This window comes from Lytechinus variegatus, chromosome 8, assembly GCF_018143015.1.
Source record: "Lytechinus variegatus isolate NC3 chromosome 8, Lvar_3.0, whole genome shotgun sequence".
Classification (NCBI taxonomy): domain Eukaryota; kingdom Metazoa; phylum Echinodermata; class Echinoidea; order Temnopleuroida; family Toxopneustidae; genus Lytechinus; species Lytechinus variegatus.
This window is the reverse complement of record NC_054747.1, coordinates 23,299,872-23,351,887: the sequence shown is the minus strand read 5'-3', so window position 1 is coordinate 23,351,887 and position 52,016 is coordinate 23,299,872. Positions and strand designations below refer to the sequence as shown.

The window sequence follows — 52,016 nt, the reverse complement described above, 5'->3', positions numbered from 1 at the left end:
TAAAGATTGGTCTTAGCTTTGATTTTTTCAATATTTGTTTATCTTATAAATAGCTGGGTCTAGACGAAGGTCTAAGCATAATAATAATGTTATTCAACAGGAATAAGAATATGACAAAGTCTTATGTTTTTAAGATTGCTTGAATTAATTTGTAAATGACTGGGTCTGGAATAGAGACAACGCTCTAAACATGTGCTTTTGTACTTGGTCTTAATTTGGAGGATTGTTGGTTCTTAGATTCGTTGTTGGGGGTTGGGTTTTATTGTTTTTTTTATTCTTGAAATAATTGTGTCTGGAGGGAAGTCTACAATCGATCTCCATGTTATTCCACAGTAGTTAGATTATTGGGTATTTGTTTTAGACAATTTTATTTTTGAATAATAACCAAGTCTGGAAAATTGACGTTTTCTTTGCAAATGCATAACTACAATGTTTTGTAGGGGTCTTAGTGTTATTATACAAAAGAATCTGGGTGTGGGGTACAGACATATTTTTTACTGGGTATAAATTTTAAAAATTGGTTTTAGATTTGATTTTGTTTTTTAATTAATTTCTTAGATAACCTGGTCTGGAGGAAAGAGTACGTTTTACAACTCATGTTATTCCAAGAGAATATGATAGGGTCTTATGTAAGAAGATTTTTTTTCGTAATTTTTGTAATGATTAGGTCTGGAATAAAGACAACATTCTAAACCTCTTTTTAAGAACATGTTCTTAGGTTCAAGGATTGCTTGGTATTAGATTTGGAGTTATTTATATTTTTACTCTTAGCCTTATTTTGAAAAACAAATGACTGGGTCTGGCTGTAAGACTACGCTATATGTCCATGTTATCCAGTATTAATAAGATTATGGGGTCTTTATACGGTTTTTGTTGTTGTTGTATTGTTATTTACAATTTTTGAATAACAAGGTTTGGAGAAAAGGCTAAGCTCGATTTTCTTTTTTTCCACTGGAATATCATTATGGTATCTTAGTTTGGACTTATATTATAATTTTTGAAATAACTGGGTCTGGAAAAAAGACTTTGGACTTACATTATAATTTTTGAAACTACTGCGTCTGGAAAAAGACTGGACTTTTGTGCATATGAAGGCATTACTATATAGGGTTTTAGTTTTTAGTTTTAAATAACCGGGTCTGGAGAAAAGACTATGCTTGATTCTCAATTTACTCATAGCGCGTATATTCACAATACGTTCAGTATAATTTAAAACAACAACAAAGACTTTGATTCCACCAGTTTTAATTAACTGGGTCTGGAGAGAAGACTAGGCTCGATTCTCATTTTTATTCCACCGGAACATCATTATCGTATCTTAGTTTGGACTTATATCATAATATTTGAAACAATCGGGTCTGGAATAAAGACTTTGGACTTATATTATTATTTTTTAAACAACCGGGTCTGGAATAAAGACTTTGGATTTATATTAATATTTTTTAAACAACCGGGTCTGGAATAAAGACTTTGGATTTATATTATAATTTTTGAAACAACAGGGTCTGGATAAAGACTTTGGATTTATATTATAATTTTTTAAACAACCGGGTCTGGAGAAAAGACTTTGGACTTATATTATCATTTTTGAAACAATCGGGTCTGGAATAAAGACTTTGGATTTATGTTATAATTTTTGAAACAACAGGGTCTGGAAAAATACTTTGGATTTATATTTTAATTTTTGAAACAACCGGGTCTGGTGAAAAGACTTTGGGCTCATGTTATTATTTTTGAAACAACCGGGTCTGGAATAAAGACTTTGGATTTATATTATAATTTTTGAAACAGCCGGGTCTGGAGAAAAGACTTTGGACTTATATTATCATTTTTGAAACAATCGGGTCTGGAATAAAGACTTTGGACTTATATTATTATTTCTTTAAACAACCGGGTCTGGAATAAAGACTTTGGATTTAGATTATAATTTTTGAAACAACAGGGTCTGGAAAAAGACTTTGGATTTATATTATAATTTTTTAAACAACCGGGTCTGGAGAAAAGACTTTGGACTTATCATTTTTTAAACAATCGGGTCTGGAATAAAGACTTTAGGCTCATATGATTATTTTTTAAACAATCGGGTCTGGAATAAAGACTTTGTACTTGTATGATTATTTTTTAAACAACCGGGTCTGGAATAAAGACTTTGGATTTATATTATAATTTTTGAAACAACCGGGTCTGGAATAAAGACTTTGGATTTATATTATAATTTGTTAATTAACCGGGTCAGGAAAAGAGACTTTGCACTTTAGTGCTATATGAACGCATTACTATACGATTTTAGTTCAGAACGGATTTGCCAAAAATCCCTTCAAATTTATTACATTTGTGGGTAAAGTCATTATTACATTTGTGGGCGATCAAAAATTATTACATTTGTGGGTAAAGTGCATTATTACATTTGTGGGTGAAATTATTACATTTGTGGGTAAAGTGTTATTACATTTGTGGGCGTTATTACATTTGTGGGTGCAACAGGGGGGGGGGGGGCATGTAATGCATAGTGGGTATGTGCCGCGGAGGGGACCCACATTTTCACACTCAAATTTCCGTTCCAAGGCATAGCATTTTTGCCTTGTTGAGAAAAAGAACAAATAAAGCCGCTCCAAGGCATATAGCATTTTCTCCTTATCGAGAAAAAAGAAGAGAGAAATCCGCTCCAAAGCTTCGCATATTTTTCGTTACACATGATAAAGCTCAATGATTTGAGTCGATTCCATTCAATGATACATACCGGGGGGGGGGGGGGCACTTACATTGACGAGTGGATACCATGCGCGACCAAAAAAAACACACGTAAAAATGATGTCTTTTTCACGATAGGGCACGTTACGTACGTAACGAGAAAAGGGTGTCAAAAACACAAAAATAATGAAAAAAGGGTATCTATTTCGCTAGGTTAAAATTACGTGTTTAGGGTCTAATTTGCGGGGATGATAAAACAAAATTAAAATGTTTTATAAAGGATGTCCTTTTTGCCCCAACACTTCGTGTTTAGAGTCCGATTTGCGAGAGGTGTAGAAGGTGGGGTCGTACTAAACCAAAAAGATAAAGCCGACGACCGAAGGACCCGTAACAATAAAATATTCCTGTACTTGTTTAGGGGTTCATTTCAGGGAATATTTGCCAAGAGTATCGTTTTGTTTCCAATACTTGTTAAGGGTAGGGTTTCACACGCCAATACTTGTTAAGGGGTGCATTTTCAGAATATGGAAATTACGTGTTTAGGGTGCTTTTCGAGACCCCATGGTCGCGCATGGTATCCACTCGTGAATGGAAGTGGCCCCCCGGGGATACATACTGCTTATTCCTGTCAGTCAAATAGCTTTTGAACCAGCTAAGGGCGATACTCCTGACTTCATATCGAGACAGCTTTCAAAAGTATTTTATGGTCAACGTACATATAAAAATCTTTCGAGAAATCCAAAAATATGCCTATTGTTTGATGTTGGTCATCTAACATTAGGTTATTTCATCTACCAAATGTAAAATAGCATGCCTGTAGTGGTGTGCTTTCCATGAAAACCAAACTGGAATTTCTGAAATATTTATTTAATCTTGTTTAAAAATGTTTCTGTTCTTGTATATATAGTTTTTCTAAGATCAAGATGTCAGTAACGAGATATAGGTCTATTAAGTTTCGCCCTTTCTGTACATTGTAATCAATGTAATCATTCATCGATATTCTGCCAATTAGCTTTGTGTTACAGGCCCCGTATATGTTTCTACACATGTCCATCAAACCATGTATCATACTTTTTACTTCATTTATTTGGCTAGCTTTAACTTACACTGTTAAGGGTAAATGCGGCATAGTTCCTTTCCCTTCTCTTATATAGTCACTCTCTCTTCTTTAACTTTATTGCCCTCAACTCTAATCTTCTTTTCTATATTAATATGTTCAGTCATCACATGGGTGGAATTCAATCCCAGGAGGGGGGGGGGGGGTACCCCTACCAAAAATAGTAGGGGAACACAATGTCATATGCCCCCTACTAGTTTATGACAGAAAAAAATACATCATTCACAATCGAAATAAAACATGTATTTTTGAATAAATGCCCTTACATATTTGGTGATAAAATTTTTTTTGCTTGTCAAAGTTTCCAGCCCCCCCCCTCCCTTTGAGGACAGATTTCCGCCTATGCTTCCTCATTCTCCCCATCGTGGTCTCTTTTCAAGCTCCCAATTTAGTTTCTTCTTTAAGATATGAATACTCTATTCCAACCATTCTTGTTTTTTTCATAAAATTGTATTTGCATATTTACCACATGCAATATGTTAGTAAAACTATGAATTCATGTAAAAAAGGATCAAAACTTCAGTTAAACCACGCGTTAGCATATCCCCTCCGCCCCCTTCTCATTACTTTATTATGAATTTTGTTATGAATTGAATTGACTCGTTATAATCCACGTGCACATTATCTCTTACTTTATGTTTATGTATTCTCGTTTTTTAATTGCCCTGTATACTGTCCCGCCCCCCCCCCCCACTCCGGGGTCGGAAGGACGTACCGCATGTGTATTCCCAAAATGTCTGGTAAAGGGGTCCTTTCTCGCAGGACAAGTCCGGCCCGCGAATTGTAAAAAAAAAGGGGGGGGGGGGTATTTGAATTTTCACCCGGAGATTAATTTCTTTAAAGGACAATTCCACCCCAACAATAAACTTGATTTGAATAAAAAAAGGAAAAATCAACAAGCATAACACTGAAAATTTCATCAAAATCGGATGCAAAATAAGAAAGTTATGACATTTTAAAGCTAATTCGCTTCATTACACAAAATAGTTATATGCACATCTCAGTCGGTATGCTAATGAGGGAACTGATGACATCACTCACTCACTTCTTTTGTATTTTATTATATGAAATATTTTTATTTTCTCGTCATTGTCATGTGAAATGAAGTTTCATTCCTCCCTGAACATGTGGAATTCCATTGTTTTAACATTTTGTGCTTCGGGCAAGGAGGTCCTAATCGTCAAAGTCGTAAAAATTAAAATATTGTATAAATCAAACAATAAAAAACAAAAGAAATACTAGTAGTCAGTGAGTGAGTGACATCATCGGCTCTCTCATTTGGATTTAACTTGCTCGTTCAGATAACTATTTTGCTAAAAATAAGCGAAGGTGAAGAAATAATATATCATCATTGGTTTTAACATATTTTGTCAATATCATACAAATGATTAACATACACGAAAATCAAGTTAAAAAATTATTTTTCCGGGGGTCAAATTCATGGTCAAAATAAAGGTCAAAGGTCATGACCTTATAAATCGCTCCAAGACATTATTTGATGCATGTTTTGGATTCCAATCTTAATTTCCTATTAAATGGTACCAGTTTCATGAAAATTGGTCAACATGTTACGACGCAATGGCCATTGAAAGTTGAAGGTCACGCCCATTTTTGTCAAAACAAGAAGAAAAGGGCGGGCCGTAGCGTGAAAACCGACGGATCGATTTGACTAATTTTTTTTTGTTTTGTGCTTGGGCCATGGTGAAGTTTATGTGTCTGAGACGGTCGGGTGTGACCACTGGGTGAATCCAGATGAATGATTCATATATTCTTTAGACCCTACCGATGCACTCACCCCTCCCTCTCTTTCTTTCAAGTGTGTCTCTCTCACAAAATTTTTCTCTCAGCCCTCTCTCTGTGGATATCCAATCATATACACACACCACACACACACACACACAGAGGCATATTTTAACGATGCTCACAAACACACCACACGCATGCATTCGCAAGTTTGTATAAATGTACATATTCATACGTCATGTATACACAAACCCAGGCACACACTGGCACCCCACACACGCCCTTACCTCAAACCCTTTCCCACTTCCAATTCAATTCAATTCAATTTATTTATTAGGTAAAAATCACATGAGTAGATATATACATTGTAAAATGTGAGGATCAAACACCCTAGGAAAGCCAGAGGTTTGAAAAGCAGGGGGGTCCATGACAAATAGATTACAGTGATACAAATACAGCAAATAAATTATAGTAGGAATAAAATACATAGGAAATAGCAATTGTAATAATACATGAAACAAGTTACAATATTTACAATATATGACAAAACAAGAAAAAACAAAATAAATCATATGACTGTTTGTTTAATTTAAAGGAATCACTTGTAGGTGGCAAGAAGATGCTGTTTAATTCTAGCCTTAAATGAGGTAACATGGTCATTCTTTTAAGTAGTGGGTTAAGACTGTTCCAAAATTGAGTACCTTTGTGTTTAATAGAGTTCGTCTGTCGTACTTTTAAACATGAATATGGCTCAAATATATTGTTTTTCTGTCTTGTATTAACACTGTTTTTTATCAACCGTGAGAAAATAATTATTGAAAATAGCTGGTAACATGTTATTCATATATCGGAACATAAAAAGTGCTGCCTTTATTTTTATAGTATCAGTTAAATTGGCAGTGTTGAACGTTTTAAATAGAGGTGGAGTACGGGCAAGATAATGCGTGTTAGAACATAGACGAATTGCTTTCTTTTGAAGTACAATCAATCTGTTTAAATGACATGAGCTGGCCCCTCCCCAGACAAGACTACAATAATCCAAATGGGGCAAGATAATGGCATTATATTAAGAGGGTTTTAAGTTGGAGCATATTACGTAATTTATATAACATACCAACGCACATACTAACTTTTCCATTGATGTGATCTATATGGTTAACCCAAGAGAGCTTGTCATCTATCTGTATGCCTAAAAAGTTAATAGTATTTACCCCGTCTATTACATCATTGTCTAGTTTTATTAAAAATTTTAACTGAGATCGATAACTGTGATTAGTACAGAAAAACATGTATTTAGTCTTATCAGTATTAAGAAAAAGTTTATTTGCTTTGAACCAGGTAGAAACCTTTTTTAATTCAGTGTTTGCATAATTTTGAAGTTGTGTTTTATCAGAATGTGAAATAAATATGTTAGTATCATCTGCATACAGAATGAAATGTAATATTTTTGAAGTATTTAATATATCATTCACATACATAAGGAAAAGCAAGGGACCAATAATACTACCTTGCACAATTCCACAGACATGGTTTCAGATTTAACTCCTTTATAGCTTGTAAATTGTTTTCGTTTAGAAAAATAATTAACCTTTATAGCTTGTAAATTGTTTTCGTTTAGAAAAATAATTAACAAACCAGTCGTGCGGTATTCCCCGCACGCCATAGTGATTAAATTTATGCAACATGATTTTATGATTTAAAGTGTCAAATGCCTTAATACTTAGATCGATATATATCCCTAACGTAAACTCTCTTTTACCTAAACATGATGTAATATGTTCTATTGCATGAAGTAAGGCCAGTTCAGTAGAATGGTTGGGTAGTTTGCCAAGTTTTCAAAAGGCTCGACTTGTTCTTTTCTAGAAGTTGTGCATAGTGTTTTCTTTTTGAAATCTTTATAATGTAATTTAATTTATTTCGATATTTTTTATAACATATCTCATTTTTATATGATGGGTTCTTTAAACTTCCGGAATAGTCTCTGTTTTTTATTGATAGAACACAAAATTCCCTCGGTGATCCACGGTTTATTAGGAATGTCCTTGTTTTTACGTTTGGGGCGTTCACGCGTATCAGCATGTCTATTACAAACTTCAGATAAAGTGTACGCAAATGCGTTGTATGCTGAATAGGCGTCGCCACACCTTTTTACACACACCCAATTATTTGAACTTAGGTCCTTAGAAATATCTTCGAAGTTTACTCTTGAAAAGATTGATTGGTTAACAGAAGAATGTGAGATAGGATTAGTGTGTAAAGTGACAAAATCGGTTAATTGAAATACGGGTAGATGGTCTGAGATATCACAATAGAGTATTCCTGGAAGAATTGACTTGTCTAAGACATTTGTAAATATTATTATCGATACATGTACAGGATGAATTAGAGATACATGTAGGTTTGGTTATCAGTGGCTGAAAACCATTTGAGTACATAGAACTTAAAAAATCACTCGTTGGTAAATGTGAGGAATGTTGCAAAATATCCAAATTGAAATCACCAAGTATATAGCAATACTTATCTTCATTGGAAACAGTTGATAAACATTTTTCTAAAAGTTCATTAAAAGACTTTGAATCAGAATTTGGGGCCTTATACACCACACCCACAATCACATTTTTATGGGAATTAAACTGCAGTTTTATAAATAATGAATCTATGCTACTATTTCCAAAAGAAATATCTAACCGTTGTTTAAAATTCAAGTTTGATTTAACATATAAACATACTCCCCCACCTACTCTATTTCCTCTGGATTTGTGTAATAATGAATATCCTGCCATGTTGTACACTTTTCACAATGCACTGTAAGAATAATCAAATTCACATATTTTTTTCAGTTGTATGAAACGGGTTTATTAAAAAAAGCAAGCATCATCCTTCATATATAAAATTCTCTTTTCAACACGAAAATACGCACCCAAGAAAACATCAAATGAGCAATGAGCCAGGTTCGTAACATAAGAGATGGAATCATTCGAACAAAAATGGCTTTACATGAACAACATTTAGGTTGTGTTTTGACTACTGTGACTGGTAAAATCTGAAAAATAAGTTTACCTCCCTTCCAATGAAATGGAAAATGCTTCAATTTATAACACTCAATTGAACCAGTAACTCCAATACAATTATTCACTACATTATTTTTTTATTTTTTTAAATTTTTACTTATATATTTTATTATGATTACTTTTTTTGTATTGGGGGGGGAAGGGGGTAATACAAAAATCAGGTTATAGTTCCTGTGGTGTAAATAATACATATAAATTGTAATACTTTACCGAGATACTAAAAATAAATATTCTGGAATAAAAATCCATCCACCCAACAACTGCTCCTATCATTATCTTCCTTCATTTTGGCTCGACTTTTGAGTTGGTACACACTACCAATTCAAGCTTCAAAATAGCTAAGTTAAACCATAGTGGAGGGCTTCGAGCAGTAGTAGTAGATTGATAAAGTGCTATATAAATGCAAACAAGTGGAATGCCTCTGGCCGTCTCACCTGCATCACGCAGTTCAACATAGCAGCAGTGCTGACTTTGAAAACTACTATAACTCGCACAAGATGTTCAGTTATACTTGGTTACTCTTATTTCCACGTTTTATGAACTAGACCAATACACTTACAGAGATAGGATGGTAATTCAACAAATACCCCCAATGTGGTCAAAGTTCATTGACCTCACATGACCTTCGACCTTGATCATGTGACCTGAATCTTGCACTGGATATTCAGTGATACTTGATTACTCTTATGTCCAAGTTTCAAAAGTCAGATCAATAAACTTGCATAGTTATGATGGTAATTCAACAGATACCCCCATTATGGCCAAAGTTCATTGACCTTTGACCTTGGTCATGTGACCTTAAAATGCGCACAGGATGTTCAGTGATACTAGATTACTCTTATGTCCAAGTTTTATGAACTAGACAAACATACTTTCAAAGTTATGATGGTAATTCAACAAATACCCCCAATTCGGCCAAAGTTCATTGACCCTAAATGACCTTTGACCTTGGTAATGTGACATGAAACTCATGCAGGATGTTTGGTGATACTTGATTAAGCTATGTCCAAGTTTAATGAACTAGGTCCATATATTTTCTAAGTTATGATAACATTTCAAAACCTTAACCTCAGGTTAAGATTTCGATGTTGATTCCCCCAAAATGGTCTAAGTTCATTGACCCTAAATGACCTTTGACCTTGGTCATGTGACATGAAACTCTAATAGGATGTTCAGTACTACTTGATTAACCTTCTGGCCAAGTTTCATGAACTAGGTCCATATACTTTTTAAGTTATGATGTCATTTCAAACACTTAACCTCAGGTTAAGATTTGTTGTTAACGCCGCCGCCGTCGCTGTGAGAAAAGCGGCGCCTATAGTCTCACTCTGCTATGCAGGTGAGACAATTATTATTGGTCTTATTATGATTAACAGAAGTAAGACTTGAGGAGGGTTAGGGTTAGTAATTTGGGGGCCTTATTTAGTTCCTTAGAGCAAACTTGATTTTAATTACAAAGTAGAATGAGCACCCCCTAATCGTCTTGTCTTCTTAGGCATCAAAATAGCTGTTATTTTAGAGTGGACACTACAGGACATGTTTTAAACAAGAACATTGGAATCCTAGACAGAGAAATCAGGTGGTTCTGGAATCCCGGAAGTAGTACGGTTTCAGCTATCAAACGTCTGGGGCAGAATTCTACAAAAAGTTCAGAACCGTTCTCAAACTCTCTCCCAGGGAACCAAGCAACGCTACAGTTCAAGTCACTTTTGGTTGGTGGGACATCGAAACCATAGAGGATTGTGAGTTTCAACTAATTGGCAAATCGTCATTTTTTTTCCAGTACAAAATTCATAACTGACAATGTGTTCTACATAATGGTCTCTTTTCGGAAAATCTCACGAGAAAAAATCTAGGGGTTTTCTCCTATGTGCGTGTCTTTATAAGACGTGTATGACAGCTCTGTTTACAAATTCCATTTTCACAGTTGAAGCAACGATGAGGTTTTTTTTCTGCAGCATGTGTTCTTATGAGTTGCAAGATCACTCTTTTTTGCAAATACCTTTCCACAATATGATTAAATACAGGGTTATTCTCCTTTATGTGTTCTTATAATATGACAGGAAAGACCAGACTTCTCAAAAAATCTCTTCTCACAATGAGAGTAATGATTAGCTCTTTCTCCTGTGTGTGTTCTTATGATGAATAAGATCTCTTCTCACAATGAGAGCAGATACAGGGTTTTCTCCTGTGTGTGTGTTCTTATGATGGATAAGATCTCTTCTCACAATGAGAGCAGATACAGGGTTTTCTCCTGTGTGTGTTCTTATGATGGATAAGATCTCTTCTCACAATGAGAGCAGATACAGGGTTTTCTCCTGTGTGTGTTCTTATGATGGATAAGATCTCTTCTCACAATGAGAGCAGATACAGGGTTTTCTCCTGTGTGTGTGTTCTTATGATGGATAAGATCTCTTCTCACAATGAGAGCAGATACAGGGTTTTCTCCTATGTGTGTTCTTATGATGGATAAGATCTCTTCTCACAATGAGAGCAGATACAGGGTTTTCTCCTATGTGTGTTCTTATGATGGATAAGATCTCTTCTCACAATGAGAGCAGATACAGGGTTTTCTCCTGTGTGTGTGTTCTTATGATGGATAAGATCTCTTCTCACAATGAGAGCAGATACAGGGTTTTCTCCTGTGTGTGTTCTTATGATGGATAAGATCTCTTCTCACAATGAGAGCAGATACAGGGTTTTCTCCTATGTGTGTTCTTATGATGGATAAGATCTCTTCTCACAATGAGAGCAGATACAGGGTTTTCTCCTGTGTGTGTGTTCTTATGATGGATAAGATCTCTTCTCACAATGAGAGCAGATACAGGGTTTTCTCCTATGTGTGTTCTTATGATGGATAAGATCTCTTCTCACAATGAGAGCAGATACAGGGTTTTCTCCTGTGTGTGTGTTCTTATGATGGATAAGATCTCTTCTCACAATGAGAGCAGATACAGGGTTTTCTCGTATGTGTGTGTTCTTATGATGAATAAGATCTCTTCTCACAATGAGAGCAGATACAGGGTTTTCTCGTATGTGTGTTCTTATGATGGATAAGATCTCTTCTCACAATGAGAGCAGATACAGGGTTTTCTCCTATGTGTGTTCTTATGATGGATAAGATCTCTTCTCACAATGAGAGCAGATACAGGGTTTTCTCCTGTGTGTGTGTTCTTATGATGGATAAGATCTCTTCTCACAATGAGAGCAGATACAGGGTTTTCTCCTGTGTGTGTGTTCTTATGATGGATAAGATCTCTTCTCACAATGAGAGCAGATACAGGGTTTTCTCCTATGTGTGTGTTCTTATGACGGATAAGATCTCTTCTCACAATGAGAGCAGATACAGGGTTTTCTCCTGTGTGTGTGTTCTTATGATGGATAAGATCTCTTCTCACAATGAGAGCAGATACAGGGTTTTCTCCTGTGTGTGTGTTCTTATGATGGATAAGATCTCTTCTCACAATGAGAGCAGATACAGGGTTTTCTCCTGTGTGTGTTCTTATGATGGATAAGATCTCTTCTCACAATGAGAGCAGATACAGGGTTTTCTCCTGTGTGTGTTCTTATGATGGATAAGATCTCTTCTCACAATGAGAGCAGATACAGGGTTTTCTCCTGTGTGTGTTCTTATGATGGATAAGATCTCTTCTCACAATGAGAGCAGATACAGGGTTTTCTCCTGTGTGTGTTCTTATGATGGATAAGATCTCTTCTCACAATGAGAGCAGATACAGGGTTTTCTCCTGTGTGTGTTCTTATGATGGATAAGATCTCTTCTCACAATGAGAGCAGATACAGGGTTTTCTCCTGTGTGTGTTCTTATGATGGATAAGATCTCTTCTCACAATGAGAGCAGATACAGGGTTTTCTCCTGTGTGTGTTCTTATGATGGATAAGATCTCTTCTCACAATGAGAGCAGATACAGGGTTTTCTCCTGTGTGTGTTCTTATGATGGATAAGATCTCTTCTCACAATGAGAGCAGATACAGGGTTTTCTCCTGTGTGTGTTCTTATGATGGATAAGATCTCTTCTCACATTGAGAGCAGATACAGGGTTTTCTCCTGTGTGTGTTCTTATGATGGATAAGATCTCTTCTCACAATGAGAGCAGATACAGGGTTTTCTCCTGTGTGTGTTCTTATGATGGATAAGATCTCTTCTCACAATGAGAGCAGATACAGGGTTTTCTCCTGTGTGTGTGTTCTTATGATGGATAAGATCTCTTCTCACAATGAGAGCAGATACAGGGTTTTCTCCTGTGTGTGTGTTCTTATGATGGATAAGATCTCTTCTCACAATGAGAGCAGATACAGGGTTTTCTCCTATGTGTGTTCTTATGATGGATAAGATCTCTTCTCACAATGAGAGCAGATACAGGGTTTTCTCCTGTGTGTGTTCTTATGATGGATAAGATCTCTTCTCACAATGAGAGCAGATACAGGGTTTTCTCCTGTGTGTGTTCTTATGATGGATAAGATCTCTTCTCACAATGAGAGCAGATACAGGGTTTTCTCCTGTGTGTGTTCTTATGATGGATAAGATCTCTTCTCACAATGAGAGCAGATACAGGGTTTTCTCCTGTGTGTGTTCTTATGATGGATAAGATCTCTTCTCACAATGAGAGCAGATACAGGGTTTTCTCCTGTGTGTGTTCTTATGATGGATAAGATCTCTTCTCACAATGAGAGCAGATACAGGGTTTTCTCCTGTGTGTGTTCTTATGATGGATAAGATCTCTTCTCACAATGAGAGCAGATACAGGGTTTTCTCCTATGTGTGTTCTAACATTTGTAAGAATGGACTTTTCAGTAATTCTCTTCTCACAATGAGAGCAATGATAAGGTTTTTTCCTCCAGTGTGTTTTCTTCTTATGTGACTTCTAAGAGTGGACTTGTGAGGAAATCCCTTCGCACAATGAGAGTAAATATAGGGTTTTTCTCCCGTACGTGTTCTAATATGACAGGTAAGTTATGGATTTTAATTTTTTTTTAACAAATCCCTTTTCACAGTGGGAGCAAATATACGGTTTTTCTCCAATATGGGTTCTAATATGATTTGTAAGAACAGTCTTGTGAGTAAATCTCTTTTCACAATGAAAGCAATGAAGAGGTTTTTTCTCCAGTGTGGTTTCTTCTCATATGACTTCTAAGAGTGGACTTGTCAGTAAATCTCTTCTCACAATGAGAGCATTGCTAAAGTTTTTCTCCTGTGTGTTTTCTTATATGACAGTAAAGATTACTCTTTTGAGAAAATCCTTTCCCACATAAAGAGCAAAGATAGGGTTTTTCTCCAGTATGTGTTCTAATATGACAGGTAAGACTGCTTTTTGTAGAAAACCTCTTTTCACAAAGAGAGCAAATATAGGGTTTTTCTCCTGTGTGTGTTCGTATATGAGTGGTAAGATCACTCTTTGAAACAAATCCCTTCTGACAATGAGAGCAAATATAGGGTTTTTCTCCAGTATGTGTTCTAATATGATATGTAAGACTGGCCTGATTAGAAAATCTCTTGTCACAATGAGAGCAACGATAAGGTTTTTCTCCTGTGTGTGTTCTTATATGACGGATAAGCCGACTCTCATGAGAAAATCTCTGACCACATTGAGAACAAATATAGCATTTTTCTCCGGTGTGTGTTCTGATATGAATTTTAAGAGAGAACTTTTTAGAAAATCTCCTCTCACAATGAGGACAAATATAGGGTTTTTCTCCAGTGTGTGTTCTTAAATGACTTGTAAGAGAGGAATTGGAAGAAAATCTCTTCTCACAAAGAGAGCAAATATAGGGTTTTTCTCCTGTGTGTGTTCTCATATGAATTGTAAGACCGGTCTTGTGGGTAAATCTCTTTTCACAATGAGAGCAATGAAGAGGTTTTTCTCCAGTATGTTTTCTTACATGAATTCTAAGAGTGGACTTGTCAGTAAATCTCTTCTCACAATGAGAGCATTGATAAGGTTTTTCTCCTGTGTGTGTTCTTATATGACAGGTAAGATCGCTCTTTTGAGAAAATCTCTTCTCACAATGAGAGCACTGATAAGGTTTTTCTCCTGTGTGTGTTCTAATATGACAGGTAAGACTGCTTTTTGTAGAAAACCTCTTTTCACAAAGAGAGCAAATATAGGGTTTTTCTCCTGTGTGTGTCCTGATATGATATGTAAGACTGACCTGATTAGAAAATCTCTCGTCACAATGAGAGCAACGATAAGGTTTTTCTCCTGTGTGTGTTCTTATATGACTTGTAAGAGAGGACTTGTGAGTAAATCTCTTTTCACAATGAGAGCAAATATAGGGTTTTTCTCCTGTGTGTGTTCTAATATGATTTGTAAGAGCAGTCTTGTGAGTAAATCTCTTTTCACAATGAGAGCAATGAAGAGATTTTTCTCCAGTATGTGTTCTTATATGACTTCTAAGAGTGGACATGTCAGTAAATCTCTTCTCACAATGAGAGCAATGAAAACGTTTTTCTCCTGTGTGTCTTCTTATATGACAGTAAAGATTACTCTTTTGAGAAAATCTCTTCTCACAATGAGAGCACTGATAAGGTTTTTCTCCTGTGTGTGTTCTTATATGAGTGGTAAGATTACTCTTTGTAACAAATCCCTTCTGACAATGAGAGCAAATATAAGGTTTTTCTCCTGTATGTGTCCTGATATGATATGTAAGACTGACCTGATTAGAAAATCTCTTGTCACAATGAGAGCAACGATAAGATTTTTCTCCTTCGTGTGTTCTTATATGACGGATAAGCTGACTCTCTTGAGAAAATCTCTGACCACATTGAGAACAAATATAGCATTTTTCTCTGGTGTGTGTTCTGATATGAATTGTAAGAGAGGACTTGTAAGAAAATCTCCTCTCACAATGAGGGCAAATATGGGGTTTTTCTCCGGTGTGTGTTCTTAAATGACTTGTAAGAGAGGACTTGTGAGTAAATCTCTTTTCACAATGAGAGCAAATATAGGGTTTTTCTCCTGTGTGTGTTCTAATATGATTTGTAAGAGCAGTCTTGTGAGTAAATCTCTTTTCACAATGAGAGCAATGAAGAGATTTTTCTCCAGTATGTTTTCTTATATGACTTGTAAGAGTGGACTTGTCAGTAAATCTCTTCTCACAATGAGAGCAATGAAAAGGTTTTTCTCCTGTGTGTGTTCTTATATGACAGGTAAGATTGCTCTTTTGAGAAAATCTCTTCTCACAATGAGAGCACTGATAAGGTTTTTCTCCTGTGTGTGTTCTTATATGCCGAGTAAGTTCACTCTTTTGAGAAAATCCCTTCCCACAATGTGAGCAATGATAAGGTTTCTCTCCTGTGTGTGTTCTTATATGACAGGAAAGATGACTCCTGTTAGAAAATCTCTTAGCACAATAAGAGCAATTATGGGTTTTTTCTTCGGTTTTGGTTCTAATATGATCAGTAAAAATGTTCTTTTGTAAATATCCTTTCTTACAAGACCAATAAGTCTCTTCTCCAGTGTGTGTGCTCACATGGGTCATAAGAGTATCCCTACATTCAAAATTCTTATGACAATGGGGGCACTTGAAGCATCTGTCTCCGAACTCTGTCCAAGGATGACTAGCAAACTCAACTTCCCTAGAGTGAGTTTTATGATGTAGAACTAAAGAGTTCTCATCTGTAAACGTCTTATTGTATTGTAAACCATGATGGGACTCATCTTCACTGCATTCTGTAATGGATGATTGTTTCATGTCTACTCCATCCAAAAGATCGTTATCTGGAAGAAAAAAAAATCATCTTGTTCAAATCGTAAAAACGTTAAGACCAAAGTAAAACAGCTCTCATCTAAAAAGATTTTTTTTCCCAATTTGTTGATGGTGTGTTACCATGTCAACACTAAGACGCAATGTATTGTAATTGCTCTATCCTTTAAAGGACAAGTCCACCCCAACGAAAACTTGATTTGAATAAAAAGAGAAAAATTCAACAAGCATAACACTGAAAATTTTATCAAAATCGGATGTAAAATAAGAAAGTTATGACATTTCAAAGTTTCGCTTCATTTCACAAAAACAGTTATATGAACGAGCCAGCTACATCCAAATGAGAGAGAGTCGATGATGTCATTCACTCACTATTTCTTTTGTTTTTTATTGTTTGAAATATGAAATATTTTGATTTTATCGTCATTTTCATGTGAAATGAAGTTTCATTCCTCCCTGAACACGTGGAATTCCATTATTTTAACATTTTGTGCTTCAGGCAAGGAGGTCCCAATCTTCAAATTCGTAAAAATTGAAATATTGTATAATTCAAATAATAAAAAACAAAATAGTGAGTGACATCATGAACTCTCTCATTTGGATGTAACTGGCTCGTTCATATAACTATTTTGTTAAAAATAAGCAAAACTTTGAAATGTCATAACTTTCTTATTTTACATCCAATTTTGATGAAATCTTCAGCATTTTGCTTGTCTGATTTTTCTCTATGGATTCAAATCAACATTTTTCTGAGGTGGACTTGACCTTTAAAGGACCTTTGAAAGAGCAAAAATTGGCAAGTTTTTACAGCAGTTTTCAAGATATAACTGAAATATGTCATTTTCTGTGGAATGGCTCAGAAAGACCCCTCAAAGAATTCTGAAAGACTGATGAATAATTTTTGTCTTTTTGGTCTTTGACTAGTCCTATAGAATCTTTGAACAGTCTTTAAGAGATCTTTCATGCAACAAGTGATCTTTCTGAATTCTTTCTGTGGACCCTCCCTGGTCTTTCAATGATCTTTCATATTGATCTCTCACAAGCTCTACAGTGATCTCTGCAAAAATCTTGAGAGACTGTCGAAAGATCATGCAAAGACGAGGAAATTTCAAAAGTTCATCGAAAGACTACTGAAAGACTGCTGAAAACCTTAAAAAAAGTTTTTCAGTAAGATCGATGAAAGACTGTTTTGAACCATTTCAAAAAGTTTTGTAGATCATGGAGAACACGAAGTCCACTGAAAAAGCCATCAGGAATCGTGAAAGACCTCTGAGATCTTTGAAAGAAGGACGCTTGAAAGATCAAGCAAGTTTCATGGTCTCACAGCAGTCTTTCATAGGTCTTGATCTCAGTGTCTCCCAGTGAGACCATGTATTCACCAAACAGGATATTAATCTAGATTCTCAAATACATGAAATAAAAACAGGAACCCATGATTCTTAACCCTATTTAGGGGCCTAAACGACTTATTCAATATTTTTGCCATACAAATTTTTTTTACCATGCCGCTCCTTTTTTTTTACTTTCAAATCTTGCGCAACTTTTGAAACCACTTTTGACACACCCAAATACGCGGTTCTGAAATTACGCAAGATCTCGGAAGTGCATGTCAGACCAAAAATTGCTCAAAAACGTGATTTCATTAAAAAAAAAGAAAAAATCATTAACATACAGAGATGCTAACTGATAGCTCAAAAAAATCCTGAAAACCCAGGCCGGGGGTCCAGGGCCCGTATTCCATAAACGAGATAAGATTTTTGCTTAAGTCTTAGCAATTTGTCTTAGCATTTTGCTTGTCTAAGAAATCTTCCCTAGCGATATTCCATAAACTTAAGACATTTGTCTCAAGTCAGGGGATATGGCTAAGCCAAAGTCTCAAATTCTATTTAATGATAAATTGCTGCAGAGGTCACTGCAACAAACTTGCAAAAATGTGACTAAAGTTGTTTTTTCTTAAAAATTTGGATTTTATTGAAACTAATTACAACTATTGTAGTAAGAGAAGAGCATTCATCACACATATATGGTAAGAATTTTTAATTCAACATATCTATATTTTTGTTAATTACCAAAACATTTCAATCCCAAACCGAGTGACTTGCACAGTTTTTTTGTGTATCAGTCCCATATATTACTTTTCATGTATTGTTTGTCAAAATATAAATTGAATATATTCCTCTCGACATCTTTACTCTAACTTCAGTTTAAGTAGACCTAGGCCCCCTAAGAGAAAATTTTTGTAACTTTTGAGACTAGTCTTGGGTCTAACATTAGGCCTAAATCTAGCCTAGGCCCAATTAGATCTATAATATCCGTCTGTTTGGAGGAGAATTAAACATTGTTTTTTACTTTTTTTTTACGTTTTTATGAAGGCTGCAAAACGTAGTGGCATGCCATAGACATAGTGGAGCAACCGAGACTGAAGCTATATAATTATCATATAGACCTAGGTATATTAGTATTGGTCTAGGCCTAGAACAACATTCAGGACTTAGCCTGGCTTAGCCTTTCTTAGGACAGGGATAGATTTACTAGAATAGATCTGACTTAGAGTTAGGCCTAGCCTAGACCAAAAGCTTCTGTCTCCGACTGTATTTTGATTTTTCTGCTAAACTACGAGTACGACACTCGACAGTCTAACAACATTACGTTGGCCTAGACCCTAATATCACCAATGTGATATGACAGTAAATGTCAGAAACTTTTAAACAAATTCCCAGAAACGACGGTTATTCATGTCTACAGACATACAGTGCTACTGCTAGGCCTATCGCTATGCATTGCTTGCCAACTACGCCTAAACTAGTTAGATCTAGGCCTAGTCCTGACCTAGACATCTATGTAGATTCCAAGTAGATCTAGGCCTAGGTCTACTTCTGTTTTAGGTCCATTTATTTGTTTGGAGGGGATATTAATTTATACATTTTGGGGAGTTTGTTTAGATCTAGGTTTCTAGAAAACAGGCCTAAAGTAAAGCCTAGTACTAGACCAACAGCTCAGTCTAGACTGGGGCCTGGATTTATATAAAAATTTACTTCAGGTCTAGGCGGCCTAGCCTATTATGGCTATACTTTCTTCAAATTCATTCTAGATTCTATTTCTAGCCTAGCCGGTAGCCCTAACGTTAGGACTGGCTGATCTCAGACTAGTCTACTGTTTGATCTAGAATCTCTAACATAGGCCTAGATCTAGACGAAAAATAAGACTAAAAGCTATACCCTATCTAGATCTAGTAGAAGTAGAACTATATCAATCTAGGTGTTCATAGTTATAGGTCGAGATCTAGAGTAGAGACTTGTAGACTCAAGATATCAAAATATAGATTCTAGTTTTTAAAAATAGTAAATGTAGGCTAGTCTAGATCTATTAAAAAAGGAAGTAGGCTAGGGATCTGGCATTAAGTTGAATCCAGCCAAATGTGAATTTTTTTCTTTTTGGCTCCAAAGTACCGGTACATCTTAGTAAAATCCACATCGACTCAATCTCATTTTCTGGCCTCACTGTAAATCTGTCAAGTTCTTGTCGCAATCTCGGTATAGGCCTAGTTTTTGATTCTCACATACTAATCACATTTCTTTTATTTGTAGATCAGTTCGCTACCAATTGCGAAATATTGGTTTTATTAGGAAATACTTGTCTCGACCGGCCACAGAAAAATGGGTTCATGCAACAAATTTTCCAATATAGACTATGTGTTGCAGATCTATACCTCAAAATAAATGTGTGAGCCAACTTTTATAAGAATTGGTTGAAAACTAAAAAGGGTTTCAAACCACAAGATTTTCACCTAATTTCATTATATAATATGTTGTTACCTTGCCTTGGCAACACGGTTTTCTGATACAGACAAAAAATATTCTTGCACATTTTTAACTCAAGACTGATGTGTGTGCCAAATTTCATGAGCATTGGTTGAAAAAGATGAAGGAGTTCGAACTACAAGATTTTCGTTAAATAATATGTTACCATGGCAACACGATTTTTGATACAGGCAAAAATATGTCTTAGACATCTTCAACTCAAGACTAATGTGTATGCCAAGTATTTAGGAGAATAGACCAGTTGAAAACTGATAAAGTAATTCAATCACAAGATTTTCATTTATATTTGGTATTTTTTGTTACCATGGCAACACAATTTTTTATATAGGCATAAAATATGTTTTGCACATTTTCACATCAAGACTAATGTTTGTGCCACATTTCAGGAAAATTGGTTAAAAACTGAGGAAGTAGTAAGATTTATACATAATTTTTGCCATTATATACCGTTACCATGGCAACACATTTTCTGACACATGCATTAATGTGTCTTGCACATCTTTCCTCAAATCCAATGTGTGAGCTAACTTTCATGAGAATTGGTAGAAAATTAAAGAAGTATTTTAAACGGCAAAATTTTGGCCATAATATATTGTTACCATGGCAACACAATTTCTGAAAAAGAAAAACATCTTCCACCTCCTTACCTTAAGATCAATGTGTGTTCAAAATTTCATGAAAATCGGTTGAAAAAATGAAGTAGGAGCTCGAAATGCAATATAGGTATAAATTGTAAAATTTTGTTGGCTGAATTACCTTGAAGGTAATACAATTAAGACAACTCACAGCTGTCTTAAAGTTAGGGCTAAATTCTTAGCCATGTTGTATTTATGAAATACAGAATCTGCAGTTTTAAGAAAAGTTACTTAGCCATTCATCCTATATCTGTCTTAGTTGCGCAAAACCTCTTAGCCAAATTCTAAGACAAAATTCTTAGCCAATTCTTTATGGAATACGCGTTTTGGCTAAGAGTTTTATCTTAGACAGAAAAATAAGACAAAATGCTTAGATTTTTGACTTAAGCATGCTTATCTCCTTTATGGAATACGGGTCCAGGGGCCCGCCCAGGGCCCCTGGCGGGGTCAAGGGCGAAGCCCCCTGAAGCTGGAACGTTTTCTTATTCTTTAGAGGGCTGAAATCATTAATCTACAGTAGTACATAACAAATAATTAATGACATAATAAACTTCATATCATAGGCAAGAAAGGTGCTCAAAAAAAAAATCATGTAACCCGTACTCATTACGGTACGGGTTAACCTGCTGCGGGTTAATATGCTGCGGCCAATGGGTGCGACTCGGGACGGGTGTATGTAGCAGCTGGGGTGCCCTTTTTCACTCACTGTACTCATCAACAAGACAATCCTATACTATTGAAAATCCATAAATCACAATTTCTATCAAAATGATGGATAGTTCACACATATGAATTGATGAATACGCACCAGAGAACACATATTTCATGGTAGCAAATAGGTTTTCAGCTGAAATCCCGCGGCAGACAACCAATCACTCACGCAGCAGCAGGCAATTGCAGCCGTACACCGGGCCGTGCTATGCTTCGAGCGGTTCTACCGGGCGATCGCCCGACTGGGATATAGCGCTGACACCCGTATCCCTGCAGGGTATAGGGCGGCGTTTGCAACTGCTACAATGTATTGCTCGCGCGTAGTACCGTGCAAGTACAGTACCAGCTAAACTTCATGCTGCGCACAACGCTAATAATTTTCCGTCTGCGCAAATTGGCCATCCAAAATTGAAATTGCGCTCTCCGTAGCGAACTCCGTGACAAGATTTGGAGGGAAATTTTTACGGATTTCACTTTGACAATCGATTTTTTTTCCCGGAATATTTTTCAGCAAAGGAAAAAATCCGGAATTCCGGAAAAATCCGGAAAATTAGCAACTCTGAACATATGATTGTTTTCAGTTTTGCTGGTTTAAATGGATTTGTTTTCTGTTGTTTATGATCTTAAAAGTCCCTGACAAAGTTCATTGAAAAAACAATGACAAAAAAGGTCAAGAAAACAAGGAAATACAAAAGAAATTGCAAAACAAATACATACATGTAAGATATTGATCTGATATCGCAATTTTTTATGTTCATTTGCTAAGAACAAGACAGAGTTTCTATACCAAAAATCAGACCATTTGGAGCTTTATTTAGGGAGTGAGAGGAAAAAGTATAATTTTGCATACTAATTATGACTTCGCATGAAACAAATTACAAACAATTTTGTATATTATGTTCCAGACAACCAGCATGCCAAGTTTTGAGCGATCTCAAGGCGGGCCTGAGCCCCCCCCCCCCACCACATGAACTCCCAAAATACCAGTGTATCTTACCTTGTGTATTCCATTGGTCTTGAGCTGTATCAGGGTTGGTCATGTCTTCATCTACTTGCTGTTTGATGGTGAAGGTTGAACCTAGTATAAACAGATAAATAGTGAACAAATAATGAAGATAACTATCAGCCTGGGGGGGCACTTTCATTGACGAGTGGATACCATGCGCGCCCATGGGGTCTCGAAAAGCACCCTAAACACATATTTTCCATATTCTGAAAATGCACCCCATAACAAGTAAGGGCATGTGAAACCCTGCCCTAAACAAGTATTGGAAACAAAACAATACTATTGGTAAGAATTCCTTGAAATGAACCCCTAAACGAGTACAGCTATATTTTATTGTTATGTCATGGGTCCATCGGCCATCGGTTGTATCTTTGACATACCATTTGGTAATAGTATGACCCCCACCTTCAAATCCTCGCGCAAATCGGAATCTAAGCACGTACATTTTTTCATTTTTTGTCATCCCAGCAAATTATGACCCTAAACACGTAGCTTTCCTTACAAAAAATATACCCTTTTTTCATCATTTCAGTGTTTTCAAAACCTTTATCACATTACGTACGTAACATGCCCTATTTTGAAAAAGACATCCTTTTTAGATGTTTTTTGGGTCGCGCATGGTACCCACTCATTAATGTAAGTGGCCCCCCCCCCGGGCAATCAACAATGTTTGACTTTTTGAACATCAATTAAGCTTGTTCTAGAACACATGAACCACTTTATCTTACCTTGTGTGGTCCATTGGTCTTGAGCTGTATCAGGGTTGGTCATGTCTTCATCTACCTCACGTTTGATTGTAATAGTCTGACCTAGTATAAAAAGATAAATTTTAAACAAATTACTAAGTGATAACGATCAACAATGCTTCACCCTTTAACCCTAAAGACATTTTTTGTGATAAATCCGCCGCTTGAAATTTTTTGACCGTGTCGCTCGCTCACTTTTTACTTTCAAGTCTCGCGCAACTTTTGAGACCAAATTGTGATCCCCAGGTACACGGTTCCGAAAATTACGCAACATTTTGTAAGTGCATGCAGACCCAAAATTACTCAAAAACTCGATTTTGTGTACAAATCCAATGCAAATAGTGTTTTTAGCCAAAATTCATAAATGTATCATTATTTTTACTTTTATTCCTTATTCCTTAATTAAAGGTTTAATCTTTTATTTGTGAACTGATTAAGCTTAATTTCTTTTCATGTGCTTGCATACTGTAACTTAAGATTGGAAGAAATCATGTAACTGGTAAACACTTTACTAACATGAATATCAGTGTGTGGGACTAGAGTGAAATTTCATGGTATCTTTGGAAGAGTTTTTAAAGGTGAAGAAATAAAATGTCATCATTGATTTTAACATATTTTGTCAATATCATACCAATAATTAACATACATGAAAATCAAGTTAAAAAATCATTTGTCCGGGGGTCAAACTCAAGGTCAAAGTTAAGGTCAAAGGTCATGACCTTAATAAATTGCTCCAATACATTATTCGATGCATGTTTTGGATTCCTCTCTGAATTTCCTATCAAATGGTACCAGTTTCATTATAATTGGTCAACACGTAACAACGCAGTGGCCATTGAAAGTTGAAGGTCACACCCATTTTTGTCAAAACAAGGAGAAAAGGGCGGGCCGTAGCGCGAGAACCGACGGACCGATTGGACTAATTTTTTTTTGTTTTGTGCTTGGGCCATGGTGAATTTTAAGTATACCAAATTACAACGAATTCTGGGATGGTCGGGTGCAACCACTGGGTGAATCCAGATGGAATGACCCAGGTACGGAGCATGCCGCTAGAGCTGTGCATGCGCTATGTATGGAGCGATTACTACATGTAGATATGGAGGGAGTTGCGAAGCCGTGCGTGCATCTCTCGCATGTAGTGCTCGCACTTGACAATTTTGGATGGGCTGGGGAACCGAGAAGACTTGAAACAGCTGGTCTTGCGAGATGGGCTGGGCAGCAACTGAACATTTGTCATTTGAAGTACATGTATCTAGAAAACTGAAAATTAGGTCTGAAAAGGAGGCCATCAAAGCGGCACCCCTCCCCTTCCCCAGGGTTTTATCATAGATATCCTAAGACCACAAAGATTAGCTCTTTTGAGTAAATGATTTGTAAAGTGAATGTCTAAATTGCTTGCCAGAACCAGAGCATCAATAAACTTTGTTTTGTCAGTATCTTTATATTGAATTGTTCATTGAAGTTACAATAATATTTGAGGTTCATATTAATATGCTCCGTCAAGCCATTTGTGATTGGGTTTTCTTGTTAGATTTGATTGTGTGGTGCATATTTCAACAGCTGGCCATAATAAATTTCTGTTACCATCAGTAGCAGATGCAAGGTGGGTGGCTTTAGGGTTCACTCCCCCTTTTATTTTTCTGAAAGCCAAACCCCTCTCTTAATAAATCAACCCTCCCCCCCAAAAAAATTCTGGTACCAAGCAACCTCAATTTTTGTCTCACTTGCATAGCATAGTGAGACTATAGGCGCCGCTTTTCCGATGGCGACGGCGGCAGCGTCAACATCAAATCTTAACCGAAGGTTAAGTTTTTAAATGACTGCATAACTTAGAAAATATATGGACCTAGTCCATGAAATTTGGACATAAGGTTAATCAAGTATTACTAAACATCCTGCCTGAGTTTCAGGTCACATGATCAAGGTCAAAGGTCATGAAAGGTCAGTGAACTTTGGCCAAGTTGGGGGTATTTGTTGAATTACCATCATAACTTTGAAAGTTTATTGGTCTAGGTCATAAAACTTGGACATAAGAGTAATCAAGTATCACTGAACATCCTTTGCGAATTTCAGGTCACATGGGTCAATGAATTTTGGTCACAAAGGTCAATGAACTTTGGCAATATGTGGGGTATATGATGAATTACCATCATAACTTTGAAAGTTTATGGATCTGATTCATTAACTTGGACATAAGAGTAATCAAGTATCTTTGAACATCCTGGCTGAGTTTCAGGTCACATGACGAAGGTCAAAGGTAATTTGAGGTCAATGAACTTTGGCCATGTTGGGGGTATTTGTTAAATTACCATCATATATCTGTAAGTGTATTGGTCTAATTCATAAAACATGGACATTAGAGTAACCAAGTATCACTGAAAATCTTGTGCGAGTTTAAGGTCACATGACCAAGGTCAAAGGTCAATGGAATTTGGCCATGTTGGGGGTATTTGTTGAGTTTATACCATCATAACTCTGTAAGTACATGTATATTGGTATAGTTCATAAAACTTGGACATAAGAGTCATCTAGTATCACTGAACATCTCATGCAAGTTTCAGGTCACATGACCAAAGTCAAAGGTCATTTAAGGTCATATTTGCCATTTAAGAGGAATTATTAGATTGCTGTCATAATTTTCAAAGTTTATAGATATACATGTAGTGCATAAAATGTGGATATAGGGTATCAAGTATCACTGGCAAGTTTTAGGTCACATGATCAAGGTAAAATGTCAATGAAAGTAGTATTGTATCATTATATGAATGGTGATTTTTGTGAATAATCATGTTATAGTCGTTTTCAAAGTCAGCACTGCTGAGCTATATTGAATCACGTGATGCAGGTGAGACAGCCAGAGGCGTTCCACTTGTTGTTGATGATCTTTGTTCTTTATTTTTTCTGCTTGTCGTTTTTTTTTTGGGGGGGGTACTAAATTACCTCAAATTCGTTGTGATGGCCTTTTTTTGTTCGTCAACTTCATTCAGGTTGAAGACCCCTCCCCCTTTTAAAACTCCTGCGTACGCTACTGGTTACCACATTACTGAATCAAGGTTGCCTTGTACAGCACATCCCACAAAAAACCCCAAAGAATTATCAATGATTTATTATAAATTTATTATAAAAAAAACCTAATGGACAAATGACCTATCATGTAGAGTTTAGAATCTCTTCATTCATCTTGTATATCTAATAGACGACTCCTCATTCATGTATGATAGAGTAAAACAATTTGAAGAAAGGATACCAAAAATTCACTTATTGTTGGGTGGCCTCCGGGTTTAAAAAACAAAATCACATTTTGATAAAATCTACACTTTAATTTGGTAAATTAATCACAGAAAATGGTCAAGAAACAGAGTTCTGTCTTGTTGAAATGATGCTTGTATTTCCATTAACAAGTGGAATGCCTCTGGCCATCTCACCTGCATCACGTGATTCAACATAGCAGCAGTGCTGACTTTGAAAACTACTATAACTCGCACAAGATGTTCAGTGATACTTGGTTACTCTTATTTCCACGTTTTATGAACTAGACCAATACACTTACAGAGATAGGATGGTAATTCAACAAATACCCCCAATGTGGCCAAAGTTCATTGACCTCACATGACCTTTGACCTTGATCATGTGACCTGAAACTTGCACAGGATATTCAGTGATACTTGATTACTCTTATGTCCAAGTTTCAAAGGTCAGATCAATAAACTTGCAAAGTTATGATGGTAATTCAACAGATACCCCCATTATGGCTAAAGTTCATTGACCTTTGACCTTGGTCATGAGACCTGAAATGCGCACAGGATCTTCAGTGATACTTGATTACTCTGAAGACCAAGTTTTATGAACTAGACCAACATACTTTCAAAGTTATGATGGTAATTCAAGAAATAACCCCATTTGGCCACAGTTCATTGACCATAAATGACCTTTGACCTTGATCATGTGACCTGAAAATTGCACAGGATGTTAAGTGATACTTGATAAGTATTATGGCCAAGTTTCATGAACTAGGTCCATATAATTTCTATTAGTTATGATGTCATTTCAAAAACTTAACCTCAGGTTAAGATTTGATGTTGACGCCGCCGCCGTCGGAAAAGCGGCGCCTACATGTATATGTAGTCTCACTCTGCTACGCAGATGAGACAAAAATCATGTCTTCACAGATTTAACAAAAGGCAATGTATGCATGGCTGTTTGTCCACAAAATAGAGTGTTAACATAATTCTGACAGCTATGCTGTAAAACCATTTCATTTTATAAAATTATTGGAAATCAAGCTTTACATTACGAAAATTTGTGTTTAAAAATGGATCTCATCCGACACCCCAATTTCAAATTCCAAGCTACTTTTACTCACCCCCCCCCATCCCATCAGCAATGGCTACTAGTCCTTTGCAGGAATGGTAATCCTTAAGTAGACAACCACACACTCTCCCAGTTAATCCACCTTCCCCTAAGGAGAAGTGACCTTCATACCGCCTGGCAGAGAGAGAGAGAGAGGGAGTTAACTGGGGTGATTTTTTTTAACTTTATATTTCGGCGTTTGTGGGTCATTTTGCATCGTTCAAAATTTCATTTTGATCTTCATCTAAATTCTGAATCGCTTTTAGATATGCAAATGTCCTAAAACAAATAGAATACAAATTCATTCTTTCAAGATTACTGTCAGCCAGGAAGCTCTGAAGAGTTTGTTTATACTATTACATAACAAGGACAGCTGCAATCCCACTCCATGCTGTTGTGGCACCTGCGTTCTCGGCTCTTATCAGCAGCTGCAGTCACTATCGACCCCATCCCAGTTTAAACAGAGAAATGATCTTTTTCCGAAAAACTCAAAATGGGGTGTCAATACCCCACTTGAGCTCCCATTGACTAACACGCAAAGCAGTCAGAACTCAGATGAACCCCACCCCAGTTTAAACGAGAGAAATCGAAGCTCTCCCAAAATCTGAAATTGGGGTTTCAAATTCCCCACTTGAGCTCCCATTGACACAACACGCAGGGCAATGGGGTTCCTGTGTTATAAGCTGGTGGGGTATTTTTTTAACACAGGAATTGCATAATGAATTCAATTTATAGAACTTAGTTAATAAATCTTGACCTTTTTCATGGGAGGCACTTACTTTATAAAAAAGATGAAAGTTCACCTCACCTTGTACAAAATAATTGTCTTGGTCTGTTTCCTTGTCCATTATGACTCTACCTTCTTCTGATCTGAAGATGATGGTTTGACCTAGCATAAACAAAGTAACAATGTAAACAAATTATTACCATTAAGGGATGCTCCGGGCTAAGATAATTACATCTCAATTAACAAAGTAACAATGTAAACAAATTATTTCCATCAATGGAGAGCTTGCTTAACTTCACTCTTAAAAAAAGTTGAAAGAATCTTTCTATTTAATTTTCAAACAATACATACTATCATATGAAATATTTTAAGTTTCCATCATTTATTTTGTTCAGATTCAGTTATGTCCTCAGATCCAGCTGGCACAAAAAAGGGTAAAGGTTGTGCTCTACGAAGTGTTGAAATGTCAATTTGGGTGGCAAAATTGTTGCAAAATGCTTGAATGTATCCGTTTTATTTCAATTTACAAAAAAATGCAAGGGAAATGGATTAGAAATGTTTCTCAGGGTAAGTTTGATTTCACCCTTTCCCCTGACACAGCATGAAAACAAGCATTGCTGCACAAACCTATTTCTGCGAGCTTTACAAAAATGGACAGTGCTCACTCAAGTGTAACGTTCTGTCAAAACTTTTACTTTCATTAGATAGATGAGACCTAAAGTCCTAAACCCAAGTTTATATGTGAAAAAATTACCCACACGTTCTGTATTTTTTTATTCCAAGGGCTTTTTCAAAGTGTAAACTTCTTTTGGATGCACACTGTATATCACACCCAGATTTGATTAAATTTAAATGTTATGCATGTCTTATTATTCTTTAGGGATTCAAATCAACATTTTTAGGTGTAGACTTGACCTTTAAAGACTTGCAAACCTTGTTCTTGTTTACATGTCAGATCAGCACCGTTTCCTTCTCCTCCTGTATCCGAGAGATCTTCCCAGCCATCAGTATCTTGCTTAATATTTACATCCATGCTCTCTGCTTTATCACCACCATAATTTCTGCAAGAGTAATATTCGCACAGTTAGGAGTGGGCTATAATAGCAAAAAGGCAAAAGCAATTTTGTGTCTCGCCCACGTATGAAAATAACAGAAATATCGTGATTTCGTGATTCGCAAGGGCATGCAACAGAATTGTATCGAAACTTCATTGTAATATGACTGGGAAGGAATAACACTTGCCTTAAGAGCCTTGCACATAAATTTTGATGATGACCTGAAAATGACCTTTGACCTTATCGTGTGACCTCCGACTACAGCATAACATGCAGGTCCCCAAAGTCCCTCTACATGTAGCATCCATGTTTGGTTGAAAAGCACCTTACGGTAGCGGAGTTAGGTAAGGTTGACCTGAAAATGACCTTTGACCTTATGATGTGACCTCCGACTGCAGCATATCATGCAGGTCCCCAAAGTCTATCTACAAGTACCATCCAAGTTTGGTTGAAAAGCGACTTGCGGTTGTGGAGTTATGTGTCATTAGATTTGTGACGGACGGACATTTGGATTCCTAAGTCTCGCCTTCACCTCTGGTGGGCGAGACAAACAGTAGTTGGCATGTGCCGTGGGCGAGACAAAATACAGGGGCCTTGGAGCAGGCCTATTGTAAAAAGGAGGGTCCTCGCAACGGCTTTGAAACTACAAATGTTTGTGAAAACGGGGGCCTTGGAACGGGTCGCCTGCATGTGCATCCCAATGGAACGGGCATACGTGCATGCAGCTAGCCCGGCGCTGGGTGCGCTAGTGCAGCTGAGGCGATGGTCAGACAGCGTTCTGCGCTTTTTGTGTACGCCCTCTTTTGGTGGAAAGTAATATGGCAAGAAAATTGTAGTTTTTCAATCTATATATTTTCAATTAAGCAAAAATAATTTAAAGAATCAAATTTACATTAGAGCCAAGTTACATGATGAATTTAGCTGTAATGGAACCTGACAGTGTCAAAAAATCAAGCATTTGTCCAAAAGAAAAAGAAAATAAGCCAAACATTGCCAACCTTATATCACCACACAGGGAGGAGTAACAGAGAACAAGGTTATATAATAACCTTGTTCATAGAATGAGAAGGTAGCGGTAGTTAAGTGGGGTGGAGCCACCCATGGGTGCATCGATCGCTGATACTGTGCACGGTAAATTCAAGGCACGAAGCATGCAACTCTCTCTCTGAGCTGATCCTTCCACATAAATTTGGAGATTCCTGAAGTCCAGATAAACCCCTTCATGTGCACTTGAATGAATCGATATTTTCATTCATTCATTTTCATTTATTTATTTCCATTTCTGGTAAAAAAAACATTCAAATACAATCAAATATTTACAAAAAGAAAACATATGAATATCAATACCAAGAATATGGGGGAGCCAGCAGAGGCCATTGGCCTTTCAAAGGCTGGGCTCCAAAGCCATATTGAAATATACATAATATAGAGAGAGAAAGGGGGTACATTTATGTCTGAATTGTGATGGGTAAATTATATATTACTTAAGATTCCTTCATGAGATGCATTTTATACTTTCGATTAAATGAGGCAATAGATGGGGACATTTTTATATTATCAGGTATTGCATTCCAAGTCATTACTCCAGAATATTTTACAGATTTACGTGAAGTTTGATATTTCAACAGAGGAATATACATGTTATTAGCATGTCTTGTATTAAGTGTATGGACATCCTTTGTCATTTTAAACATATCATAAAAAATATGGGGAAGCAAGTTTTTATTATACATGTACATAAATGATCCAACTTGCAGTTCATGTATTTGAAATATAGTTAGCATATTAAATTTTCTAAAAAGAGGTCCAGATGGAGTTCTCGGATGAGAGTTTGTAATTGCACGTAGTGCTCTTTTTTGTAGAACATACAATTTATTTAGAAGAATTTTAGCACAATGCCCCCAAGTTACAATACAGTAAGACAGATGGGGAAGGATAATAGCATTATATATATTAATCAATATTTTCAAAGGAACAAAGTGTCTTATTTTGTATAATATACCAATTGCATACGAGATCTTTCGCAGGATGATATTAATATGTGGAGTCCAAGTAAGATTTTCATCAATTGTCACTCCAAGAAATGTGGTGTTTGATACCTGTTGTATATTAAAATTATTGATTGTAACATCGCAGATTTGTTCAAAGAGTTTTTTATTTTTTGGTTTGAATATCATATAATTAGTTTTTTGAGAATTAATCAGTAATTTGTTAGCCAAAAACCACATCTCCAATTTTGGTAGTTCCAAAGTAATTATATTAGATATTTCATGGGCATTTTTACCAGATACAAAAAGGTTTGTGTCATCTGCGAATATGATTGGACGAAAGTTTGGGGTTACATATTGCATATCGTTAACATATAATAGAAAAAATAACGGGCCTAAAATGGATCCTTGCGGAACTCCTGCATTAAGTGTTAGCAATCTAGAATTAATACCATCTATGCATACAAATTGTTTTCTATTATATAAATAACTCTGTATCCATGCTAAAGAAATTCCTCTAAACCCATAAAATTGCAACTTCCGTAATAAAATATGGTGATTTATTGAGTCGAACGCTTTCGACAAATCTAGAAATATTCCAAGACCAATATTCTTATTTTCAAAAGCTGTATTAATATAATTAACAAATTCGAGTAGGGCCATAGATGTAGAATGGCCAGAACGAAAACCGAACTGTCTAGTGTATAAAATATTATATTTAGATATATAAGATATTATCTTTGCATACATCAATTTTTCAAATAATTTATCAAAAACTGAAAGTAGGGATACAGGACGATAATTTGTACACAAAGACTTGTCCCCCTTCTTGTATATAGGTAAGACTTTAGCAATCTTTAAAGCATCTGGAAAACATCCTGTTTTTATTGAAGTATTGAAAATATAAGTTAAAACTGGTGCTACAATGTGTATACATTGTTTTAAAACCTTGGTATCTATATCATCATAACCCGGACTTTTTCCTTCTTTTAATTTCGATACCATGTCTATCACCTCAGATTCTTTTATACATGTGAAAAATAAGGATTGTGGATAATCACCACTCATGTATATAACAGGGTCTGTCAAAGTATGAGGCATATTATTTATAACCTTCGTACCGATGGAAACAAAATATTCGTTGAAAACTTCCAACACTTCTTTTGGTTCGTCAATAGTTCCCCCCCCCCCATCATTTACCAGAATTGGACATTCAACTTTCTTTTGTTGTTTCAATATGTTATTTATAACACGCCATGTTCCTTTCAAATCATTTCGTTTGTTGTAAAATTTCTTTTGATAATAGTCTTGTTTGGCATTTCTAATGGCATTATTTACAATATTCCTTTGTTTCTTATATGCATTTTTTCTATTATCGGTAGGATTCTTTACAAACTTATGGTATAAGGAATTTTTCTTACGACAAAGTTTTTTTAATGATTTGTCAAACCATGGATTCTTTTTTTCTTTTTTATTATTTTTAGGTTTTTGTTTTGGAAAGCATTGATCGTAAATAGAACCAAAGATTTCAAAAAATGAGTTGTATAACTGATTAACATCAGTGCTTGAATTGTCTAAGATGAATTCCCAATTTACTCTACTCAATTCAGTACTAAATTGTATTATTTTTTCTTCATTAATATGTCTGATAGTTTTGACAGACTCTGCATTTTGATTCGAGTTCACAACAAGATCAGAAATACAAAATATAGGCATATGATCACTTACAGGGTAAGTAATAATTCCAGATGTATAGTTATCATTGGTGCTATTAACAAACACATTGTCTAACAAAGATGAGCTTTCTACAGTAATTCGAGTTGGTTTTGTTATGAGAGGAAAAAATGAATAAGAGTTCATGTATTGTACAAAATCATTGGATGTCATTTCATCTTCAACAAAATGATTTATATTGAAGTCTCCCATTATATAACAAGGTTTCTGATAGTGAATAAGTTTGAATAGAATTGGTTCAAACAATTCCTTGAAGGCAAGAACAGGCTGACCAGGTGGTCTGTAAACTACACCAACTATGACATTCTTTCTGTTACAAAAAATCTCAACAAATAGACTCTCTACTTCCGACTCAAATAGCTTTAAGTCTTCCCGTATTTTATATTTAAGTGATTTATACCAACTCCACCACCTGGACGGTCATTCCTACCTCTACTGATAAAATTGTATCCGCACATATGGCGGATTGGCAAGAGTATTTCATTTTCTTTTAACCACGTTTCTGTTATTCCTATAACGGAAAAGGTAGTTTCGGTATTATATAGACATGACTGTAATTTATCAATATTCTTTTTCAAACTTCTAACATTGGAATGTAATACTGAGAAACAAGAAGATTTACCCTTAGGTAAATTCTTCAGTTGATAGTACTTTGATTCAGCTGTTATACCTGTATATGTGTCACTCATAAAAATGTAGTGATCAGAGTATATTAATCAAAGTATAATACAGTGATCAAAGTACAAGTATAAAATTTCAGTACACCTTTGCCTCAGTATAATGTGAAATACCTCAAACAATCTTGTGAAGGAAAAAAAAAAAAAAAAAATGCTACAGCTATACAAATTACAAAATAAAACAATGAAAGAGAAAATTTGGTTGATGAAGCCATCTGGAACAGAAAATTTTACAGCTTCAATGTTATCATAAAAAGATATATACACGTTTACTTGTAAGACTCTGATTTAAGGCAAGACAAATCTTAACGAATGTTAAATATGCATTAGTGCACATGTACAAAGGCAATACATCTGAATGTTCTAGATGTTTCACAACTGCACAGGTTTCACTTCAATGGAATTTAAACCTGAAATCATTATAATTTCAGCTTTGATTATTCAGCCTAAAGATTACTTACAGTAACGACATGTATTGCCCAAATTGAAAAATGAAGCATACAATGCGCATGTACTGTCTGTTGTGCATGTATTATATTATTTTGTTTCGAAAAACTGACTTCCATGTAAAATATGTTCCTAAGATAGATCCTGTGTCAATATAATGAATGTTAAATATGTATGGGTGTATGCTGGACCATATAATCGTGTACATGTAATTGTAATGATCTGGAATACCACAACAAGTAGAAAATGTACATGTATGTATGTATGTATGTACATGTATGTAGCTCACATACAAAGGCAATACATCTGAATATTCTAGATGTTTCACAACTGCACAGGTTTCACTTCAATGGAATTTAAACCTGAAATCATTATAATTTCAGCTTTGATTGTTCAGCCTAAGGATTACTTACAGTAACGACATGTATCGCCCAAATTGAAAAATGAAGCATACAATGCACATGTACTGTCTGTTGTATTATATTATTTTGTTTAAAAAAAACTGACTACCATGTAAAAATATGTTCCTAAGATAGATCCTGTGTCAATATAATGAATGTTAAATATGTATGAGTGTATGCTGGACCATATAATCATGTACATGTAATTGTAATGATCTGGAATAACACAACAAGTAGAAAATGTATGTATGTATGTAGCTCACATACATGTATAAAGGCAATACATCTGAATGTTCTAGATGTTTCACAACTGCACAGGTTTCACTTCAATGAAATTTAAACCTGAAATCTCTATAATTTCTGCTTTGATTGTTCAGCCTAAAGATTACTTACAGTAACGACATGTATCGCCCAAATTGAAAAATGAAGCATACAATGCACATGTACTGTCTGTTGTATTATATTATTTTGTTTCGAAAAAGTGACTACCATGTAAAATATGTTCCTAAGATAGATCCTGTGTCAATATAATGAATGTTAAATATGTATGGGTGTATGCTGGACCATATAATCGTGTACATGTAATTGTAATGATCTGGAATATCACAACAAGTAGAAAATGTACATGTATGTATGTATGTATGTTTGTAGCTCACATACAGTTCAAATAACAAATTGGACTTGAGATTAAACATCAGATCTATTCAGATGAGGGCATGCAGAGACTCAACATGATAAACACGTACGTGCACAAAGGCATCAATCTGAAAATTCCCAATGTTTCACACCTGTACAGGTTTGACTTCAATGAGAATTCAACATGAAATTATCATAATCCCAGTGACTAATTTTCCATGTAAAATGTGTTTCTTAGATTTGTTGCCTGTGTTGATGTAGTACATGTATATGTTAAATATGTATGGGTGTATGCTAGACCATATAATCATGTACATGTAATACAATGGTCTAGAATAATAAAATAAGTGCCTATTACATATAAAATTGAGTATTCCAGAGACTTTACACCTACACCTGCACATGTACATAAGTATCTCACATATATGTATACATGTAGTTCAATGATATTGAACTTTAGACATCTGATCTAAGAAGTGACCAAAAAAAGTTTCAAATCTCACTTAGTCACTTGGCGACATGCAGAGACTCAACATGTTAAACATGCACATGTACAAGGGCAATTTAATCTGAAAATAATACTAAATGTACTAATTTGTACTAGTATAGACAAAGAATTACAACTGTGAGTCATAATTCCATCATAAACATACATGTACATTTTACTGGAGAATCACATGTTCAGTCAAATTCTCAAGAAGCACAGAAAAGTAATTGTTGCCATTACAATGATTACATGCATATCAAGGCTAATAATTTAGAGTTTCAATAAATCAGCCTTATTCCGTATAATCTGCTTGGCTGTATGGCCATTTGGCTTGGGTATTAACACGAATACCCTGCCATCCAGTGTCCACGCAGCTTGTACCTTATCACATGATTTTGCTTCGTGAAGCAAGTCAAAGTTCTTAGAAGTTAGGTCCTCATATATAGCAATCTTCGATCCTTTCAGAGAGCTTCGATGTTTTAGTAGTACCTGTCTAATGCGATACGATGACAATTTAGCGATGATTCCGCGACTTTTTGATTTATCATGCGAAATTCTGCCTATACGATGAGATCTATCTATTTGATCAAGATGAAGGTCCACATTCATTTTCTTCGCTACTGCGATTACAATATCGTCAGTATTTTCGTTTTGTTCTTCTTTAATACCAAAAATGCGTACGCACGTTCTTCTTGAATATTGTTCGAGCTCGGTGATGTCAGTCTCCAGTCTAGTGACACATTCTTCTTTTTTTCCAAGTTGTTTCTCTAATTCGGTGATTTTCCGAATGTGTGAATCCGACGCGTTCTGAAGATCCATCATGGTTGATTCCATTTTTTCTGTAGCAGTTGATAAGTTATTCCATTTGCTGTTTAGGTCTGTCTGCACCTCCTGGATCCGCCTATCAGAGTGTTTTAGAGTTGACTCCAAGTTTTTGAGACGAGATTCATATTGCTTCAATCTATCTAAAATTTCACTAAGTTTGTTCTCAACACCTTCAGTAATGGCGGCAAAAAATTCCTCACTACTTAAGATGTCTTTCAACATCTTAGATAGATTCTTTGAAGTCATAGTAGATATCTAATGCAAACAGTTAATTACCAGCATTCAGTAAAGAAATATGTTGCAGTCAGCAAATTAACAACTGGTCCCGTAGATCTCACAACAGTGAGAAAGCGCAAGCCACGGCCACGTACGGTACCGATACATGTAACGTAGATTCTGTAGATTACACAAAAATAAGTACGTGGGACAACGTTCACAGAAAAAAAATCGGTTCAATAATTTCGAAGTTCAATTTCTCTCCATTTTCTGTTCCAATTCTGGCATTTCTTTAATCTAAATGTTATGTACATGGCAAGAATTTAGCACCAGTCTACAATGTTCATCAGGATGAAAATTATGGATGTATTTCTATAGCCGAATACTCTCTGTGTGCTTATCTCGTCTCTCTCGTCTCTTTATTGTTTCATGTATTATAATCTCATAAAATTATTCCATTTCACTTAATACCGATCCATATGAAGTCCATTTTGGAGACTTATTTGAGCGCTCTATTCCCCTCTGTTCCTCGTCTTTTCTTGCTCTTGACGTTCATTTAGGAATTCCCGAGGAAATGTCAGAGTGAACATGGTCGACGCAAATCATACTCTGAGCTAAATATGGAGATTGCACTCAATCTTGTGGACGGAGGGGCCTCTCTTCATTCAGCCTCAAAGAGATGCGGCATCCCTAAAACAACACTCCATGATACAGTCCACAAGAAGTTTCAAGTCAGGACCCCGTCCAGTGCTTTCCTTTGCAGAAGAGGAACAGGTCGTATCCCATCTTAACTTTATGGCTGATCGAAGTTATGGACTTTGATGGAGAGATTGATTCTACCACTTCTTTTATTTTGAAATAGTTATTATTGTGATAGTAATTTTGTTTTCAATTTTTTTATGTGAAATGATTGACAAAGCTTACACTTTATTTCCTTTTATCTTTTACTACAGGCAATTACATTGGCTAGTGATTTAGCTAACAATCTGAAGTGGCTGAAACATCGCCCTGAAAACAAACACCCGGCTGAATGTCAATTGATTAAAGGGTTTCTCTGACAGTGGCCAACCTTCCGACTTGTGAAACCACAAGGTCTCTCTATGTCTCGGGCGAAGTCATCAAAGCCACAGATCGTCAGGAACTACTTTGATGAGCTACATGTAGAGAGAATCCTCAGAAAGTACAATATTCTCGAAATACCCAGCCAGATTTTTAACGTGGACGAAGTTGGTTTCAATTGCGAACACCAGCCGGTCAAGATCGTGACGAGGAAATCATGCCATCGCCCCCAGTCTATTAGTTCGCAGAGGTCAGCATTGACGACACTCATCGCATGCGGAAATGCTGCAGGTGATAGTCTTCCTCCATTCCTTGTTTTCAAAGGGCCATAGAGACCCTGTGAGAAGGCGAACTGCCAGGAACATTGGTAGAAGTAAGTGAATCAGGTTGGAGTAACTCGGAGTTCTTCTTCAAGTTTATGAAGGAACATTTCCTCCCCTACATCAATGGGGGGAGGACAGATGGGGAGCCTGTAATGCTGATCTACGACCGCCACAAGTCGTATGTGTCAGTCCCTGTCCTTCAGATGGCGAGAGCTAACAACATCGTGCTATTCGTCCTCCCAGCTCACACCAGTCAAATCCTGCAGCCATTGGATGTGTATTCTCCCCAAGAAGGCACATTACAATACTTCATGCAGTCGTTTTCTCAGACAACATCCTGGCCGAGTAATTAATAGATATGACCTGTGTCACTTGATTGGAGATGCATGATACAGATGCTCAATGAACAAGGGAAACCTTTCAGCAGGATTCAGGGCCAACGGTATCTTTCCTCTCACCCAAAAAAGGGTTGACATCGATGGATGTCATCTGCGGACCGTCAGCGCTTGTAAATCTGGCACCAGTCAAGTCTGTAGAGAATGCGGAACCTGCGACACCAACAGAGGCATTTCTTGCTGAACGCCGCCCTTCTCATCCACCACCAAGCCAAGAAAATACAAATATCAAGCAGCTGGAGTTGCCGTGACAGAAGAAGGGATCTACCTTGAGATTCTCCACGTAAATAATGGTGATGTCGATGAAGGTAAAGATATCACTCTAGCCGCTGCAACCACCTCAGTCGAAACAACTGTTCGGGCCTGTTGCATATAACTTTTTACCTGAGAAAACTCTGGTAAAAACTGAAAACTAAGGTTAGTCTGATTTTTGCCGTTGAATTTAACACAGGGCAAAACTCTGGTAAAAACAACCTGAGTTTTTTCAGGTAAAAAGTTTTATGCAACGGGCCCCTGATGAGACTCTGGCACGACCAGGACCGTCAGGAGCCTGTTCATCCATCACACAGCCCCACAGATTAGTCTTTGACAACACCATGGACGAGTCACGACACCGATGACTATGGTGCTGAGGATGAAGATGACAAACCATGCTGTGTCTGTGGGCCGATGACACCCAAGTTTATGGATAGGCGAGTTCTTACCATCATGAACTGGGTAAACTGTGACAACTGTGATCGTTGGAGCCATCTGCGTTTCTGCTGTCTTTGGTTTAACTCTTTGTCCACCAAGTTCGCCGATTGGTACATTTGCTGCTTCGCCAAGTACGCCGATCGGCACAAAGCTAACAATCCGATTACATTGATAAGCTAAGCTGCACTGCCTGCCTTGCCATTAAAAAAATAGCCTAGGCTTAGAGTATTTGGCCTGTACTCTCATTCTTTGACAAAGGGGTTAAAAGTATGTAGCTTGTTTTCATATTTTGTAAGTCTGGGAAGGAATAGCCTGTACACTTATAGTTTGCCAATTGAAATTTGAAGGTTTCCATTGATCAGAGATGTATTTTCTAAACATAAGTAAATATTTATGGAATATACATCAATAGAAAGCTAATTTCATAACTCTACAACTTTACTGTAGAACATTTTTTCTGGAGGAAAAAGCATAAAAAAGTTACAGCCATGTAAACTCCGCATGCAAATAGAGAGCACCCATTTCTGGTGTCCACAGAATTAATCCGGCAATAGGCGATTCCGTCCACAGCGGACAAAGAGTTAAGGCACCAAGGAGTCATCTGTGTCCTTGTTGTAGTGACAAGTGATTTATTCCTAGTTGATCAACTTCTTTCTATCTTGATTTCTTCCTGTCCTTGATTCATCTTCTCCTTTATATTTATTCCTTTCTGTCATCTATCACTTTCAGTTTTCAATCATTTTAGACATGTGTGATACTTATAATGTGATTGTAATGCCATGCTATTTATTTTGTATAATTTTCATTATTTACTTTGTTGATTCTGTCATTTATGAATGTCATAACTATATGACTCCTTTGAATGTTATGAATACATCATTGGAAATGTGGAGTATGTATTGTACGATGTATGATATTATCTTAAAGGAGATAATAATAATATCATACATAATTGTGAATTAGGATCTGAGTCTTCACACGAATGGAAAGTTTATTTTTGAAACTGAGGAAACCTTGGAGAGGAAAGAAAATAGATGAACTCAACGTCAAATTCAATATTTCCATTGATAGGGGTAAAGTTGGGAAAATGGAAAAAATATTAGCATTACATAGGCCTAAATAATATCAGGAACAACATTTTGACTCCATCCCTGAATTTATCTCATAAAATGCTTAAAAAATTATTCGATGTCCTTTTTTATACACAATATTAGATCCTGAGTGACACGACATTTTGTGAGTGACACGACACAACTTTAACAGTTAATTATTGCTTAACCTTAACACATTGGACCAAGTTACTTTATATACAATAAGGCATGAGAAAACTGTATTTGCTCCTGTACTGGGATAAATTAATTTTCAGAATACACAGCTCTAGAAAACTTTTTGACTTTAAAACGTGAGTGACACGACAAGTTTTGAAAAATTTAAAGATCTACTTTTTTCAGAAATACACTTCAGATTGTTTTTGTTATTTAGGAGTTAGTAGGGACAGTGATTTTCCGCGATCGCGGAAAACGGACGGAATTCACGGAAAGGGTCTTTTGAAACAGAAAGTGGCATTTCAAACGGAAAATCACGGAAAACGTATTTTCCCTCAAAATACACAGAATAGCAACACAAATTACTCCAAAATACAACAAAATGAGAATATTAAATGGCCACAAAACCCCCAAAAAACACGATCTCACTTCGCTACAATCATGACAATTCACACATCGTGACTGCACTCGACATCAGCACACTCGATTGTACCCCGCACCCGTATCCGGCCGGGTTGGTCTTCACTGCACTGTATACACATATCATATATCGTTCAACTACACGGTCGTGTGTTGCCGCCCTGTACGTTTGAAGAGGTAACAGTACGATATCGTGGTCTTAAAATCCAAGATGGCGGATTGGCAAACGCCGTTGACTGATGATAACGATGTCAAAAATCCCCCAAAACTATCGATGAAATATCATTTCACCGTGAAATAATGCTAATAATGTGAAAGGTGAGGATGTATGAATGCTAAATCTCGTATATACCCGCATAGATCCGATTAGAACAGATTCTATTGTGTTGTTGGTACAGTAGCAGATACAATTTTGACCAGTGCGAGTGTACGGTACGTGTAATTTTGCTATTCAATGTGGAAACGGAATTGTCACTTTTCCGTGTGTACAAAGTCTATGGGGAAACAGAATTTCCGTTTTCTGACATGCTGAAACGGAATTTGAGATTTCCTGAAACGGAAAAGGCAATTTTTTGAAACGGAAAATCACTGTCCCTAAGTTAGATACAATGCAGAACTTGTATCTTGCCAACAAATAAGCTTCTAATACAAATTTGATATTGTGATAGGGGATATGTGAATTTAATGCAAAAATCTGCATTTTGTAAGATTGAATTTCCCTTGCACTAAATTCACTATATCTCAAGACACAATCAATAATTTTTTTGTAACTGAAATGGAAAAACATACTTTGAGATGTCTAGTTTCAAAAATCATTGAAGCCTACTGATTTCTAGCAAGTTTTAATTTTCACCCCCATGTCCACTTATGTTTGAAAATGACCTTTTGTAGGATGTCAGAGGCATTATCGTGGTTTATGTCACCAGTCCATTCACTGCCGTTTATTTCATCAACGGCAGTGACTTCTTTCCACTCCCATTGACTTTGTACATAATGACTGAATTATGAGCGCACACACACAAGAAGAGAGGTGACAAATTTTTACGATACGGCCATTTCAGGCATTATTGGAGTATTAAAGTTTGACGGAAAATGAAAGAAAATTTCTGTAACTAAGGACGATTTACTGAAAAGCGTTCGATAGTACGATCCACTACCATACCATATACTGGGGCACTCATTCTAATGAACAAGGTTATGACATCATAACCTTGTTCTCTGTTACTCCTCCCTGTGACTGTGGTGAAATAAGGTTGGCAGTGTTTGGCTTATTTTCTCTTTTTCTTTGGGACAAATGCTTGATTTTTTGACACTGTCAGGTTCCATTACACCTATTCATCATACATGTGTATCATATAACTTGGCTCTTAAGTAAATTCTTTGAATTATTTTTTCTCAATTAAAATTAGAGATTGAAAATCTACAATTGTCTTGCCATATTACTTTCCACCAATAGAGGGCATACACAAAAATATGACAAAATTCAAGTTTTCGAGCGCTCTGGTGAATACAAAACTTACCCCCAAGACAAGTTACTAATATGATAATTTAATACTAATACCGGGTAGTACGGGTACCAAATGTCAATAAATTGCAACTGTACAGAAATTTGTATTTTGGGTCACAAAAGTGATATTTTAATGATTTTTTAAAAAATTGTGCTGTGTACAGCATTGGCAAAACCTGAAACTTTCGCCCTCTAGATCTAGCCCTAAATCATGTACATGGGATACAACTTCATTTCTATGCTATGGATTTTATTTTTTTCTTTCCATATTTTTGTCTTAATGAATTCTTGTCTAAAAATAAAATTTCATAGCATAGAAATGTCGGAAATGAAGTTGTATCCCATACATGATTTAGGGCTAGATCTTTTAGAGAGGTCGAAATCTTGGGGGCGAAAGTTTCAGAAATTCAGGTTTTGGCTGCCTACACGCACAATAGAATAGAAGCCCTGGCTCACTCATTCAATGAACCTTGTTCTCAGTTACATCTCCATGTGTGGCAAAATAAGGGTGGCAATTTTTGGCTTATTTTCGCTTTTTTGTGAGACAAATGCTTGATTTTCTTACACTGTCAGTTTTCAGTACAGCTATTCATCAAAAAAACGAAAAGTTCTCTCCTTCTACCCCGTCTCGATCAGCCATTTTTGTTATGAATCGTAACAGAATGGCTGATCGAGACGGGGTAGGAGAGAAGTTTTCGGTTTTTTTTGAGGTTCCAGTTTGTGCCCAGAATCAGATGTCAGGAAACTGCCACTCGTTAGACCTTTCATCCATATAATCGTGGTAAGTGCTTGATTTCTGTTTTAACTATTTATTCGGAGGATTATTTTGACCATACTTCACCCTAATCAGGTGAGTATGGTCAACACGTAAGGTCCTGGGGGTCCTTTCATAAACATGATAAAGCTGTTCCTAAGTTAAGAGCGACTTTATTATAACCTCGTTCGTAGCACTTGTTCAGTGCTACCATCTGGCCTGTGGAGAATCTACAGGTAGGACTATGGTATGCCAATGCTGTATAGAGCACACACTTTAAAAAATCATTAAAATATGACTTTTGTGACCAAAATTACTAATTTCCATATAGTTTTAATTTATTTATCATTAGTAATGTGGGAATAATTTTTGTATTCACCAGAGCGCTCAAAAACTTGAATTTTGGGCATATTTTTGTGTACGCCCTCTATTGGTGGAAAGTAATATGCAAGAAAATTTTCATTTTTAATCTCTAGGCCTATTTATAATTAAGAAAAAATGATATAAAAAATCAAATTTAAGAGCCAAGCGGTATGAATTAACAGGTCTAATGGAAACTGTCAGTGTAAAAAAATCGAGCATTTGCCCCAAAGAAAAAGAGAAAATAAGCCAAACATTGCCACCTTTATTTTGTCACACATGGAGATATAACTGAGAACAAGGTTATATTATAACCTTGTTCATTGAATGAGTGGTTCGTAGGATGAGTGCCCCGACCCGTGCAGCGTTTCCACCCGCAAACCATCATCAGGCAACACACTGTTATTGTAAAATATGTCAACGCGCCAGTTTTCAATCTCTCTTCAACAATTACAAATCAGACTCTTTCTTCCTCAAACCACAAGGAGCTTACCACAAAATGAACTTTAGGCTGTTCTCTAGTATAGTCATACCAAGTTAGCACATAAAACAGCACGAAATTGGTGTTTTTCTGCCCGAGACGACTCACAGTGAATCTGCCATGTTATCCCGCTAGCCCTCTACGTTCATGTGCATCCAGGCATAAACGGCTAAAGCGCAGCTAGCTAGCGCTAGCTCGCTAGCATGGCTAGCTCACTGAACTTTCTTTATTTAACCGAATTTCTTTATATTTTTATATTTGCAACCTGAGTAACCTGAGGCAGGATTTCGTGAGGATTATTGTACTCTAGATCATTACTCTTTACAGTCTGATAGATATTTATCTATCTATCTCAAAAAAAAAGAATTTATTGCGCATTCATATTGATTATAAGAAAGCATTCGATTCTGTAAAAAGACATTTATTGTGGTCAAAAATACTATAGTATAACATCAATGGCAAAATTCTTAAGGTGATCCAAAATATGTATGAAAACGCAAAATCTTATGTTATGAGCAATGGACAACGGTCTGAGGTCTTTGAATGTAATATAGGAATAAGACAGGGAGATAATCTATCTCCATTATCATTTGCAATCTTTATCAATGATTTTGACAATATACATTGAGAGATCAACTGATTGCAGTCCGCATTATGAAAAATACGAGACATTTGGCTTCCTCCATAGAGATGTATATTGACACTAGAGTAATCGCTCGCATTGACGCGCGCGTTTAAAATGCGGCTGTGTTGCGCAGCCGCCATCTTAAAGAGGGCAAGAGCGCGGATTTATAACACACGGCTCTATGGGAGAATATCACATATTTCACTTTTTTACATTATATTTTCAATTTAATGCTGTATGCAACGTTAAAATCACAAGGCAAAACATTTTTATGTTAAAATATATGATAACCATGCATATTTTATAAAGGAGATGGACTGAACATCCAGAAAACGGGGGAAAACGACGAGGTCGACTGATTCAATATATTAGCCATCATATAGCATATACCGTGACAAGGGTGTCAGATAAGGTCAACTTAACACTTTAGAGTGTTCATATGTTCTCTTGATTTGGTGCTCATTTGACACTCAGTGTTCAAGCAATATACTGTATTGAAACAACACTTAGAGTGTAAAATAAACACCAAATACTCAGAAGTGTTGAAACAACACCGTGACAGGTGTTGGATAGAAATATTTTAACAAAAATTATTGTTGAAGTTACACTTCACTGGAGTAACTCAACACTGTCTGTTGTTGGGGTATAAAAAAATACCCTAGTGTTAAGTTACACCGTCAGGCTGCAGGTGTTGAAGAACTTGAAATCGGACACCAAATGGTGTGAATCCGAACCGTGAAACAACACCAAAGCTGGTGTAAGTGGTGTTGGTATTTTTTTTTTTACACCAATGGGTGATTTAAACTTTCGTTTAAATGTTCGTTTCTGCAGGTGTTCGAGAGTGTCAAATGAACACCAAATGTTGTCAACTTCATAACATTCTCCGACTCGTGTTCAAATCGAACACCAAGACTGGTGTTTATATATTTTAACATCCTTAATGTTGGTAATCTTAACACCAGTGGCAGTCAACTCCAACACCAGATGGTGAGGTCCTTTATTGATTGGGCTGCTAGATTTAACACCCGTGGTGTTAAATATAGCTATAACGTCGCATAGTCTCCAATATTATATCGTCGGCCTTATGCCAAAAGGGCCTTAACTGCTTTTGGCCATTCCGAGATAATGGCGTTTTGGGTTTTGGCCTCTCTTATAATCAAAAGTTTGTGGTCGTTTTTTTGCTTTTGAAGCCAATTTCGATAAACGTGTTAAGTTATTAAGTTTTACATGAAATGTGTTAAATTTATTATAAAATATTCAGAACCCCTAAAATCGGGTTAAGGCCCTTTTGGCATAAGGCCGACGATATTTAATGGGATTATCAGTGATTCACCATATGATTTCTACCATGATTTCCTCAAAATTAACTGAAAGGAGGGGAAACTTCAGACCAAGCCCTGATCTACATCATATAGGTAATGCACGTACAGCAACCTATTTTTCCCCCGTTTTCTGGATGTTGCAGTCCATCTCCTTTATAAAATATGCATGGTTATCATATATTTTACCATAAAAATGTTTTGCCTTGTGATTTTAAATGAATGTGAAACTCATAAAATTTTCATCAGAGCATTCAACAGGAGTACTCAGTGCACATATTTCTTTGTTATAAGTGAATTAAAGTCCCTCCAGTGAGTTTGATCACACCTATTGCGAAAATGTATCACCCCTACGTTGTAACACAGTCAGCTGTTTGCACTCAGGGTCACTCCGTGACCTGTGTGTGCGTTCAAGATTTGTACACGATTTTCTGTCTCATTTAGGCAGAAATCTTTCATAATAGGTGTTAATTTACTTACGAATGACCTGAAAGAGTCCTCGAGAAATATATATATACGCCGATGACACCATTGTATTAGCAGAATCTGAAAATGATCTCCAAGAAGCATTAAATGTTGTCCACAAATACTGTGAAGATTGGTCGATCGTTGAATGTAAATATACAAAAACAAAAATTGTCGTATTCTCTCGTGCAGATCCGCAATTTACCCATCATTACTTCATTACTTTCAATAATCAACAGCTATAGATATGGAACAGTTTTGAATTATAATAACCGCTTTTCGAAAGCTCGGAAAAACAAATAAGTCAAGCACAAAAAGCATTGTTCAGTTTAAGTTCCAGATCAATAAAGTTGAGTTTACCAGTTGATATTGAATTAGAATTGTTTGAAAATTTGGTACTTCCGACTTTGTATGGAAGTGAGTTAATTGTGGGGTCTTCAAAGCAATGATCTTCGAGATGTTGAAATGTTTCAAAGTCGTTATTATAAACGTCTTCTTCATGTGAGTAAATTTACTGCAAATTGCATGACATATGGAGAGGTCAGTAAACACAGTATCAAGAAACTAATTGAGTGCAGAATGTTAAACTTTTGGATTAAAATAATCGTGAGCAAAATATCAAAATTGTCCCATACCGTTTACGATATTCTGAAAATAATGTTTGATCTGAATATATATCAAAACCCGTGGCCAGTAAAAATAGAAAATACATTGGATAAATTAGGCTAATTATCTTACCTTTGGTTTGATAATCAGCCAATAAATCCACGGTGGTTCAAAGCAACAATTAAAACACGATTAGACGATATACTCTCAAAATTGGCATGCTGAAATATTTTCTAATTCAATGTGCTTAAACTATCGCATTTTCAAAGAAAATTGCAGTTGTGAATTACCTCTTCTAAAATTGCCTTTCAAATACAGAATTACTTTAACAAGATTCCGGTGTGGAAACCACCGTCTGCCAATAGAACTGGTACATTCAGAGCTACCAAGTCTCACACATTATGCGTGAGACTCAAGCATTTTGGACTCTTGTTCATCCCCTCAAATCTCTGTCTCACGCAACTATCACAGCCTATCCCCATACACATTGTACACAATGTCTGTGATCTCACTCAGATTCACAGAATATCTCACCCATATAGCTGGTCTTTGAACTTGGCATGCATCTCTGCAGATTTGCAAATATTGATCGATCACAGAGAATATGCACTAATACAACAAAGCTGGGTGATGAATTTCATTATTTGTTTGAGTGCCCTGCATTTCTTACAGCAAGAAATATATTGATGGTTCCTATACAAGCCGTCCAAATGCATTGAAAATGTTTAAGCTTTTCAATTCTTCCAAAATGTCAACATTAATAAATTTATCAAAATTTTGTAGCATTATAATGGATAAGTTTAATAAATAAATAAATAAAATATTTATGTTAACATTTTCTTTTTGAAAACACGTACATGTATATATGTAAATAAATTAGGTAAAGGAAAAATAAATCTTAATTCTCTCTAATTTCTTAAAATAAATTTTTATGCCAAAGTCCAATATAATTATATGTCCACGTTAAATTCACATATCGGTGCCTTTGCATTGCAGTTCCAACTTTTTCAATCCTAAACACGCATTCATTCGTATTTATTTATTATCATTGTTGTACTGTTTCTTTTTAAAATTATTGTTATTACAATCATTTGTCTTTTTGTTCTTTTCTTTTTTTCTCTCTCTCTTCCCCTTTTGTTTTTCCTTCTTTTCCTATTTTGTCTCTCCTCCTTCTCTCAACAATTGATTTAGAGACACATCATTCCTTTTACTTACCGTTACGTCTCTAAAGTAATTTCATGTAGTATTTATTCCATTACTCTGTAAACATGTGATTGTATATATTTGTAAATACTTTGTAAATATAATTGAAATTATTTTGAATATGTTAGGTTCTATATGATAATGTCCCCAATACCCGAATTAGGGTGACATGGGTAAATAAATCATTGTCATAAATCATTCTTGTCAATCATTGTCAGTTCAGTGAGCTAGCTGCGCTGCAGGCCGGGCAGCAGGGGATTCCCCTGGCCTTATGATACAACCCGCGGGGGGGGGGGGCATTGCAGAAAAGTTATTATCAATCATGGTAATTTTGCCATCCAATAGTAACTTCCCTGAAATTTTTATTTGGATTTAATTGGCTGTCGAGAATTGTTCCCGTGGTATAAGCGATTAATCATGATATTTATTTCTTCTTTCGATTGTTGCTACACTGAGATATCATATTCAAAATATATATCAAAGAGGGGGACCTTCAAAGGGCTGAGCTTGTCCCAAAAGGAGTACATGGCATGATTTTTTTTACAAGTTTACGAGAGATTAAAGGTAAAAGTGACCTAGAAAAGAACTGCATAAAATCATGTGAGTGGTGAGGGAATATGATATCTACAAAGGGAAAAGGGGGAAGGGTATGGACCGAGAGGCCGGAGAGGAAACTTTGGACACAAAACAAAATAACAAGAATAGTGAGAGGCTTAGGGAAAAAAAGTCGACTGCCTAGTCCCAGGTAGGGGATAGGAAGAAAGAAAGAAAAAGGAGTGAGATTATAGAGAAAGGGAAAACCGGGGGGAAAAACAAACAAAGTCACAGGAGGAAAGTTGGTAAATGAATATTAAGGGCCAGCCTGTAAGGAATAGACAACAAAGCTAAGAAAATAATAGTATAAGAAACAGGTCATATGACATTGCATTTATTTTAGATATTGTCAACATAATCAGTTAAAGCAATTTCAGTTTGCACATAGGAAGCGAATTCCAATACCTGCATGCATGGGACCAGTACAAGCTAGTGAGTGTTCTTTTTTAAAGCACAGGCGATTCTTACATGTGGCATAACGAAGTGTAGTTGCCTGCCTTGTATTACCGTGAACTTGTTTGTTCTTTCTAAACATTTGCACTATTCGGAAGTGTACCACTTTCATATATACATGAGGCTAATGTATAGAAGATACATATTCTACCTTTAGTATAAAAGATTAGTGTGTGCACTGTAATCTGCATTGAAAACGATCCTTATATCACCCTTTTTTGAGTGACAAGTATCTTTTCTAGTTGGGTTTTTATAGAGACCCATACCCCATGCCAAAATTAAGGCAAAATTAGAGTTAAATACAAAAAATAGCAAAATTTCTTGTCGGACAAAATGTCTTATAGACCAATTTCACGACCGGTTTATGTATTTTGGCCCTCTATCGGCGACGCCATTGCTGCGGTGGGCAAGTGCGCTGACCGCGCGATTGGCTCTGTGTACAAATTCAATGAAAGATTACAGATAAGTTCTGATATTGTGTCATTAACGTCATCATAAATCAATAAAATAAAGCATGGACACCTGGGTAAACGATGTAAGACAATGGCCATATCTGACCGATGAAGGTATGATGAATTTTTGCACTTTGGCTACTTTTTCCCCTTAGTTTTGTCAGTAAAAGTGAGTTGATGATGACCAAGAATCGCTGTTGGTTTTCATCAGGGAGCTCACTTCTTGTTGCTAGTAAATTGTGTTAGAGTAGCGGGAGAGTGAACGAGACATAGAGTGAGAGAGAGGATGAGAGAGGGGAGAGAGTATGTGTGAGAGGAGGGGGATAGTGAGAGGGGAATAATAGTGAGAAAGGGGGGGGGGGTAGTAGTGAGAGAGAGAGAGGGGGGGGGGGGGGGGGGCTAGCGAGAGACTGTGTGTGAGAGAGAGAGAGAGGGATAGTGTAATACAGAGAAGGGGATAGTGAGAGGGAGAGAGAGAGAGAAGGATAGTGTGAGATAGAGAGGGAGAGAGAGAGAGAGAGAGGGACTGATATTTCCATCTAAGCATGATCAAATAAATCCCCCCTCCCTCCCCCCACAAAAAACTACAACCACCACCACATCATTTTTCGCAGGCCTATAAGTATCCAAAAGGAGGGGGCAAGGCAAGAGAATAAAACAGAGAGAAAGGAGGAAGGGGAAGAGAGGGCCAGGGCCCTGTTTCATAAAAAGTTGTAATGATAGCAACTCCTGCTGGAATGTTAACTACCATGGTAACAGTGAGAATGCCCATTTCATAAAAAAAGTTATGATAGCAACTCTTGCTGGAATGGCAACTTTTATTATAAAAGCCAATCAGGAAGCAGAATTCTCACTTTTGCCATGGTAGTTACCATTCCAGCAGGAGTTGCTATCATAGCAACTCTTTATGAAACAGGGCTTTCATCACGGCCTGGAAACCTATGCAGGGAGTACGGCTTTACACACAAACAGGCTTCATGAGTCCAAGGCGAGTGAATTTCACATTCACTTTGCTTCCAATCCTGAAGCTTTCTCCAATTGCTGTGGCAATCGAACACAGCACAGCTGCGACCTGAACTTCTCCGATTAATGCTCATTGTGAATCTTACAAGAAATCTGCTCAATTGGTCCAAAATAAAAAAAAAAAATCGAACGAATGTACCAAATATCCTATTGACTTGTGTACTATAAAAGTTGATTCGCCCACCGCAGCATGGCGACCAGTCTGCTGCCCTCTCACGTTGTGAAATTGGTCTATAACTTGCAAATTACACAAGCATTTCTAGACACTGAACTTTACAAATATTATTTTAGTGATATTTCCAACTGAAATTCTCATCAATGTGTAAGCAAGAAACTTAGTGGAGGTCACTCTGACAATGTGTTTTTTTAAAAAGTAAATGCATGCCCAGGTATTGGGTATTACTAAAAGGATGTCTTTTGAAGATTAAAGACAACTTGATTGCATGTATCCAAAAAATGACATTTTTCATCTCTTTATCAACCGTTTCTAAACTTTAGGATCTTTATAAGAAAAAAATACACTAGAATCATCCGCAAAAAATAAATTAATGACTAAACCTCAGATGAATAATGAATATCATTGAAAAGTAGGGGGCCCAGAAGAGGCCGTTGAGGGACTCCACATGATACAGCTCGATGATTTGAGTCAATCCATTCAATGATACATACTGCTTCCTGTCAGTCAGCTTTTGAACCATCTATACTCCTGACTTCATATTGAGACAACTTTGTAATAATAATATTTCATGGTCATAGTATAAAAGCTTTCGAGAAATCCAAAAGTATACCCGTTGTATAATGGTGGTCAGTAACACTTGAGCTATTTTATTTACAAAACGTATGTAGTGGTGCGCTTTTCACAACAAACCAAACTGGACTTTCGGAAATAGTTTGGTCTCGATCGTTTAAAACTGTTACTGTTCTTTTATTTATCAGTTTTGAAAAAAGATGTCAGTAACGAGACATAGGTCTATAATTATTTAAACTTTCGCCCTCTTTGTATATTGTAGTCACTGCAATCATTCATGACTTATTCTACATTGCCAATATTAGCTTTGGACGTGTTACAGGCCCCGTATAATATGTTTCAACACAAGTCCATCAAACGATGTAGGCCTATCATACTTTTTACTTCATTTTTTTTCTAAGCTTTAACTACACTGTTAAGGGTAATTGCGGCATAATTCTTTTCCCTTCTCTTAATGCCTCACTA

General features: G+C 36.3%; 1 protein-coding gene across 1 annotated transcript; it reads right to left on the bottom strand.

Annotated features, from left to right (window-relative positions):
* Positions 1–13,302: 13,302 nt before the first annotated feature.
* Positions 13,303–44,210, bottom strand: LOC121420189 (zinc finger protein 271-like). The gene is made up of 6 exons (XM_041614736.1): positions 44,076–44,210; positions 29,274–29,401; positions 28,422–28,502; positions 23,246–23,326; positions 22,509–22,589; positions 13,303–16,358 (listed from the first exon to the last, which is right to left on the bottom strand). Exons 2-6 carry the CDS (start codon positions 29,371–29,373, stop codon positions 13,819–13,821), a joined length of 2,883 nt encoding a protein of 960 aa, XP_041470670.1. The 5' UTR covers positions 29,374–29,401; positions 44,076–44,210; the 3' UTR covers positions 13,303–13,818.
* Positions 44,211–52,016: the final 7,806 nt, after the last annotated feature.

Coding starts and splice junctions, on each gene's coding strand:
- LOC121420189 (XM_041614736.1), bottom strand. CDS start 29,373: ATGGATGTAAATATTAAGCAAGATACTGATGGCTGGGAAGATCTCTCG. Junction 28,503..29,273: donor GACATGTAAACAAGAACAAG/GTTTGCAAGTCT, acceptor TGTTTATGCTAG/GTCAAACCATCATCTTCAGA. Junction 23,327..28,421: donor AGACAATTATTTTGTACAAG/GTGAGGTGAACT, acceptor TTTTTATACTAG/GTCAGACTATTACAATCAAA.